General features: G+C 37.2%; 3 protein-coding genes across 3 annotated transcripts; 1 reads left to right on the top strand and 2 right to left on the bottom strand.

Annotated features, from left to right (window-relative positions):
• Positions 1–3,782: 3,782 nt before the first annotated feature.
• Positions 3,783–6,658, bottom strand: LOC127787721 (uncharacterized). Its single transcript, XM_052315793.1, has 3 exons — positions 6,477–6,658; positions 6,330–6,382; positions 3,783–4,157 (listed from the first exon to the last, which is right to left on the bottom strand). The coding sequence occupies exons 1-3, from the start codon at positions 6,565–6,567 to the stop codon at positions 4,035–4,037; spliced, it is 267 nt and encodes an 88-aa protein (XP_052171753.1). The 5' UTR covers positions 6,568–6,658; the 3' UTR covers positions 3,783–4,034.
• Positions 6,659–17,500: 10,842 nt separating this feature from the next.
• LOC127787706 (glutamine--fructose-6-phosphate aminotransferase [isomerizing] 1) lies at positions 17,501–48,119 on the top strand. The gene is made up of 11 exons (XM_052315777.1): positions 17,501–17,963; positions 20,221–20,393; positions 33,636–33,744; positions 34,767–34,912; positions 35,230–35,394; positions 43,853–44,210; positions 44,306–44,556; positions 44,644–44,758; positions 44,901–45,156; positions 45,242–45,410; positions 46,643–48,119. The coding sequence occupies exons 1-11, from the start codon at positions 17,741–17,743 to the stop codon at positions 46,724–46,726; spliced, it is 2,049 nt and encodes a 682-aa protein (XP_052171737.1). The 5' UTR covers positions 17,501–17,740; the 3' UTR covers positions 46,727–48,119.
• Positions 47,396–55,418, bottom strand: LOC127787707 (protein RETICULATA-RELATED 4, chloroplastic-like). The gene is made up of 8 exons (XM_052315778.1): positions 54,607–55,418; positions 53,310–53,378; positions 49,212–49,343; positions 49,077–49,130; positions 48,947–48,991; positions 47,979–48,118; positions 47,712–47,837; positions 47,396–47,621 (listed from the first exon to the last, which is right to left on the bottom strand). The coding sequence occupies exons 1-8, from the start codon at positions 55,156–55,158 to the stop codon at positions 47,573–47,575; spliced, it is 1,167 nt and encodes a 388-aa protein (XP_052171738.1). The 5' UTR covers positions 55,159–55,418; the 3' UTR covers positions 47,396–47,572.
• Between the last annotated feature and the right edge of the window lie 7,140 nt (positions 55,419–62,558).

The raw sequence follows: 62,558 nt of genomic DNA on the forward strand, positions 1-62,558 counted from the left end.
AGACAGGCATCAAGCGTTGATGAAGAAGACATCAAGAGTTGATGGATTTTGAAGATAAGAAGCTGAAAGTGCCAATGAGAAATTCAAGTCACATGAAATGTGGTTTGATAATGTGTTAATTAAATCTTAAGGCTCAGATTTAATTAATACTCAAGTCCATGATCATCCGATCTTTATCTATTCATTCGTTTTATCTTGTATGTGATGTTTGATGGAATGAATGGTTTGGAATGATGAGACCTATTCTTAGAAGTTCGAAAATCTTTCCATGTGCAACCCAATATTAGATCTAGGTGGTGAATTCGATTCGTCATGGCCTTCCACTATTGTAGGGGTGCATGAATCTAATTGGGTATGTTCAATAATTAAAATGTGAGAGCACATATCATGAAAGATTATTTGTTTTTTCCTATTTAAACCATATGATGGGGCAATGTTAAACAATACACATTCGACCAAAAACTAAAATATGAGGCTTATTATAGGTTAGAGGCTAAAGATTGAGCTTCACATATAATATGATGGCAACTTGTTGCCTACTCAATTATGTGAGTACTTCGAAAATTAAAATGTGATGGGTATTCATATGAAAAAGAAATCGATCACCTGCTATTGAGTCCTAATAGATTTATGTTTTCCGCTTAGGAAGTGTAGAATTCGAAAAATTTAGTAAGAGAAATCATTTAGTTTAAAGTCTTTAATTAAATGGTATTTTTCAAAAATATATCTTCTAATAATCTATTTTATTTTCTGTAATACAAATGGCGAACAATAAAAATGTGCTACACATATTTTGGATACCAATAGGCTTATTGACCCAAAATTTTCAAACTGATTTCGAAATTTAAAAATAATGCTCAATATAGAAAAGATCAACGACGTCATATATATTAGTTCCTCTAAGTCTTTACCTAAAGATGTGACTAATTAGGAGTGGATCACTTGAGAGGTGTTGAAAGATCATGACTTAAGTGCCTGTAATTGTATTCTTGCCTCTATGTCCAATGACTTGCACTGTTAGCATAAGAATTTGCCTGATGCTACAAGCATGATCCAGAATCTTAGGGACCTTTATGGAAAATATAGTCGGACAACTTGATATGAGATATCGAAGAAACTATTTTGAGTTAGAATGATTGAAGGATACAATATGGGAGATCATGTTATCAACATGATCAATTGGAATGGTCAACTTGATGTTGAATTTTCCCATGGATCCTCATCTTAGGATTGATCTGATCCTGCAATTATTGTCAAATTTATTTTTCTCTTTTTTCACTTATTTTTATATGAATAAAATTGAATGTTCACTCCCAGAATTGTTAAATATTTTAACTACGACACAATCACATATGCTGGGAAAGGGCAAAGAATAAGTTTTCCTTCTTCACAAAAAATAAATAAAAAAATCAAAGAATAAGAAAATGAAAGTCTAGGGAAGACACAATCAAAAAGTAAGAAAGTGACGGATAAAGGTAAATGTTACTTTTGCTAGGAAAAGAGGTATTGGAAGAAAAACTGCCCGAACTATCTTAAAAGTTTGAAAGTCAAGCGTCGAGAGGATCAAGGTATATCTTCTTTATTTCTTATTGAGATTGATCTCATGATTGTTCAGTACCTACTTTTTAGATTGTTGATTCTAGTGCTACATTTCATATTTGTTTATCTTCACGGAATCTCAATTGAAATAGGATACTAGGATGTTTGGGAAGCACGAAGTGGTTCTGAAAATGGGAAATGGAGCAACAGTTGTTGCATTAGCTATAAGAACTATTTTTGTACAATTATATCTTTAGGTCATGTATTGAATTTAAATGATTGTTTACTTGTACCTATGGTTTGCAGCAAGAGCAAAATAAAATAACATTATTTTATTGATGTGTCAATTATTGGATATATTAGTATGCCACCTCGTCGTCATGTCAGTTAAGCCACACATCAGGTCGATCGAGAATAAAATTGACATTAATATTAAAATATGATAATTAAATTAAAATAATTTTTAAAATAAAATAAAATTAAAAAATAACTTAAAATTAAAAATAAATCAGACTATTAACCCATTTAACTATTAGAGGGATCTTCCCAAAACACCTCCAAGTAGTTTGATTGGCTTTTCTTGATGCATGGTCAACTCAAGAATCTACATTGGCATCCACCTCATCTTACCTAGCCGCCACAAATTTACTAGTGAGGGTTCACAGAGATTATCAGGTGAGTTTGTTTGATGGAAAGCCTATAGATAGAGATGTAAATTGGTCTCTAATATGGAACCCAATTAACTTTATTTAAAATTAAAATAAATATTAAAATAAAACTGTATAAAACCTATTAAAATTAATAAAATTCACTAATATGCCTAGCCGTAGAGTCTTCTAAACGTGGCCAAAAAATAAAAATGAGATTAGGCTGTGGAGACTTTCGGGGCTGATCATGAGAATTTTTTTGGGAGATTTGGAAAATTAAGACTTTCCTCGAGAGAATAATGAAAAATATGACTTTATAAATCTTTGAAAATTTAAGACTTTTAGAATAGAGAAGAACAAAAATACCCATGTCCCTTTCGTCTTCATCAATTCATCATTCTTTTCTATTTTTAATCCTCATCCCTTCGTACCACCACCATTTATCACTATCACCATTTATCACGTGGAAGGCCACCACCATTTATCACTACCACTATTTATTAAAGCATATTATGGAAAGTATCATCAGAGTCAGTTTCTCCTAGAGACACCAAAGAGCTTTTACCGATGTTGGATCTTTGATATAAAATGCAAACTTTTACACGGGTGAAAATGTTTCTTGTTATTAATATTTTTGGTCCATACATAACACTTAAAATGAAATATCCCATAAAAGTGAAGAACAAGTTAAAGAAAATTAATGCTACTTTGTATGTTTTATCCACTTTGTAACAGAAATCATTTCATATTTCTATGTAATTTTTGTTATTATTGATATATATATAATCAATCAATATCTATAATAGATAATAGATATTTTTTAACAACCGTGTTCTACGATAGATATTTACAACTGATATCTTTGAATCGATATCTTTAAACTGATATCTTTGAACATATATTTATCTATCAACAACTGATATCATTAAACCGATATCTATTAATAATCGATATCTTTACACCGATATCTTTGAACTTATATTTATCAATAATCGATATCGTTGAATCGATATCTATAACAAATATCTACAACCGATATTTAAAACTGATATTTTTGAATAACCTTTATACTTGTTTGATAGAGAACTTGCAGAAGGTGAAAAAATAAAAAACAAAAATAGAATAGAATAGCCAATTAGGCTAAAAAAGCAAAACACACAACTATTGTGTGTAGGAGACTTTGAAAATCTTTACCGCAAATTAATCAGAAAAAAAAAAAAAAACGCCATTAAAAAGGAAGAACAAGGAAAAAACCAACTAAAAAGCGAAAGTATTTTCGTCCACTGCACATTCAAAAGTCCAAATTTTTTAAAAATTTACAAAATATCCTATATTTCATTATTCCCCCCCCGGCAAAAGTCCTATTTTTCCAAATCTCCCGAATTTTTTACCATGTCTGGCACTTTCTAAAAGGACCTCCAAGACCCTAAATTGCGTTTACCTGTCAATGTCCCGTTCAAACAACACTCCAGAGACGTGGCACCTCCGCAACTGTTATATTGAACTAACATCAAATTATTTTTTAAATGAAAGAAGATCTCGATTCGTATGACTTGAAGCAGCATCTGTTCAGGATTAGGCCACGAGCCGCATAAATTACCAAAACTGCACATTTATCACTTCTCCATCTACCTATTACATGTATTCCAAATTCCATGGAGCAAAACAGACAGAGACAAACAACTCTCAAAATTTAAAGCCCTTGAATTGGGTGAGTTTAACAAGCACATACATTAAGAACAATCCAACCTAGATGCAAGTGTAAAACAAAGGAAGAAAGCAGCACATTTCTAAATCAAAACCACCTTCTTAGCATTGGGCCCATTCATATTACGCAAATGCCGTTCGCTACTTCTTTGCACCACTAGAGGACTGGGACTCTGGTTTAACAAGACTTAATTGTCCACCTTCCTTGTTAGCAACAGTTGCTGCTTTCATCTCATTGCATTGGTTTATGAACTTGCTCAGCTCCTAGTCACATGCAAAAAACATAGAAAAGCTGTTGGTAAAAAAAAAAATAACAAATCTATTGCCCTGTTAAACATAAGGATAATGATTCTTGGTTGGATTGGGACCACGTATCATGGTCCTAAAAATAAACTCATCCTCAAACAAAAGCATAATACAAGAACAACTTCATCTTCTAACAACTTGTGGTAACTTCACAGTATTCAATTAGTTATGCCACTAGGATGATATACAGCATTGTGAAATATGAGGGCTACAAGCTATTGGGCAGAAAAAAACAAAGTCAGTCACAAAGGCTACAAAATCCCAAAGAAACATAATTGTACAAGGAAAATTAGAACCCAAGCCAAAAAGAAAAAAAATACAGGCAAAGTGGAGTTGGGGAACCGTCCTCCATCACTATGGTAAACAGAATTTTGTCTCATCAAGCACTAAAGCCACCAATCCCAACAATTATATCACAGACTGGAAAACAAAGAGACCAGGACTGAAGTTCATAAATGGATCCTCTGTCTTCCAGTCACAATTAATGATTAACCATCAACTACCCCCAACAATTAGATGCATTTTCTATGTTCCTCATATCACAGACTGGAAAACAAAGAGACCGGGACTGAAGTTCATAAATGGATCCTCTGTCTTCCAGTCACAATTAGTGATTAACCATCAACTACCCCCAACAATTAGATGCATTTTCTATGTTCCTCATATCACAGACTGGAAAACAAAGAGACCGGGACTGAAGTTCATAAATGGATCCTCTGTCTTCCAGTCACAATTAGTGATTAACCATCAACTACCCCCAACAATTAGATGCATTTTCTATGTTCCTCATATCACAGACTGGAAAACAAAGAGACCGGGACTGAAGTTCATAAATGGATCCTCTGTCTTCCAGTCACAATTAGTGATTAACCATCAACTACCCCCAACAATTAGATGCATTTTCTATGTTCCTCATATCACAGACTGGAAAACAAAGAGACCGGGACTGAAGTTCATAAATGGATCCTCTGTCTTCCAGTCACAATTAGTGATTAACCATCAACTACCCCCAACAATTAGATGCATTTTCTATGTTCCTCATATCACAGACTGGAAAACAAAGAGACCGGGACTGAAGTTCATAAATGGATCCTCTGTCTTCCAGTCACAATTAGTGATTAACCATCAACTACCCCCAACAATTAGATGCATTTTCTATGTTCCTCATATCACAGACTGGAAAACAAAGAGACCGGGACTGAAGTTCATAAATGGATCCTCTGTCTTCCAGTCACAATTAGTGATTAACCATCAACTACCCCCAACAATTAGATGCATTTTCTATGTTCCTCATATCACAGACTGGAAAACAAAGAGACCGGGACTGAAGTTCATAAATGGATCCTCTGTCTTCCAGTCACAATTAGTGATTAACCATCAACTACCCCCAACAATTAGATGCATTTTCTATGTTCCTCATATCACAGACTGGAAAACAAAGAGACCGGGACTGAAGTTCATAAATGGATCCTCTGTCTTCCAGTCACAATTAGTGATTAACCATCAACTACCCCCAATATGGAATATATAAATATACAATGTGACTCTCCAAAAGATGATGACTTAGTTAAAGCTACAGAGCATTCAAACGCTGTTGGCAGAGCTTATTTGGAAAAGTTGGGGGGCGGGGGCAGCTTTTTCTTTTCTCAAACGCTGTTGGAAGAGCTTATAAGCTACAGAGCATTTAAACTCTTAAATGTTGCCAAACGTGCTAAAAAATAAGCTGCGTATAAGCGGTCAAACCGGTAAGCCAAACACCCCCCAAATCTATCTTTATGATATATCAATTGGAATCCCAAAGGAAAAGGTAAAACTACCATAACAAAAACAAAGATTGCGTTGAGAGAGTACGAATTTGAATTTTAAAAAATGAAAAAAGGCCTACAAGGTTCATAATGCATAGTTATACATTTGTTCTCCATCTCTGTGGAAGTCTCAATGCAAACAAGGGGCAAAGTTATGAATAATCATGAATGATTTTGTACAAGCACATATCCATCGTCAAAATCTGCCAAGGAATCCGTTCACAACAGTTGTCCAGGACGAATGAGATAAAAATATCGAAATCTAATAATGATGGCAAAACACAAATAATACGAAAATTTAAGCAATGGAAAAAAAAAAAATTACCCGATCAGCGTTCATCTCCTTAGTGACATATTTAGGCTTTGCTTGCCTCTTTCCTGCAATTAATTGGAATTCAACAACGATTCGCTATACAGATTCACACACATACAGAAAAGAAAGAAGAAAAAGGTCAGAATCCAGTTCTCAAACCTTTGCGAACGTGAGGGGCTTTCCCATGGCGATTCGGAGGAATCGATTTCTTCTTCTGTTGGCCTTTGAAGATATTACCCTTCTGCGCCATCTCTCTCTCTACTAGGGTTTTTGCTTCTAGGGTTTCTAATAACCGAGCTTGCGAGAAGCTTACTGGATCCGACAGGAAAGAAAGCCAATTGGAGGTGGACCGACCCGAATATGAAATGAAATATTTTTGGGGTTGCAATAATGATATTCGGCCTGAGGAGGCCCAATGATCAAAAATACAATTTTTTTTTTTTTCCGGGGTCGTGTGTAGGTCGCTCCACCTGTCATTAGGCCCATGTCCTATCTCAAAAATTATCTATCTTGAATAATTGTTATAGTCTAATACAAATAACATAATAATTTTATATTAATTTATTTATTTATTTATTTATATTTTATTACAAATTTTTATAATAAAAGATCTCTGCTTCTCCATCTTTTATATTTACGGTGTGTGATTGCACATTTTTTTTTTTATGAAAAATAGCTAATTTTCACTCAAATTCTAGCTTTCACAATGTTTGATTAGTCAATTTTTTCATGAAAAATATTTTCACTTTTGTTCACGTGACCCTCTTCTTCTCACTTTTGCTAAAAATTCATTTTCCCATGGGGGGCTGGAATAGATTTTTCGAGGAAATGAAAAATCAACCTAAGGAGAGATGCAACAATTTGTCAGAGGAGAAAAAGAGTGGCCGGCGATCGTGAGGAAGAGAAGAAGCGCAGTCGGCTGTCACGAGAATGAGGAGAAAGTCTGTCGACAATCTAAGCGAGAAATAAGGCTATCGAACAAGAGGGCGAGCGAGAGGCAGTGGCCGAAGGGTGAACGGTGATGGCAACAAGAGAAGCTCAACAGTGGTGGCCAGTGACGGCGGAGACAGACTGAGCGAGAGTGGTGGCCAGTGACAACAGCGATGGCGACAGCGACCAGTGATGCCAGTGATGGCATCCTCAAGTTGTATGTATATTTGGGTATATATATTTGATTTTTTAAATATTTTGTATAGTATAATTGATTTATTTTTAGACAATTTCTTGAAATTCAATTAAGCTAATCAAATACCTTCAATTGATATTTTATCTGAAATTTAATTCTAGATAATTCAATTCTCTGGAATTCATTTTCTTTCACTCAAATTCCACCATTGCAATCAAACGCACTCTTATTTATTTATTCAGTTGTTGGTTGCATTTGAGTTTTCTATTTTATCTCTTGTTTCGATAAAAAAAATATTTTTTATAAAATTAGATTATTATTAAAAAAATTGCATTAAGCCCCTATCGTGTTCAAAGTTGATGATAAAGTTTGATTTTTGTATTTTGTTATTCCTACAAAATTATCATAAATTCCGATAAAAAAAAAGTAAATTCCAAAAGATTAAACGAAGAAAAAATATGCCTTTTTGCAAGAAAATAAGAAAATAAAAAATTAAGAAATCCTCTTCTTATTCACCTTTGTGTGAGGGGATCTCACATTATTTGTGAGAGATACAAAAACTAGGGGATCTTAAATTGTTTGTCCGGAATTTAACTTCTTGTAAAAGTATTCTTATTAGCAAAGGGATTCTTTTAAGATTCTAACTCTTAAACAAAAATTATAGGATCTCACATTGTTTGTGAAGGAATCTAATTTGCTACAAGGTTGCTCTTGTTATTGGACAAAAGATTGGATTATTAATATTATTATATAGTAGAACATTTAAGATTTATGTTGAAGAGAGATGACATAGATTTACAAAAATCGAATTTTTGTAAAACTCTTATGTTGTGTTGATTGATCTTTCATTGCATATGTTGAGTAGTTTATCATACATCACAAGATATTAAATTTTGTCGATAACTTGATATTCTCTAATCTTGAGAATATCTTTGAGCCCCTCCCCCCAAAGTATTTTTTTAGGCAACAATATTCATCTCTAAAATGAAATATTATCCCGACAAACACATCCCATCATGGGGCTCAAATGGCATATTAAACCAATCTTTGCTTCACGCAACGACCACCTCTTATGGGAAAACTGCAAAGAAAGATTTCGCTCTACCTATTCTTTCCTTGAGCTTCCTCGAAATGTATAATCATCTTTATGATTTGATCAAAATAAACCCTATATTAAGGAATGGATCCAATTTGATTAAAAGACAAACCCTACTAAGAAAACAAGATCAACTTAATCATGATCTAACCACACTTTAAAGTTGAAATAGGATATGGGTCGTTTATAAATAAAGGCCACTTGTGACTTAGAAAAGATGATCTCATAATCTCCATCAAGTTTAGCCACTCTAGCGCACTTTGTTTTTTCTTTATTTTATTTACTTTTTTTTCCTTAATTATTTTTATCAATTCAATTCATTATTAATTTAAGCATTGGAGTTAGGGGTGTCAAAATAGGTAAATAAATCAAGTTCAAATTAGATCAATAATGGGTCGTGATCTATTAAGACTTAACCCAAATCTGGATATGTTAACTAAATAAGTAAAGTTAAATACTTGTCAAGGTTAACATATAAAAGATCAGGTTGACTCGTTAACTTGTTTAAATATCTATTTAAATTTAAATACTAACCAAAATATTAAAAGTAAAAATAAAATAACATACAAATTACTAATTAAGTGTTTAGTTCTGTTCTGATTCTTCTGAACAATCTAAAATAATCAAGACATAAACTAAGAAGAATAAATTAAACATCCATGATACAACTTGGAAAATAATCAAAATATTAATAATAAAAACATATGAATAAGAGCAAAGAGTGAAAAAATGAAAATTAAAAAAGTTGATGAAGATATTTTTGAAATTAACAGATATTTTAATTAATAGGTTATACTGAGTCAATTTTGTTTCGATTTTTGTGTCTACTCGTTTAAACATATCTAATTATTGAGTTGGTCCCAAATTTTTTTAGGTTGACCAATTATCAACTTGAACCTAATAAATTTTTATCGAGTCGATCCAATAATGACCCAAACCTATTAAAAGTCAACTAAGCTGATTAATCTTATATCAAGTTTGTGTTGAATTATCGGTTCAGATGACCTATTATTGACAATTCTAATTGGAGTACCACCCATTTAGGAATGACCTAGATAGTCTTAACCTTTGTCTTGTTAGGGATATACTAACTTCCTTGAGATTCAACTCTTTTGTGACCCCAATGTTACTCCACACTAGTTCTTGCATCAGGATCTACAAATACATGCATCGTATAACATGATACATGTGGGGGTAGGAACGAAGCACAAAGGTTAACAAAGGAACAAAGTGCTAATTTAGCGAAGGGGTAATATACATGGTCCATTTTGATTCAAGTTTTGTTTGGTCATAAACTTTAATTCGGGTGGTCATAAATTGTTCCTTTAGGTAGCGTTTGTTATAAATTGTTCCTTTAAATAGCATTTGTTAAAATGAGAAAAATGATAATGTTATAATACTTTCTAAACTAATATTGAAATGGCCAAGATAATGGTGAAAATTATTTTAAAATTTTTATTAAATTATTTGTTAATTTTTTTAAAAGACACATACGTTATTTTTTCTTATTTGTAAGGATTAAAATAAATTTATTCGAAATAAAAGAGAAAAATTTATCTGAAAAAATCTAGATAAGAAGTCATATAGCTTCTTTTATAAGGATTGTCAGATAAATTTAATAAATATAATAAAAAAATATTTTTGTCTGAATATTTTTTTCTATTTTATTTTTTTATTTATATTTTAATTAACCAACATTGCGCAAGGATATGAATATCATAGCATATTTTTTATTAATTAAAAAATGATTTGATAAATGCCACGCACGCATTAATTTCGCTCTTAACAGTTTGGAATTTGTTTTTTAGTAAATGGATGACTGACTCACACGTGATACTTATTTTCTTTTAAGCAATGGCCCCACATAATTTTTTTTATAAGATTTGATTCTTCTCTTGCTTTGTGATTTTTGGTTGGCTAAGTTAATAATATGCCAAAGTTGATATCTTTTAGACCCCTCTTTTAGTGATAAATTCTCCATTAATAACTACTCTAATTTGTTATTATAATTAAATTATTTTAATGAAATTTTTATTTTTTGCCCACTTGTGTACATCAATGGCGAGAAAAGAGATGTATAATTGTTAATTCATTTGCGAGAAAGGACAAATAAAAGTAGACGAGAAATGAAGAATAACATTAGAATAATTATGTTTTTACATAGTCAATTAATATGGCTAGTGAACAAGTCTAAAAATAAAAAATAAAAAATTGTCTCGGCTTCTCGTTAGAAAGCAACTTTTGAAAGTTGTACCAAATATTTTGAATTTTTTTATAGTTAGACACCCACCGAAAGAGTCGTTTCCCATTCAAGAATTACTTTATCATATTCCGAATTTAATGATTTCAATAAATTCTCTACATTAGACTTTTGAAAGTTGTACCAAATATTTTGAATTTTTTTATAGTTAGACACCCATCGAATGAGTCGTTTCCCATTCAAGAATTACTTTATCATATTCCGAATTTAATGATTTCAATAAATTCTCTACATTAATTTATCTTAAACGAGTTCTTGAACTATTCTTAATAATTTGTGTAACCATAAATTCTATTATATTTATTAAGATTTATTAATTTTGTATATTATTTCGTTATAAATAAATAATTTTTAACAAAAACCAACTAAAAAACCCATATTAGACGAACTCTTAACCTTATAAAATTTTAAATCTAGTTTGGAGGGAAACAATAATAGGTAATGATTTTACATGGTCTAGTATAGATTAGGGGTGTAGGGTTTAGATTAATGATTGTAGAAATTGACATCTTTATTCTCTTTGCACTGTTGATTTATTCTAGAAAATATAAACATTATTTCTTCTATCTTTTGGACTTCACAATTGAAGTCTCTTTTAATCAAACTTCTCAAAGACTAGTAACACAAAAAAACTGTTCATGTTCCCTTGAATTTGACATATCCACTGGGCATCTCAATGATATTGGGGGATTTCTAACTTCTTTTAGGTAATCATGCCCCCTTATGTTTATTTGTAGCCAAGACTTTTTGACTTCTTAGAGTTAGACCTAGTTTACCATCCTCTTGACTTTAGTAAAAATAAAAAAAAAATGTTTGACTGTTGGTTTCTATTTTAAGAGATTTTAAGAATATTTAAAAACTAATAATTTAAAAAGTGCTTTTATATATTTTATTTTAGGGAAAATAATAATAATAATAATAATAAACTCAATTTTTTTTGCAAATTTGTAAATATATGAAAACGTTTCAATTTTAGTAATTATATTAAATTAGCTCAATTGAGTACAATTTTATAAATTAATTTACAAAAAAGAAATGCAAGTATTTGTGTGATATGAATTATTCCTATATGGAAGAGGATGCCGATATTGGAAACAAAAACAAGAAAGAGCTTGAGTTCTATCAATCTGCTCACTTTGTTTACCAGAATGACCTTCTTGTGTCTTGCTAATTCTAATGCTATTTAACTATTTCATCAAATTCTCCACCACTAAAACAGTAACACTATAAACATCATGATCCTTCACTGCTATGTTGTGCACTTCATTTAAGGCTTTTTTTCAAAGATTTCAAGCTTCAATGGGGTAACCTAACCTTGATATCTTGTGATGTCTTGATCAAACTATACCCAACATTCAAACTCTTGTGTCTATAAGCAAGAGTCCATCTATCCAAAATGTATTGTTCAGGGATTGTTTTCATTTGGTAATTATACTTCATTATATATAAAATGTGTTTACATTGCATATCAACAATCTCAAACTTCTCACAAATACAACTAAATTACCCTTTAGATGGAATGTAGTGTATAGTCTTTGAGGCCCTCACAGGCATAGCACGATTGGTTCTTAAGTAGCAAATTACACCCAATGATGTAGATTCGAGTCATGACAATCGTAGTATGAGAGTTTCACTCTTCTGTAAGGGTGGCTCCTTGTGGGCACCATGCACTGTGTCTCCTACTTGGTGCACTACAATGTACCGTGATTAATCCCTCCTATGTACGTAAAACAGTGTATGAGAAACTCTTAAGATGAGAGATTTCACCTTTATACACCCAAGTGTATAGTCTTTGAGTCCACTTTTTCATCCATTTTGTATAGAACATCATATGATGTGATTCCATCGTTGTCGTTCACTTGATCACGAGAATAATTAGAAATGACTTCTTTAAACTCACTCTAAAATTTAGAAAATATTTTTCTAGTATACACTCTCCCAACATGAGCTTCAAATGAATGCATATCTTGAAAACAAGGCTTGGTTTTTATTATCCCTAAGTCCTCACTATCTTCTTCATCATGATAACACTGTAAAGCCTTCGAATACTACTCAATAAACTCATACGATGGAGTCATATAATTCATAAAGCCATTCAAAAATGCATTAATACTCTCACTCCATTGGCTTGACCTCATTCCAAAAAAAAAAAAAAGTGTCTTTCATATATACATCAATACAATTGTACCTTTTATCATATATACTTTCTAACCACCTCTGCAACTTCTTTTCATTACATTGCTTGTTAGTCAATGGCACCTTGAATTCCTATTTATACTTCTCTTTCAATATTACCTATGTACTCTTATCTTCTTCACATGTTTTGCTCTTTATGCACCTATAATAATTTTAATCAAAAGTTGGATTATAAGAAGATTGTAATGAACGAACGTGTTTGTCTTCATGAAGAGAGATATGCCAGATATAAAACATGTGTCATGTGTTTGGAAAAACTCTCTTAATTGCATTAATGATAGCCGAGTCTTGGTCGGTGATGATTGCTCTTAGTGCTTTACCTGCCATGCAATATGGTTAAGATAAAACTATTTGTATAGAAGGGGGGTCTACAGATAGCTTTACAGAATTATGAAATGAGCAAAATACCCATGATTTGTTCAATCCAACACACTCTCTCTCTCGCACCTTGCCTCTGCTCTTATTCCCCCTCTCTCTCTCTCTCTCTCTCCTCTATTTCTCTCTCGTGCTCGCCTCTACGCCTCGCCATCGCCATCACCATCGCCCTCGCCGCTTGCTGATCGTCGCCACCCGCTACACCTTGATTGGTTTGAGTGGTTGCCGGTTGCTAGAGGTTGCAACGGTGAGGAGGCAAGGCACGGCGGCGAGGAGGTGAGGTGCAGAGGCGAGGCGACAAGAGGAGGCGGTGAGGTTGCAGGCGATGGCGAGGCGAGTGACGAGAGAAGGAGAGAGAGAGGAGGGGGTGAACAAATCGTGATATATCGTGATTTATCGCGTCTGTAAAGGGATTCTGTGAACCCCTTCTGTACGAATAGCGCGACCCATATGACTAACATTCAAACAACCAAACAAATGTTTCTTCTTACTTCTTACTCATCGGTTAGAAGGACACATCCAAAAAGTGTTGATTGTCCATGAGGACTCACACTAGTAAATGGTGCAAATAAGAAAAAGAATTGATTGATTTTTTAGGTAACCATAAAAATCATCACATCATTGAATTTTTCATACATGATTCTTGCTTTACCATCTACGTACAAAAATACTCCTACAAATACCATCATAATCAAGCTAGAATAGTAAAATCTATCATCCATGGCAATCATATTCAGGAATTGTTGCAATCATACACTCACGACCAATATTGTTATTATTATTTTTTTTAATCAAATGATTTGAACATTATCAGGGGAATGAATTTGAGGTGCCATCGTAGTGACATTTAAACGCTATACAATTTTCAATAGACCACATCTTGCTGACCTATATTGATCCACTAACTCTTTGGCACATGGTAGTAGATGATGTTTATTATAAGAATACAATTTTCTTGATTTATTTGGAAAGGTACACATTTCATGGTTATGCTCATTAAAAAATTTATTGAGAATTCATACTCCATTTTCAGATGAATAGCCATTTGAGCCTCACCTTCTTGATTTTGACAAACACTTTTTGACTAGTTTGAATCAACAGCTTTCTTTTGTAATCTGTCTTGTAACAAACCTAATATCTTTGAATAATAATTCCAATCCAGCCTCAATTTCTTAACCGATTCCTTTCAAATGCTAAATACCATTCTCTTGGCATATTCATTATAAAAGCCAAAAGCATCATCATCCATAGCAAATTGCAATCCTACATGAGCTCTCTCTCCACTGACCTCAGCATTAGTTGGCATAACTCTTTCTATTATGTTTTCACCATGAGCAAATGTATTAGTTGCTAGCTCCTCAAGTCCCTCAAACTCCACCACCCCTTTTACAACCACACAATTATCATTGTTAATCTCATTTATTGTTATTTTGATTTCAAAATCCTGAGACATGGTTAGAGAAAGAATAAGCTATCAAATCTCTGTCACACACAAAGAGACAGAATGTCGACAATTCTGTATAATTTTCTTACTAATTTCATATTCAATGCCTTTTCAAAAAAACAATAATGACAAACAATTATAGGACAAAAAATGGGAGGTTGGAATTGAAACTACAAGAATATTGTCTTTCTATAAGTTGGTTGCTCAAGTAAAAATAGTGGAAATTTGTTATTCTGCTTTGCATTTGAAGCACTTGTATCTTTGGATGAGGTGGGCAATGGGATCAATTGCAAATATCCACCTAAAATGACAATTTTGCATTTCTTTTAGACACTTAATAGAAAACAAAAAAATAAGAAATAAATTTTTGCTTTACTAACCTTAGCAAAAAGAACAACCTGCAACAATGATCTTTGAAACGATATTAAAGTTGGGTTTTGATTGGAAGAGGAGAGATGATTATCGAAAAGGATTTGAGAGTTGTGTTTCATCGAAGATGTAGATTTCTTTGCAGAGAAGAGGAGATGAGAAGAGGAAAAAGATCTAGGTTTCTTCTAAAGAAAGAGTCAAAGAGGATTCAAAGACAAAAGGGTTTTATGGGTTTCATTAAAGATGAGACGAGAAGAGAAGACAAGGAAAAGGGAGTTAGGATGGCATCTTGGCTCATCAGAGAGGTTTCAGAAGAAGAAAAGAAAAAAAGAGGAAGAGAGAGTTGGAACAACAACTTGAGTCTTTGAAAGGGTTTCTAAGAAGAGAGAGGAAACTGGAATGGCTGCTCATTGGAGAGGTTTTAGAGAAGAAAAGAGAAGAGAAGGAGAGGAAGAGAAGATAAGAGAAGGAAGAGGGAGCTGGAAGTCTGGAACAATGGCTTGAGTCATCAAAAGGGTTCTAAGGAAGAGAAAAGGAGAGGAAGTGAGAGAGAAGAGAAGGAAAGACTACAAATTTATTTGTAATTCGACCTGATTTCAACTTTCCTCTATAATTTTTAATGTTTTATTTTACACAAAATAATTTAGAGTTTTAAGCAAATACTTGATTCAGTGTTATCAGTTGCTTAAATCTTTCTTTAGTTTTTCTAAAATGTCATATATATATATATATTTTGCTTAAAAAGAAAAAGTAGAAGTGGGTAAGCTATTTTTTGACTTAACACATAATTTCTAAGTTACAATTGGACACAAACAATTTATAACTACACTACCAATCATTAATTAACCTTTGATTAAAAATAAAGAATTAACTGGCAATTGTAACCACTAATTATCACCACTTGAAAATGAACTATTATTAGAATTTTTTTTATTATTTTTCTTAAACCCTAATAAAGTTTTGAAAAACACTAATTACCTCATATCAATTTGCCCCCAATTGTAATAAATTAACTATTAATATTTTATAAATCTCCAAACACTCTCCTATTTATATGTCCTTTCTTTCTGTCTTCTGTCCTCCATATTTTACCCTTCTATTCCTGCCTCTAAGTCTCTAACAGGTCAAAAGGCACCACAATGATGGATGTTGTAGCCAATCAATTGCATGACTTTATAGCCTTTTTCTCACCTTCTTTCTTTTTTAGATTTACGCCTCATTATCAGCGTTCTCAACCACCCCACTCCTAAAATTATATTAAAGAGGTAAATTGAAAATATACCTCTACTGATTAGGGCTCGAACACGAGACCTAAGGCCCAAAAAATAACACCCAAGAGATTCTTCATTTGCCATAAGAGATGTGTTCTGGGGATTTCTCCCTTCTATTCTTTTCTTGAGGCATAATGGTTTAAAAGATGAGTAGACCATCAATCTACATGGCTCGAGGGACGGGTCTTCATGAGGTATAATGGTTTAAAGGATGAGTGGCCATCAATCTACATTTCGAATAACTCGGGGGAGGGGTTATTTCAAATTTGAAACAACTCACATCATAATTTATTTATTTAAAATAAGACCGGGTGATTATTTCAAATTTGAAACAATTCAAATCATCATTTATTTAAAATAAGACCATATATAATGAGTGAAATTGTTATATTATTTGCGTTGATAACATAATAGTTATCCAATGCGAGTAAAAGCGAGAGGGTAAGCGTGGGCCTGACTACGACTCCCCCCAACCCCACACACAACCTCTCTTATTAGTTTGACGCAAACAACAGATCATGACTCATATAATGAATGGGTATGTTTATTTTAAATTTAAAATAATTAAAATCATCATTCATTTAAAATAAGACCATATATATAATAATGGTTTTAATGATGTGTTAATTTATTTTCAAATTCAAAAAAATATAACTTATATAATTTTGAAGATGAATAAATATAAAACAAAGAGTTCGCTCCCCTTCAAACCTAAATAGAACAAACCCATGTGTGTTTGTTTGAGTTTGAAGAAGCCCTTCACTTGTTCATTTTTGTTAATCGTGTTTTAATTTTAATTTTTTTTATTTTGTTTTCCTCTCTTCTTGACCTAATGTTGGCTAACAAGCTGCTGGTGAAATAAAATAGAGAAAAAAAAATATAAGTAGGGGTAAAATAGACTTTTTCCTCTTTTTTAATAATAAAAAATTTTCCGAAAACACAAATGGAATCATTCCTTTTAGTCAAATCTTAATCATGCAGAAATTTGAATATCATGAAGAAAGCCCTCGAGAATGTACGAAATACCGATCATATCCAGCTCCGTGGCGACTGGATATCGCCAGTCTTCCACGCTTGATTGAACTGAACTTTGATCTGTTCAATCAGTTAGATCCCAGAAACTTCCAAAACACAAGTCAAAATCCGCCCCTTCCCCCTCTCCTTCCTCTCCAAGTTCCTCTCTCTCTCTCTCGACGCAAAATCTATAGATACACTTGACCCGCCATTGAGAATCTGCTACACCTTGAATGCCGGAGAAGAACGGCAGCTGATCGATTGTCCCAACAATGTGCGGGATCTTCGCCTACCTGAATTACAACGTCAACAGGGAGAGGCGCTTCGTTCTCGAAGTTCTCTTCAATGGCCTCAGGCGCTTGGAGTACAGAGGCTACGACTCCGCCGGCATCTCCATTGACGCTTCCAATTCCCCCTCCTCCCTTTCTCTTTCTCCTCCTCTTGTCTTCCGCCAAGAAGGAAACATCGAATCGCTTGTGAAATCGGTCTACCAAGGTTTTCCTTTTTGCTCGATTTTCTGTGATCTCCTCTTTCTAATTAATTTAGGGTTAGATGGTAACTTTTTTCCTTTGCATTTCTGGTTTCTGATCGGCTGTCTAGAATATAGGGAGCAAGAGGAACTGAATTTGAGTTATCTTCTGTATCCCCCCCAACCTTTTTTTTTTTTTTTTTTGTGCCAGTTGGTACTAAATAAAACAAAAAGTCACCTTCGACTTGAAATTTGTGCATTGTTGATGATATTTTGCAGGTTTTTATTCTCGTTTTTTTTTTTTTTTATGGATTTCTTAGTGACCAAAATGTGGTTTGTGTTGGTGTTGTAGAACTAATGATCTATCATACTTGATGTCTTTTCTCTACAGTGTGCTATACCAGAGGTATGAAGTTAATGTTTAAATACACCATCTTTACACATACAATTAATCAGATAGGGAAAAAAAATTAAAGTTATTTTAAGAGAAGAACTTCCATTTCAATTACAGAATGATTGAACGACAGTTTGGAATTTTGGAGCTAGGGTTCTCAACTCCAGTAATAAATTTATACTTGTTGATCCCAAATCCCTAGACTTCTCACTTCTGGAAATTTGAAGGCTTAAAACTCTGATTTTATGAGTAGAGTTCTGTATAATAAATATTAGAACTTTTTTGTGCACATTTTTTCTCCAATTTTGATTTCTGTTCACAATAGTAAGAAACATTTTTGATTCATTAAGATTAAACTATGTGGAATGTGAAACATGAATCTAACTAGTATTAATGAAAAACATGTATTTGTAATGTAATGAATAAATAGCTAATGTATATAGATAGAAAGAGTATATTATTCATTGCCATGCCTTGCTGCTTAAGGTCCTTACTTAGAGAATCCTTGTGTCCTCATATGAAAACGATCTATTTGATAGGATTTAGGAACATTCCTGTATTTATTTTCATTTACTGCTTATCTACGGTATATAATGCCACATATTTCCTTTGACAGCACCAATGATAAGTATCAGTGTGTCAAGGCTAAGGTGAATTTTGACCTCAATTTTGTGGTGGATGACCTAATAGTATATGGTAGACTTTGATTTTCAAAGCATCACCTGTGAGTGTATTCCAATGGCAGATGGGGGCCTCTTAAGGATAGAGTTTTGTTTGGATCCGCTGCATTTTCATATTGGTGGTACCTCTTTTTTAACCTCATTTATAGCATTCACCATCCAAACTGAAAACCATTATCTACCTATTCTATTATACAAGCAAAACACCAGATTTGGTGTTACCTAATTTTGAAACCATGTCAAGTGTTCTTTATTCCTAAAATGCCCCTCATCTATCTATTTTATTTACCAACTGCCGAAGTTCTATCAAGATTTTATTTCCCAAAGTGCCCTTTAATTCATTAACCAAGTACTCAGTTTCTCTAACAACACAGACATAAAATTTCCTGTGTCTACACAAAATTGTCTGCAACTATTTGTATTACAAAAATAAAACAAAAAAGCAAAAACAAAAACAAAAAGCATCCAACCATTTATTTGTATTTATATATTCATTAACCAATTACTCAGTTTCTCCATCAACACACACAAAATTTCATGTAACTGTCTATGCAAATTTGCCTGTAACTATTTATATTACAAAAAATAAAACAAACAAGACAAAAACATCCAAACATTTATTACATTTATATGACCATTTATTTAGCTGCATGTGCATAGCATGTGCCTGCCCCCTAGTTTAAGTCAAGGTGAAACCATGCATGATATTCTGCATATGCATCTGACAACTGAAAACTACTAGCTAACATTCACTCTTAAAACAGTAAAAGATATAACATAAGGTGAGCAGTAAATTAGCAGTGAATAAACATAAATTAGTCTGCTTGTTACTATGGACTCCGTCCTTTGGTGACATGGCCTATAACCTTAGGTTTAGGCTTCCAGAACCTGTTATTTACCAACTAGAGTAATGGGGCATCATGGATTCTTCTTTACTAAATTATTATTACAGTGCCTTCTTTGCTAAATCTTTAACCAGGAACTTCTACTGTGAAAATGCATGTGGTCTCCATGGGGTTATGATGTGGTTTCTGATTAATTCAATTTGCTTGTAGAAAAGAAAGCAACTATCTATCAAACATGTGGAATATTTTTGGGGACGTTATCAGTTATATTTATCTGTCATAACTGCATAAGTTTTTCTATACTTCTCTGTTGTTTTTTGTAGAATACTGATTTAAAACTAATTATGAATTTTGTGTTCTTCAGAGGTTGCTACTACCGATCTGAATTTGGAGGAATCATTTTCTGTTCATGCTGGAATAGCACATACCAGGTGGGCAACACATGGGGAGCCAGCTCCAAGGAATAGTCACCCTCAGACATCTGGCTCTGGAAATGAGTTTGTAGTTGTTCATAATGGAGTTGTCACCAATTATGAGGTTTGCTTAGGATTTGATGAACTTCCCATTCTTACTTAGTTTTTTGTCTGTGATTATCTTACGCATAGCTGCACAGGCCTTTTGACAATCCATGTTTTTCTATACTTTTTCTCTAACTAATGTAAACAGCATGTCTATCTTTAATCCCACTAGGTGGGGGCTGCCACATGGATTCTAGCTTGCCAGTCTTTTCTTTGATTAATGTGTCATACAAAATACATAAAAGGTCATATGGAGACCAACTATCATGCACCAAGGAGCATCCCCCATCTAGATGAGAAGTATCGTGCCATGTAAATTGTTTAATGCACGTTATAGGGAAAGGAGTGAAGGGCTACAGGTTTTGTGAAAGATCTAGATGTCTTTAGTCCCAATGGAGTATTCTAGACTTCTCTTGGACCATTATGGATGTTCTACAAAGTCTTGGGTGGCTTTGGAAGGATCTAGGGTTTCTGGAGTGTTCTAGGGTTCTCTTGGAGGACTCCAGAGAGTTTTAGTGGTTCTAGAGTATTTTTGGGTGTCTTATATTCTGGAATGTTCTTTTGTAATATCTTGAGTAGTTGGAGATGTTATCCACTACCGGTCCCAAGTTTGGATAAAGGAGGAGGGTTTTGTTAGGTAGCCGACAACTAACGTAAAACGTAGTCGGATCCAAAACATGAACTCTAGACAAATTATGAAAAACCGTTGGGGCGTAACCCTTCGTAGCGACGCGCTATACTGCCCGCGTGTAGTGTCAAGTGAGCTAGGGCTACTGCATCGATGCCCAGATGTAGTGACAAATGAGCAAAGGTTCCCGCATTTACTTGGACGGATGTGGGTAAAGAAGTTAGTCCAAAATCAAAAACAAAATCAAATTCAAAGTCAAAGTCAAAACCAAAACCAAAATTATAGATTAAGGATTGGGTCATGGAACATAGGAACATTAACAGACAAAGCTATGGAAGTGGTAGATGTGATGATTAGGAGAAATATTAATATTATGTGCCTTCAAGAGACGAGATGGGTAGGGAAAAAAATAAAAACTTTATCAGAAACTGAATATAAAATATGGTACACAGGAAATGATCGAGTGAAAAATGGAGTGAGGATTATTATGGATAAAAGCTTAGTAGATGAGGTAGTGGATGAAAAGAGAATAGAGGATAGGATTATTGTGGTGAAGGTTGGTCTAAGAAGAATAACTATGAATATCCTTAGCACATATGCACCACAAGCGGGGTTAGGTGAGGAGATAAAAACAAAATTCTAGGAGGACCTAGAGGGACTCATACAAATGATACCAAGAGGAGAGAAAGTGATTATAGGAGGTGACTTAAATGGTCACGTGGGTAGAGATGGAAATGGCTATAGAGAGGTACATGGAGGGTATGGATTCGGGAAAATTAATAATGAGGGTAAGTCTATTCTAGATTTTGCTATGGCATATGGGCTCATCATAACCAATACTAGATTCAAAAAACGGAACAAACACTTAATTACATATAAAAATGTCACACCAAGTACCTAAATAGATTACTTCCTCATGAGACAAGAGGATCGGTCATGTTGTAGGGATTGTAAGGTGATATCGGGAGAGTGTTTGACTACTCAACATAGACTTTTGGTACTTGACGTCCAAGTAAGAAATTTGAAGAGAAAAAATCACATAACACAAAATCCAAGAATTAGGTTGTCATGTACCTAGGAGTATAGGAGGGTCAATGTTGTAATAAGAATATAATAAAAGGGGTAATTTTGTAATAGGTTTATAATAACTGTTAGGATATATTGTGTTAGCAAATGGTTAGACTGTTAGAAGGCAATGACGCCTATATAAGGCTGCTGTTAGGAGTTTGTTGGCATGCTTGAATTGAAGAATGAATTTCAAACTCTATTTTCTCTTAATTCTCTCTCTTGGTTCTTCTTCTCTTTCCTCCCCATTTCTCTCTATTTCAGTTCTATATCTTCCTCCCTTTATACTTTCTCTTTCCTAAATCCCTCCAAATTCCTATCACAACCCTAGCCAAACTCTAGGGCTGTGACAATTGGTATCAGAGCCACCATTCCTCAGCGGCTTCTTCAGTTGATTAATTTTTTGACAGATTGACGTCTGTCTGACGGAGGTTGATCATTGGGATTGGAAGGCGAATTCAGCTCTGATAATTCTAACAATCACTGGCTTTGGTTCCAATTGGATTTTAAGGCTGCTGGAATTAATTCCAGTGAAGCCATTCTGATGTTATAGGTCGTGATTGTTGGCGATTTAGGAGCAAAGTAACATCTGACTGATTCTCAAGGAGTTACGTGATTGAGGCAGCGGGACTTGAGACGATCCAAGTGGTCCGGTGAATCCAACAGAATCAGAAGTCCTAAAGCTGGTTGATCACAACTGTGGTAGGTTGTTTATAGCAGCGAGTTCAGTGTCGGAATTTTGGTAACAGTTGGTGCCAACTTGGAAGGCGCTGTCGAAGTAGAACCTTGAGCGAATTTTGGCGAGCCAGATTAACTTTGATCGAACGTGGAGATAATTTCCGTCGCTGATCCAGTTAATTGAAATTGAACTTGGACTTTGACGGATGGTAACGGAACCGATCGAAGAAGGTGCAGGCCCTGTCATTCACATCTAGTTCAACTTGCGGGCGTCACGGAACCAGTCGAGTTACAGGGAGCGGTTGAGAAGCTGAGGTACAAGCGATCACGGCTTGTGATCTGGAAGAGTTGTTCGACTTTCCTTGGAACAAGTAGAAGGTTGACGCTCAACCGCGAATCGCAATAAGTTTGTTCAAAGTGGATGGGCGAAGCAACTTAAGTGGATTTGGAAGCCAAGTCGTAAGCTATTGCAACCATCGAATTCTTAATTCTGCATAATTTCGTTGGTTGCATCACAGTCGCTCAAGGAAGGCGAGCAGCTCAAACGATTCTAGTGGGGAAACTTCGGCGATCTGGCAGAATTCCATCGATCTGGAAGGTTGTTCGATTCTTGGAGCAGTGATTTCCGGCGAAATGAGGTAAGGCAATAATTAGAGTGCGCAGACGAGAAGACGAGGCAGGGGCGACTCTTGGAGCAGAACCTTAGCCTTCAATTTCTTCTTCTGGTACAATTACGGTTATTCCGGTGAATTGGGCGTTCAAGACAAAGAAGCAACCAGGAGATCCCCAGTGGAATCTCAGAGTTGATTCCCACGCAAGGAGCTTGACTCTCGAAATTTGAAGGCGATTACGGAAATCAGGATTAGCAGGCGATCTAAATCAGTTCCGTGACTTCGGCGATCTCGGTTGTGAAGGTGACCACGGTAGCGATTGATTCACACTTCGGATGGAGATCTAGGGAACTCTAGAAGGCCGATCAAATCGCTATAAGTGTGCGATTTCTTTCGTTGCTACAATAGACTTACCTTGAAGCATAACAGCGGCTGCAATTTACCATTTATTGGATCAATTTTAGAGGTGATTGGGTGAGGTAGTTACAAAATGGAAGTGTGGGGATTTAGGATGGACAACACTTTGATTTCTTGGCCTGTGGCTTGTCCAATTCGTGAAATTTCTGCCATGACGAGCAAAGCCTGCATGAGACCATGGGAGCCTAACTTGCAACAGAAGGATGTTGCATGTTCAACTGGAGATAGACATCAGGGGAAGTTTGGCCAGAAGCCTTATGCATAAGAAAAGAAGTTGGGGATGGGGATCAGCCAATTGGACAAAGGAACAAGAAGTGTGGTACATGAATCGAGCAAAGAATTCAGCCAAATGATACGTGAAAAGTTGCAAGAGTTTGCAATGATACTATCTAAGGAGTATCATTACAGTTTTCCCGCCGAATACTTTGAGGATTATCATAGGAGTTTTAACAAAGAGAATTTCCTTAACATAGAGTAGCTGAAGGAGTACAACTACAAGTTTCCAGCAGAATTCTTCGACAAACCGAGAAGGAATGTGGCAGATGATCATTCTAAAAATTCTAACCAGAAGAGGATGGATTCCGACAACCATTTAGCATGAGTGAATCTCAGTAAGCTAAAAGAAGAAGATGTTGCTGATGTGAAGGAGAAAAATGTTGAGAGTGAGCTTCAGAAAAATTCTGATGAACGAGACGAAGGTGTGGCAGAATTACTGACAGGGGTAGATGGTTTAATTGTTGGGGAACCTCAATACAATGATAGGAATTACAACATTGAGGCATCAAAGCCTGGTTATCATGACTCTGTTGGACCTCCTTCCTTATCTTGTCAGAAGCTTGGTGTGAAAATGGATGGAAGAATAGGAACAGAATATAGAAACTCAGTTGCTTCATTAGCCCTAGAGAAACCAAGGTAAGTGGAAAATCCTAGATAGTGAAGTTCTTTAAACTTTCTGATCCAGGTAGCCATCCTATTGGTGCTGCAACATCTCACTATGAGGAAGAGGAACCTTTTGAATCCCTTGAGGGAATTGAGGCACAAACTATTGGAAAACCTTCCCCTAATGGCAATGACTTACTGTCGGGGGTGACTGATGGGGTTGACTATGTGCCCCAATCCAAGGTTGGAGATGATACTAAAGATTTGGATTTTTTTGGCAGTATTGGAGAATTGGACTTGGGAAAAGATAGCTTCCCTTATTGTCATTCTGGAGAATTTATTAGTTTGATTTATGGAGAACATCCTCATGGAGAACAACCATCTCGAACTCTATTCATAAGAAACATAGACAACAATGTTGAGGACTCTAAGCTTCGGTCTACTATTCAATCACTCATATTTGAATCTGAAGCCATTGAGGTCAATTTGGTTGCCCCTATTGAAGTGCTGGTGCAAGTTATGCCTGTGACGATTCTTGGAATCCTAAGAACAAAGAAGAAGAAGCCTAGGAGAAAGAGGGAAAAAGAGATTGAACAGAAAATGCAAGTAGGAGTGGGATGAAGAAAAAGCAGCTCAATGATAATAAGTTTCTTGGGGACAAGAAACATTTTAAGGCGGGGGGAATTCTCATGTACCTAGGAGTATAGGAGGGTCAATGCTGTAATAGGAATATAATAAAGGGGGTAATCTTGTAATAGGTTTATAATAACTGTTAGGATATATTGTTAGCAAGTGGTTAGGCTATTAGAAGGCAATGACGCCTATATAAGGCTGTTGTTAGGAGTTTGTTGGCATGCTTGAATTGAAGAATGAATTTCAAACTCTATTCTCTCTTAATTCTCTCTCTCAGTTCTTCTTCTCTTTCCTCCCCATTTCTCTCTGTTTCAGTTCTATATCTTCCTCCCTTTCTACTTTCTCTTTCCTAAATCCCTCCAAATTCCTATCACAACCCTAGCTGAACCCTAGGGCTGTGACATAGGTGGTGGGATTTATAAGGGGGGGAAATAACTAATCTTCAAAGAAAAATTAAAGGGCTAGAAGGGAATGGAATGGAGAAGGACAGGCAAACCAAATGTGGAGGGAAATGGCTACTGTCCTGAGAAGCACGGCAAATGTAGTCCTTGAAGAGACAAATGGTAGAGCCCTAAACCTTAAGGAGGCTTGGTGGTAGAATGAAGAGGTACAATTGAAAATTAGAAATAAAAAAAACTTGCTATAAGACTGTATATTAGTGCAACAATAAAGAAAACCTAAAAAATTATAAAGAAGCGAAAAAGAAAGCAAAAAGAGCTATTAGTGAAGCAAGGTCAAAAGTATATGAGAATCTATATAAAAAACTTGATACAAAAGATGGAGAAAGGGATATATATATATAAATTAGCTAAAACAAAAGAAAGAAAAACAAGGGATCTAAACCAAGTGAAATGCATAAAAGATGAAAACTAAAATATATTAGTGAATGAGGGAGCAATTAATGAGAGATGGAAAGAGTATTTCACAAAATTATTCAATGATGGTGGGGACACAAGAGTTAGGTTGGGACATCTTAGTAATTCCGAAGGAAACGTGAGCTATTTATTTTATTGATGCATAAGTTCAAATGAAATAAGGCAAGCATTAAAAAAGATAAAAAATTATAAGGCGGTGGGATCGGATAATATACCAATAGAAGCATGGAAATGCATGGGAGAAGTGGACATCTCCTGGTTAACGAAATTATTTAATGCAATCTTTAAATCAAAAAAGATGCCAAATGAGTGGAGGAAGAGTACTTTGGTCCCTATATACAAGAACAAAGAAGATGTTCAAAACTGTGAAAATTACAGATAAATTAAGTTAATGAGTCATACCATGAAACTCTGGGAGAGAGTAATAGAGCAAAGGTTTAGAAAATAAACAGATATCTCGGAAAATCAGTTTGGTTTCATGCCTGGTAGGTTAACAATGGAAGCTATATACCTACTGAGGCGCCTAATGGAAAGGTATCGGGATCATCAGAAGGACCTGCATATGGTGTTTATAGATCTAGAAAAGGCCTATGATAGGGTTCCTAGAGAAGTATTATGGAGGGTTTTAGAGAAGAAATGAGTCCGAATAGTCTATATACAAGCCCTTAAGGACATGTATCATAGTGCAGAGACAAGGGTCAGAATATGTGGAGGGGACACTGAACCATTTAAAATTATAATGGGACTGCATCAAGGTTCTGCACTAAGTTCATACTTATTTGCTTTAGTAATGGATGAACTCACTAAACACATTCAGATAGAGGTGTCATGGTGTATGCTATTTGCAGATGACATAGTGTTGGTGGATGAAACAAAAGAGGGAGTGAACACTAAGCTTGAGTTGTGGAGAAACAATTTAGGATCTAAGGGATTTAAATTAAGTAGAAGGAAAACATAATACATAGAATATAAATTTAGTAAGAATGCAAGAGTGGGGAATGTTATAATAAAATTGGAAGACCAAATCTTACAAAGAAAAGACCATTTTCGATATTTGGGATCAATAATTCAAAAAGATGGAGAAATTCACGGTAATGTCACGCATAGAATTAAGGCAAGTTGGCTAAAATGGAGAAATGCATCGGGGGTGTTATGTGATGGTAAAATCCCATTAAAACTGAAAGAAAAATTCTATCGGACAGTTATAAGACCAGTCTTGTTATATGGCTTAGAATGTTGGGCAGTCAAATACTAGCATGAGCAAAAGACGAGCGTAGCGGAGATGAGAATGCTAAGATAGATGTGCGGTCAATACAAGCAAAGATAAAATTAGAAATGAGGTTATTCGTAATAAGGTAGGAGTAGTGCCAATTGAGGAGAAGATGAGAGAGACTAGACTAAGATGGTTTGGTCATGTGAGAAAGAGACCAAGAGACGCTCCTGTGTGGACAGTTGATGAAATGGAACAATTAGTTAAAAAAAAAGAGGTAGAGATAGATCGAAAAAGACTTTGGGAGAGACATTAAAGTTTGATATGAAGTGTATGGGTCTAAATGAAGATATAACAAAAGACAGAAATACATGGAAGTCTATAATTTATGTAGTCGACCCCACATAGTGGGATAAAAGCTGGATATGTTGTTGTTGTTGTTCTAGAAGTCAATTTAGGTTGTAGGTTAGGATTGATCTGCACTATTGGTTGTGAGGTGGGACCCTATGTATAGTTGAGTATCATTAGTGTTTAGCATCCTAGAATGAATTGTGAGTTCTATAAAATGATCCTAGAGTGCTGCTCTCTCTAGCTTTGTGGTGTGCCTCCTATACTCAAGCTTTTCCAGTAGATGTGTGTCACGACCCTAGGATTTAGCTAGGGTCTAGGAAGGAATTGGGAAGGACTCGAGAGGGAAACGGAGAAGAATTGGAGGGAGATATACAGCAGAAAACAAAAGAAATGAGAGAGAATTAGGAAGAATGAGAGGGAGAAAGTAAGGAGGGAAAATATGAATTCACTATGTTATTTCAGCATACATTTCTCTACTTGCTATGACCTATTTATAGGCTGTTCAACTGATAGAATATTGTAGAACAACACTCATGTGCACTTTAACAGAATGAATAACATATTCTAACCTACAATTGTAACTAATGATAGCATTGTCCCTCTAATTCCTCTTGGGTTATGACAATTCTCCCTCCTTGAAAGGTTTCTTGTCCCCAAGAAACTTATTACTATTGAACCGTTGTTATTCATCCGATGCCCATCTTCATTAACTGGTTTCTTTTTCGTCTTTTCTTGTTCTCCTCCCGCATTACCCTTTTCTTTTGCTTTCTCTTTCCTTCTTCCTTAACAGTACTACGACTAGCTGCAGCCCAAAGTCCAACCATCCACCTCTTCCTTATTGCCATTGAAAATGGTTTCAATGGAGCTGTCAATCCTGTAACCATCTCATTTCCAGTCATAGGAAGAAATTCAAACTTCTCTTTAAGCAAATCAACCCTTTTTGCAGCTATTGTCCTGTTTTGTGTGTCCATGCCAATGACATACGTATAAGATGTCCCAAACAAGGTGCCCGGTGCAGTACTTTCCTCCTTCTCCTCAAGTATTTGGTAAAGAGGTTTTCCAGGCTCCTTCCTTTGCTGCTTCTGGAGATCAGTAACATCAGCAGGGCTGTCCTCTTTCCTTGCAGCTACCCTTCTTGTTCTTAGTACCTCATCAGCCTCATACTCTTCCTGAGTTGCATGAACACCAGCTTCCTCTTCCATGGCTACTATATGAGCTCCTTGCACTTCTTGATGAGCAGCCTTAGGAACTCCTATGACAACATTAGTTTTGGGTCTTTCTCCAAACCGAGTACACAAGGCATTTACGAACTGTGGCCAGCTCCATTCTACCCTTCCCCAACTCCAATTCCGGAACCAAACATATGGAATTTCACTCAGATTAACTGCAGCCATTTTTTCCTTCTCCTTTTCAGCTACTCGGTGTTGGTAGAACACCCATTCACATTGCCGGATCCACCATTTTGGCCTATCCCTGTTAAACACCGGAATAGCCAATGGAGCAAAAATGGGAAAATCGACACTTGGAATTGAGGTCGATAAAGTCCGATTAGCAGTCTGAAATTTATGTGAACACAAGATCAAAAAATCGTCCAGTTGCCTACGGAGGTCCTTAATTTCCTTTGTCGCAACAATTAGTCCTTCGGCCATCTCCTCAGTTCAATTCCTTAAAATTACACCCTGCAACAGCTTCCTGATCAGCTTCCAAGGATCTTTTCAGAAATTTTCCTATACTAAAATTTAGCAACGCAAGCCAATGCAATTGTTACTTCCAATTCAGCAACCTTAATCCGCTTCAGATCTTGCCCTAGCAATAGCCTAGACCTGAATCAGCTTTTAGCTGCAGCTGAATGTCCTCCAAATCAATCTCCGAGATTTGATCGAGTTTGTTCGGCCTTCAAGTTAGCCTACTATCAGCTTCCAACTCATCCAAAACCTTTGCCTTAGTTACGATGGAGTATCTAAGGACTGTCGCCTTCCAAATTTCAGCTTCTTAAAAGTTTGATTGGTTCCCGTTGCAACTTCTCATGAATTGCCGATTCTCACTTTCCCAAGTCACTGAAATTTCGTCCAAAATCAACTTATAGTAGTCGCCTAGGAGAATCACCCACCTCACAGTAGTTGTCTTGGTCACATAGCCGAGGATTCCTCCTGCTTCGCCTTGGCAATTCAAATATGAGTTGAAATTCACAGCCGCAAGACTTCTTCACTTCTTGCCTAAGTCAAGTTAGAATTCGCCTAGGACTCACCTCTCACTCAACTTCCAAATCTAAGTTGAGGATCACAATCAAAATCAAGGCAATTGAGAATCGCCGCTTGCGGAATTCTCCTTTGGACCGTTTCTGATGGTGCCTGCCTTCACAACTCGATCACATGCAGTGACCTAGATTTGCTTTGGATAATAGCCGAAGTCACATGCAATGGCCGTGCCTTCCTTCTCACCTTGCTCAAGGCTATGATGCTTCCTATTCTCTCGAATCAACACCTTTGATCTGCAATTGAATTGCTGATTATCGGACTTGCTTGCAACTAATCGCTATCTACCCATGGTCCAGCGGATTCAATGATCGCCCAGGCCAGTGCCTTCTTCTCCACCCAATCACTGACCTCTAGTTGTCGGAATTCACCTGGCCGCTTCGTCTCCAATTTTGAGCCCGAAGTGCTTTGGTCTAATTAATTTTCTAGTCACCAGAATTGCATCCAGGACTATTGGAAATTAATCCGCCACTAAGCGTTGGAAATCACTGCTTCAAATCCCCAAACCTACTGCCTCGATCAATTCCACAATCTATCGTCTGAATTTGCTGCGGAATCGCCTTGGTCAATTGCTATGACTTTCGATTCACAGTTGAGAATCGTCGGCTCTGATACCATTTGTCACGACCCTAGGATTTAGCTAGGGTCTAGGAAGGAATTGGGAAGGACTCGGGAGGGAAATGGAGAAGAATTGGAGGGAGATATACAATAGAAAACAAAAGAAATGAGAGAGAATTAGGAAGAATGAGAGGGAGAAAATAAGGAGAGAAAATATGAATTCACTATATTATTTCAACATACATTTCTCTATTTGCTATGGCCTATATATAGGCTGTTCAATTGATAGAATGGATTAAGCTACTTGTACATAAGCCTTTATCGAAACTCTTACCGAAATAAATAATTTAGTTTTTGATTTTTTTTTTTAGCTTTTGTATCCCGCCCATTTTCTCTCTCCCCCCCCCCCCCCCATTCGCACTGCTCTCTCTCTCACTCTGTCTCTTTCACCATCTCTCTCTCAAATCCACACGCTCTCTCCCTTAAACCCACCGCAACTAAGAGAACTGGCCGTCCGCCCCTTTTGCTTGCCTGACCAGCGCCGTGAGCACCGCCGTCGGCCCCCCATACATGGTCCATATAAACATCACAACAAATAGCCCCCAAACCCCACATCCAGTCCCAAAGATCAGCGCAACCAGGACTCTCGATAGGCAGTTGCGCCTCTTAGGCAGGGGCAGGGCCTTCATCTTCTCCGAGAAAGCCTTGGGATCCAGAGGTTGCGAATGCATCCAGTGGGGCACAACCCAAGGCTCAAAGCTCTATGAATGCACATTACAGCTCTGGGATGAATTCTCATTTGACGAGCTTAAGCCTATAAACACTTCCTCTTTCTTCTACATCCTAGACAAATCGATTGGGCAAGAACTCAAAGGATCGATTGGCTTCATTCCCCCTAATTTAGCTAGCCTAATCTCTAGCCACTTCGAACCCGCTTCGTAATCGATCCAAGATTGCAATTTCTCACCACTATTCAGCACCAAATTGATAGAAAAAGCGTTGCCCACTTTAATCGAAACTACACTGTTGACATCAATTCCAACATGGTTGCCATTCACATCACCAAATTCATCATCCATAAATGTATCGAATTCAATAGCAAGAGTCCTAAATTTCTTCTCACTTAGCAGCCCAAAGGGGCCGCCGTCAAACACATCTAGAGGGAACCCAATGGGAACCAGAACAAAGGCTAAATCGTCCCCATTTTGAGGAGACATCGAAAACGTGAAACGCGTTGAAAAGACGCCATTTTCCCAGGGTTTTCGTCCACTGCCTTGATGGGTTTCCTGTAAAAGACTCGCCCAGAACTGAAACTGGAAGACCCAGTAATTTCCACCTTGATGGGGCCGAACGATGTTGGTTCGAGAGGGGGGGGGGGGTCGATGGTGGTTTGAGAGGCGGTGTAGGGGCAGGCGACAATGAGTGGGGTCGGACAGTGCGAGCAGCAAAGAGAGAGGCGACGGTGGACAGTGCTCGCGGCAGGGGAGGGGGGCGATGGCGGGAGGAGTTGGCTGCGGTGGGGGAGATGATGGCGGAAGGTGCTCGCGACGGTGGGGGGCCGACGGCAGTGCTCACGGCGCTGGTCGTGTAAGGAAGGGGGGCCGACAACCAGTTCTCTTAGCTGCGGTGGGTTTAAGGGAGAGAGCGTGTGGGTTTGAGGGAGAGATGGTGAAAGAGACAGAGTGAGAGAGAGAGCAGTGCGAATTGGGGGGGGGGGGGGGGGGGGAGGAGAGAGAAAATGGGCGGGATACAAAAGCTAAAAAAAATAAATCAAAAACTAAATTATTTATTTCGGTAAGAGTTTCGGTAAAGGCTTATGTACAAGTAGCTTAATCCCTGATAGAATATTGTAAAACAGCACCCATGTGCACTTTAACAGAATGAATAGCATCTCCTAACCAACAATTGTAACTAATGACAGCATTGCCCCTCTAATTCCTCTTGTGTCATGACAATGTGCATGTGGGTTAGGCTAACTTGGCACCATTTAGGGGATTATAGTTCTAAGTGCTGGTCAAGTGGTTACTTTGAAGGGTTCAAGGCCATGACAGCATGCTTGTGTGCACGCACATGGACACACAATAATAACACTAATCCTTAATCCTAGTATGTGGGATTAGTTAAATGGATTCTAGCTCATCAATTATCATTATCCGTGATCATATTCTCTACAAGGCTATTATATTCCATGTCATGTGTAAGAGTTTTCCACAATTTTTTTCCCCTCAATCTTCTTTTTTGATTACAAAATATTTGCATTTCATCCACTGTGCTCACAAGTGCTTCTACTAGTCTTCTTTTTATATGTCCACACCATCTTAAACTCATCTCACACATCTTATCTTCATTGTCACTTCAACTTTACCAAATAACCTTATTTCTAACTATATCTTTTCTTGTGTGGCCGTATATTCACTGTAACATTCTCAACTCAATTATGCTCATACTTTATGCAAGTTGGTGCTTAACTGGCCAACATTCTATGCTAGACGCATATGTGTGCTTTTCTTAGCTTAAAAACGAAGAATTGGGTTAGTTCATAAGGCACTTTGAGCATTTTACCAACAATAAATCTTAAAATATTTATTTGTTTCCATGTAAGAAGTAGATAAATTTTCATTTTCTGAAAATCATGTCTACCACTGTACGCAACTTTTGGTGTTCTTTTGAAGCTTTACCTTTTGTTCTACACTTTGTATTTCCTCTATTATCAGATATCTTATGATTTTCCTCTATTTTGATAAGAAATAACACTTAAATGAGGAGATAAAAACTGCCTATAGGAGTTTCATCCAAAAAGAAATCTAAGGAGTTTTGTCAAGTAGCCACACAAAATTAGTGAGAGAGAGAGAGAGAGAGCAATTGAAAAAGGTCAACCTGAGGTCTTGGGCAGGGTTTTCAATGTACTTACTTTGTTGGAGGTTAATATTTCGTTCCTTTTTCCATATTCTGTTATGTAAAAATTTATTGCTTCCATCCTATATTTTTTAACCTTAATATCATGTTTCACTTTAGAATTATGATATTTTAAATATTCTCTTATTGAGCAGCTCTTTTTTAATTAATGGTTCAAATTGATGGCTGGCATGTGTGATCTTCAGGTGTTAAAGGAAACCTTACTCCGACATGGCTTCACCTTTGAATCTGAAACAGATACAGAAGTGATTCCAAAGCTTGCAAAATTTGTTTTTGACAAAGCCAATGAAGAAGGTATTATCTTTTTGTGTAACAGGATTTTAATTTTATATCAACCTACACGCTTAAGTTGTCGCAGAATGGGGCCTGAAATTGTATATCTAGCTTCAATATTAATTTTAAGATTTTAGATGTTAGAAAACTAGAAGTGTTACTAGTGTAGTTAGAGAAAACCTGGATTGAAACAAACATCAAATTTCTTGCTAAGAGGCGCGATGATGCTTAGTCGGAACGTCCCACTGTGCAAGGGATCTAGCAACTCTATCTCTGGGGTTCAACTTAGCTTGGAGTTGATCCTGTTCCCTCACAGTTTGTCACTAACTGATGGGAACCAAGTAATTCTCAACCTCATCTCCAAATGCCCAATGTGTAATAGTGCATATATAGGTATTTCCATTATGAATGTTTTAATATTTGAAGACAAATTCCTTGGACTTCTTAATTTATGAATGCCTTTTGGGATGCCTCCTTAATTTTTAAATGTCTATTGGAGTTCCTAATTAATGCATAACTTCTCTAGTTAATGAATGTCTTGATTTATGTCTTTTGGATGGCCAAGCCTATTGGGTTTCCAACTCATAATTTATCACTTAATTTAAATCATTTTCCAACATTAGGCAATTTAAAATTTTAGCTATGTTATTTGGTGGTATGTCATGATCATTGCCGCACTGTTTTCAGGTTGTTGTGCAATATTTATGGAATAACATGTAGCTGGCTTGGTCCTTGTTCTGAAGGCCGAGTTCGTTTGATTCTCTCTTATCAAATAAGGAGTGTTTTTTTTTTTTTCCTTTTGTGTGCTTTGTGCATTAAGGATACAATTGAACTAGCGAATCAGAGATGTACTACTGGATTTTGAAACAACAGATTCGTAGTCTTTATTATTCTTAGAAAATAGGTTATGCAGATATATACTTTTTGTTTTCAATGGAGAAACTAAATGTGCTTCTTATTACAATGTTTGAAATGCTTTTGATGACATAATAATATCTTGTTCAATATAAGATTTCACATGAGTGCAATTCTTTCTGTTGCAGGTGACAAGACTGTTACCTTCAGTCAAGTTGTGCTTGAAGTTATAAGGCATCTTGAGGGAGCATATGCTCTTATATTCAAAAGCCGACATTACCCAAATGAATTGATTGCTTGTAAGCGTGGTAGCCCACTGCTCCTTGGTGTCAAAGTGAGTAATGCTGAACGACATCCTTGTTGCATAAAGACAAGCTTATAACTGGAATTTTTTAAGTTCCATGATAACACATATTGGACATTAAGTGTTATGAATTATGTTGAAACATGTGCTCTACATTTATGAAGTAGGACAGTGATTTTGTAAGTAGTATACAGATGAAGTCCATGGATGATTGTAAACCAGGGTGTGTTTTGTTTGAAAATTTGCTTATCAGAAGGAAAGGGCCTATGCTATACTGATGATGTTTTGTGATTATTATGTTAGATTTTCATGTTACCATTGTTTAATTGCAACTTCTGTTGTTGCAGGAGTATGGTGAAGAAACAAGCTCTGGTCCATCTTTTCATGATGTTAACTTTCTTAAGAAGGATGAGCAACCCAAAGAATTCTTCTTATCTAGCGATGCCAATGCATTAGTTGAACACACAAAGAAGGTTTTGGTAATAGAGGATGGTGAACTTGTACACTTGAAGGTATTTTCTTTTCCTTCCTCCAGCTCTATTGTTACTGTTCTCACTGTCACGCTTCTTGTTGTCTTCTGAGGTAAGAAATATCTGCAATTATTTTTCTACATGCATGTTTAATTGGTTTTGAGAGTTATGTACTTGGGTGTTTGGAAAATTAAATTATTACATTTGATTGAAGAGTTACTGGTTTGTGAGTTTTCACCTTGCAAACTTTTACCAAACATCACTTCTTTCTTTTAGGCTAGTACAAACTATATCTGCCTGCTTACATCAAACTAGCAGGTTTCTTTTCCCTTGAAGAACACACCTAGGCATAGTGTTTGTCATGGCTTCATTCGTCCATGGTTGCACCTTTATATTGATGGGGCGGGAATGGAGAGTGGTAGTTGGGCCGCAAATTTTGTGGCAGCTTATTGTTGACATGAGATGAAAAAAGTTGCCCAAATACAATATAGATAAACCAAGGTCATTGAGATGATGAGCAATGTTATCAAAAGTTCTAGGACAAGAAATGGATGCCTTTGTGAAAACTTATAACCGATACTTGTCAGAACATAAAATGAAAAAGGTATGGCCACATGGAATGTAGTTTTATGAACCTTTAGGTCGGAGTTTTCTCTAGTCCAGATTGTTGCTTGTGAAAGGAAAAGACAGGCAAAACATCACCACAGTTCCAATTAGCACCTTTTGGTGGCCTATGCTTTTATTTAGTTACTGCGTCTGTTTGAGAGTCTATTGATCACAAAGTAACTGAACTGGCTTGTTATAGGACATTTGGTAGGAGGATAGAAAATAGGTAATACCACCAGGCATGGTTATAGCATGTTAGGTGGGATTAAATTGCTTGCCATTGTGGATGATTTTGCCCCTCACATAAAAGGCTAAAACAACCTCTCTTCTCCATAGTGTATATTATAATATATATTATATATTGTATACCATATAACATGCATAATTCTATAATTATTTATATTTTTTCACTTTAAAACTGTATTGATTTGGGCAAATGGGAAAATGGGAAAAATGGTCATTTAGTGATCAATGTCTAGTTATACTACATTCAATATTTACTATATCTAATATGGGATGGCATTACTTTAAGGTTATACCTCTTTTAAACTCAGAATACCAAACATGTGATGGGACTATTTAATCCCACCATTTCCATCCTTAGTCCCATAACTTATTTAATTTGGATACTAAACGGCCTGCTAGTTTCAATATCATAGGACATTTTCACCCTCATATAGCAACCTAGTAAAATTATTGCAATACAAGGTTCTTGTCAAAATAATATGCTCTTTATTATCAGTTAAGCTGACTGATAACTCATCTGCTAAACCTAACCAAGATAAAAAATAGAAGCTATATATAGAAACCAGCTTTAGGTAAGTTTGAATACTTGTACTGAATGGTGATACCAACAGCTCAAACTCAATAATAACTGGTTTAACTTAAAACTTGTCCAGTTTTGTACATATCCTACAGTATGCATTCGAGGGGACATAGACAATTTTATATTTGTTTATTCATCTACTCGGAGAAGGAACCATAAAGCTATCAGCCGTTGCTACTGTGTACTGCTGCCTGTGGGCAACACCCATGTCGATGATGTAACATTGTGTGTATCAGTTGTCCAAATTGATGATCTCATAGTTGATATGTAACTGTAGAAAAGGAGGAAGGGAAGCGGTATTCCCATATGTTTTATTGATACGAATGAAAAATATTTATACAAGAGTTTCCTAAGAATTCTCTTAGATTTTAGAGATTACATTCCTATTTTATAGGACTAGATTACAACAAAGAAAAATACAAATAAACCTAATCAAGAAAGAAATAAGATAAAGTACAAGATAGATAAAATACAAGATAAATAAGGAGAATAGAGAATATATTTTATCACTCCCCCTCAAGCTGGGGAATGGATATCAACCATCCCTAGCTTGCATACCAAGTCTTCAAACCGTTTAGGAGGCAGCCTTTTGGTCAAACAATCAGCCAACTGTTCTTCCGAAGACACATACAGAATGCAAATCAATCTGGCTTCCAATTTTTCCTTAATAAAATGTTTATCTATCTCCGCATGTTTGGTGCGATCATGCTGTACAGGATTATGTGCTATACTTATAGCTGACTTATTATCACAACACAATTTGATTGGCCCATGGTTGAAAATCCTCAAATCTTCCAAAATAATTCGCAACCACAGCAACTCACGTAGGCCCATTGCTAGTGCCCGAAATTCGGCTTTTGCACTTGATCAAGCTACTACCCCTTGCTTTTTACTCCTTCGAGAAACCAAATTTCCACCTAAGAAGACACAATAACCTGTGGTAGGACGTCTATCAACCAAAGACCCTCCATAGTCGGCATCAGTGTATCCTGTGATATCCAAATCTATCCCAACTTTAAATAGGATTCCTTTACCTAGAGTTGTCTTTAAATAGCACATTATTCGTCGTACAACTTGCATATGATCTTCTGTAGGACAATGCATGAACTGACTAACCAAACTTACTAATGACCAATTGTTGATACCTCCTTTTATCCATCGATTTACCTTGATCACATAGTTTAACATTAAATTCCACTGGAGTACTTGCACCTTTGCCACCTAGCAAACTTGTCTCATGCAATAGATCAAGAATATATTTTCTTTGGGATAAGAAGATACCTACTTTAGAATAAGCTACCTCTATACCCAAAAAATACTTCAAAATGCCAAGATCTTTAATTTCAAAAGTCTTGGATAGATTATTCTTAAGTTATACCTGCTCCTTACAGTCATTTCCAGTGACAATAATATCATCCACATAAACCAAAAGAGCTGTTACCCTTCCCCCACAAGAATGCTTAAAGAAAAGAGTGTGATCACCCCTATTTTGAGAATAACCCATATGTCTCATGGCTTTAGAAAAATGATCAAACCAAGCTCGAGAAGATTGTTTAAGGCCATAAAAAGCTTTTCTTAATTTGCATACCTGTTCGGGCAACCCTTTATCAAAGCCGGGAGGAGGTCCCATGAACACCTCTTCCTCTAAATCTCCATGCAAAAATTGGTGCAACTTCCAGCCATAGTGCGCTGCTAGGGCTAATAGGATACGCATAGTTGACATTTTGGCTACTGAAGCAAAACTTTATAGGTAATCAATACCATAAGTTTGTGTGTATCCCTTAGCAACTAGTCTTGCCTTATACCTTTCTAGGGACCCATCTGCATTATATTTGAGGTTAAAAACCCATCGGCAACCTACGGGCTTGACTCCCTTTGGCTTAGGGACAATGTCCCATGTCTGATTTTTTTCTAAGGCCCTCATCTCCTCCTGCATTGCTTGAACCCAATTCTGATCTTGGAAAGCCTCATTAACTGTCTTAGGAATAGGAATTGTGTCTAAGGAAGTCAGAAAAGCCTTATGATTTGGAGATAAGTAGTGATATGACATATAATTGGCCAAAGGGTGTTGGGTGCAACTTCTACTCCCTTTGCGAAGGGCAATTGGTAGATCAAGGTCATTAGTAATTGATGCAAGTAGTGAATTAGATGTGGCAGAATTGGGCTGAGAATCAGAGGGACAACAACATGAGGTTTCATTACTTGGATTAGGAGAGGAAATTGGTGCTGGAAGAGGTTCTGGAATGGGCTGCTGTTGTTGTGTTCTTCTCTTAAATACATAGGGAGATCCTTTGAATCGAATTGGAGTGGATGGCAGTTGTTCTTCTGGAGGTTCCGGCTAGTTCTGTTCATCTAAGGAAGAGTTAGATGGAGCATGAATCTGCAAATCATGAGAGGTTTCCAAAATGGGAAGATCATTATTTATATCAGCCCAAGATATATGTGTATCTTGAATATCAGCACTAGGAGGACCAAAGAATGACTGATTTTCAACAAATGTAACATCTTTGGTCACATAAATTTTTCTAGTAGCAGGGTGATAACACTTATACCCTTTTTGAGTGGGTGAATAACCAAGAAACACACATTTGAGGGCTCGAGGGTCCAGTTTATCCCTATGATGTTTGGATACATGGACAAAAGCAATACAACCAAAGACTCTCAAAGGAAGAGGAGTATGAGAAAACACTGTTGGAAAATAAGTGGACAAGCATTGAATTGGGCTTTGGTGTTTTAGAAGAGTATAAGGAACTCGGTTAATTAGGTAGGCAGCAGTCAAAACTGCCTCCCCCTAGAAAAACCTAGGGACAGAATGATGTAGTAAGAGAGCTCTAGTAACATTGAGCAAATGTCTCATTTTTCTTTCTACTACACCATTATGTTGAGGAGTATCAACACATGAAGACTCATGAATTATATCTACTTGCTGGAAGAAGTTATGCAAGTGATGATTGAAGTAGTCTCTTGCATTATCAGTTTGGAATTTTTTAATTTGAGGCCCAAATTGAGTAGATATCATCTTATAGAAAATAGGCAAGATAGAACTAATAGTAGCCTTATTCTTTAAAAGATAAACCCAAGTTGTTCTTGTACAATCATCAATAAAGGTAATAAACCACTTAGCCCCAGAACAATTAGGAATTTTAGATGGTCCCCACACATCTGAATGAATCAAAGTAAATGGAAGAGAAGATAAATTGTTACTCACAGGATATGAAACTCTATGATGTTTAGAAAGTTCACACACATCACAATGAAGATTAGAAATGTCCAAATTTCTAAGCATAGTTGGAAACATAGACTGCATAGTACTAATGGCTGGGTGCCCTAAACGACAATGTTGAAGCCAAAAATCATGAATTGAAATAGTTGGTTGAATAGGAATCAAAGAAGCTGAAGCTGGTTGAGAAGAGTAGGCTGAAGGTATCTCCCCCTTAAGATCAGCACTGCATGTCTTCAGAAAATACAACCCATTCCATTCCTCACCAACTCCAATCTTCTTCCCCGTGTCCAGAGCCTGAAATTCACATTTGTTTGGGAAAAAGACAACGCAACAATTTAGATCCTTGGTTAGCTTATGAACAGAAATCAAGTTGCTAGAAAGATTTGGGACATGAAGAACATGTTGCATAGGCAATGAGAAATTAAGATTTACATTACCATGTCCAACTATAGGAATTGTATTACCATTGGCTACCATTATCTTTTTGGAGCTACTTAGTGGGGTATAGGAATCGAAGACATTTATATCAAAGGCCATATGATTAGTAGCCCTCGAATCTAGAATTCATAGATTATTCCTAATAGTATGTGAGGCAATACTAGATTCAGAATTCAAGCAAATACCTGTTTGGGCCATGGAACAAGAACCACCTTGAATAGTCTTTAGGAAGCTTTTAAGCTTGCTGATTTCTTCAGCATTAAGCTGTTTGGTCATGATAGATGAATCAATTGTAACTGAATCTGTCTTCTCCAATGCAGTCTCTTCCTCTTTGGCAGCTTGATAGGCTTGAACTTGCTGTCGGGGTTGAAAATTCTGAAGATTTTTCATTCCTCCTACCTTATTCAGTATCACTTCTTTCCCATGGAGTCTAAAACAAGTCTCCTTGGTATGCCTGGGTTTCTTACAAAAAAAACACCATAAACCATTTTTATTTTGAGCTTTAGGATTAAAAACATTCCCACCTTATTGTGACCTAAACCGAGAAGCATCTTTCTTGTTAGTTGCCATTGCAGATCCCTCAAGTGAAGTCTCATTTAGCATAGCAATTCTCCTATACTCCTCACTACGAACAATAGCAAAGACTTCATTTAAAGAAGGAATTTTGTCTTTCCCTAGGACCTGCACCCTTACTTGATCAAAATTACCATTAAGGCCTGCTAAAAATTCAACTACCCTATCTCTTTCAAATATTGCAGTTATGGTGGCTGCATCTTCACTATATTTCATCTTGATATCTTGATAATGATCCAACTCAAGTCAATATCCATTCATTTTATTATAGTACTCGGTGACAGCTAGAGAACCCTGTTAAGTACCACTTATTTTCATCTTGATATCAAAAATAGCCGAGACATTTTGCACTTTAGAATAAGTACGCTTTGCAGTATCCCAAATCTCCTTAGCCGTAGACAAAAACATGCAATTTTTACTTACCTCAGGGTGCATTGAGCCCCATAACCAAGACACTATCAAGGAATCCTCTACTTCCCATGCAGCAAAATTAGGGTCTTTAGCATCTAGACTAGGCTCGGTTAGATGGGCCATCTTTCCTCTTCCTTTCAAGAAAGTCCGCACAAGCTGCGCCCATTGTAAGTAGCTCCTTCCATCAAGCCTATAAGACTGATGTAACCCTAGAAGGTCATTGTTAGACAAACTCCCCATTGGCATGTCAGATGAAGCACCGTTCTTTGTCTCAGAAGTGTCTGTCATGGTGAAGACTCAGCAACAGTATCGGTAGAAAGAAAAATAAGACAGCAACAGGTAGTTTGACACCAGCAACGGAAGAAGCAAATTGACAGCAACGAAAGCACTCAGCGACGGAAGATTTTGACACTAGGGATGGGGTAGAGAGACGCTGGAGATCAGATCTGGAGCAGCCGGAGGCGAAAGGGCAGCGGACGCTTCTTCACGCGCCGGCGCATGGAGTCGGAGTGAGCTTGAACGGTGGCGCGTGGGGTTCCGGTTTCCGATGATTTTTTTGGGGTTGGCCGATCTAGAGATGGCAAACCTAATGGTGGTAGTGGTGCTGCAAGATGATGGCAGGACAGAGGAGTTCCAACTTGAACAGTGCAATGAAGGCACTTTGGAAGAACAAAAAATGGCTGTGCAATGAAGGCACTAGGGTTTACTGTATTAGCCTATTAACGAGGCTCTGATACCATGTAGAAAATGAGGAAGGGAAGCGGTATTCCCATATGTTTTATTGATATGAATGAAAAATATTTATACAAGAGTTTCCTAAGAATTCTCCAAAGAATTCTCCTAGATTTTAGAGATTATATTCCTATTTTATAGGACTAGATTACAACAAAGAAAAATACAAATAAACCTAATCAAGAAAGAAATAAGATAAAGATAAAGTACAAGATAGATAAAATACAAGATAAATAAGGAGAATAGAGAATATATTTTATCAGTAACTTATCTTTTTTAAGTTATAATGTGGTTCTAACTCATATTATGGAACACGTGTTTCCTATGTGTACAAAATGTTTCAGTCCTAGAGAAATCCAAAAATAATCAGACATCTAGAGCAGTTTTCTTTTCTTTTTTCTTTTTTTTTGTTTTCTCGAATGGTGGTGAGAAATTGTAGCTATTTTTCTCAGGTGAATCTATCAGACGTACATAATAGTCATCAAACCACTTGTAATAGGCAAGCACACAGAAATTTTATATGTAGGTTCGCCCCCAAAGAGGTTTGATTCTCGATGGCTGAGGAAACTGTTATAGCCTCTGATCACCAGGCCATCCCTGGGTTCATAAACTATTTTCTACAAGCATTTTTAGGACTTCCTTACAAGTGTCAGAGTCTGATATGAGATGAGACCTTTTAAAGTGCTAGTGTTTCTTAACTTAATGGATTATTAGGGATAGTGGAAGCTCTGTGCAGAGATTTGAATTTTAAGCTATAATTTTCACTTTACAATTCTTTTTGGTCCTGTAGAGATAATCCAAGGAAGTTGGCCACTAAGAAGTCTCCAATTTTTTGTATCTTTTTTCCTTTTCCTTTTTCTTTTCTTCTTTTTGGTTTTGTGATGATACCCCTTTAACTTTAAAGCTGCACGTGTACAGTTTCCTAAGATGGTATACTTTATTTGCTAGGAAAGGGAAATTGTAATACCTAATTTTGATTGTTGGATACTATGAAATATCTTCATGTTTTTTGGTGACATTATCGTTGCATTCTCATTCACAATGTGGGTCGTATACTGTAACGTTATTTATAAGATAATTCTAGTGTTTAGGTAATGTAGTTCCCTATAGATGTTAACATTATATGCCATGAACAAGACATACAAAAATCCCAACATTCATTGTCAAGTAGCTTACCAGTAAAGCTGCCATAATCAATCAATTGAGACCAAAATCCCTTGCGACTATGGAAAGGCAACCCAAATTATTAGAGATTCTGTTAACAGTGATTTTTGCAGCCCTGCATGATAACCATGGATAAAGACAGAAACAAGTAGATTAAGCCCTGATATCCAGGTGATATTCTTATTGTCTCATCACCCCAAGTATACAAGATCACCAAGGTTGTGCTACAAAGGTGCCTCAAAATCCTTTGTTGCTCAGTTACCACATTATGGATCTTCTACCTGCAGTTGTTATTCTGACATTTTTTCTATACTTTCTAGTTGATATAACTTTTTTGTAATTGAGTTATCAGTAGTCCGATCCTTTTCTAGATTACTCCCCCCCTCCCCTCTTATATTAGTCAGTCTTCTGAGGTTAAATGTGCTCACTTGCTAAGGATTCTATTTTGATTAAATCATTGATATCTTCTGGTATAATTGCTTAAAGAGCAAGAGATTTTCACCTGCATTTGGTGGTGGTTGCTTCAGGATGGAGCTGTTTCAATCCTCAAGTTTGATCACAAAGGAAAACACAGTGGCAGTCTTGTTAGACCTGCTTCGGTGCAACGTGCACTATCATTTCTTGATATGGAGGTTGAGCAAATAAATAAAGGAAATTATGAGCATTATATGCAGAAAGAAATCCATGAACAACCAGAATCTCTAAGAACGACAATGAGAGGGAGACTTATACGTGGAGGTTCGTGCAAAGCTAAAACTGTTCTTTTGGGTGGACTGAAGGATCACCTAAAAACTATCAGGAGAAGCAGACGTATAGTTTTTATTGGATGTGGCACCAGCTATAATGCTGCTTTAGCAGCAAGACCCATATTAGAAGAACTTTCTGGTAGGTACTCCTAGAGCTCCTATGTATTGGAGCTTTTGATAATACTGATTATTATAATCTAATACCTAACTTTTTCTCTTTTGTAAAATATACAGGTATTCCTGTTACAATGGAGATTGCAAGTGATCTGCTGGATAGGCAGGGACCAATATATAGAGAAGATACGGCTGTTTTTGTTAGTCAATCTGGCGAAACTGCAGATACATTAAATGCATTAGAGTATGCATTAGAGAATGGTGCTTTATGTGTTGGAATTACAAACACAGTTGGTAGTGCAATTGCCAGGAACACGCACTGTGGTGTTCACATTAATGCTGGTGCTGAGATTGGTGTGGCTAGTACCAAGGTAGAAACATTGCTTTGTAAGGGACTAAGGTATTTTATGCATCATTATTGTTTTGACTTTTTTTTTCTTCTGATTGCTCTCCAACAGGCCTATACAAGTCAAATAGTAGTGATGGCTATGTTGGCACTAGCTATTGGCGATGATGCAATATCCAGTCAAGGAAGAAGAGAGACCATAATTGATGGGCTATGTGAATTGCCAGGTATGCGTCATTTAGCTTTCTTCCCTGCCATATTGATGATTTGTAGATCTTCTGTTTGTTCCTGAATAGGCATGCAGTTTAAAGGCTTATTCTGACATTTCTATTACATTCTTCTAGTTACCTATAAGTTTTTATTCTCCAGGCAAAGTCAGAGAGGTTCTGAAGCTTGACCAGGAAATGAAGGATCTTGCAAAACTATTGATTGCTGAGCAGTCCCTACTTGTTTTTGGGCGAGGGTACAACTATGCAACTGCCCTTGAGGGGGCCTTGAAAGTGAAGGAGGTGGCACTTATGCACAGTGAAGGAATTCTTGCGGGTGAAATGAAACATGGCCCTTTGGCTCTGGTTGATGAAAATCTTCCAATTGTTGTTATTGCTACCCGTGATGCTTGTTTCAGGTTAGTTTTTCTGCAGTAAATAATAGTTACTTCTTTTGGAAGTTACAAATATCAATGCATGCTGACATCTTCTTGTTGTGGACAGTAAGCAACAATCAGTTATTCAGCAACTTCATGCCCGGAAAGGCCGACTTATTGTGATGTGTTCGAAAGGGGACTCAGCATCTGTGTGTGTGGGTGGTTCTTGTAGAGTAATTGAAGTTCCTCAGGTTGAGGATTGTCTTCAACCCGTAATAAATGTAGTTCCATTGCAGGTACTTCAGTCAGACCATTTCAATATATATTCTAAGTCTTTCTTCATTTGTGCAAAACTGGATAATTAGTGGTTGGCATCGATTACAAAAAATAGTAACTTATTTATTTTGCAAAAAGCTGTTATGCAGTAACTCTTATGATGCAGAATCTAGGAGCTTTAGGTATAAGGGCTGCTTTAATGTGTATAAAGTATTTGCCAATATGCATTGCAAATTATATTGGTACTTGTAGTGTCATACTGCTGTGAGTTCTTGAGGGTGACTTGATTGTGTTAATTGACAATTTTGTGCTACTAAAACATAGTTTTCTCTAATCCCCTGGGAGATGGTATGTGCATTTTCCTGCTTGCCCTTCCGAGAATGGAAATTTGCCGTAGATGAAAAAATAAACTATGTTCGGAATTTCTCATGAGTAATTATGACCTGGGACTTGCAAAATATTTTGTTTCTGTTGATGCAGTTTACTGCTATCTTGCTGGTATCAACAATAGACGTTAATAATATTTGCACAGCCTAAAGATTATGCGTTTTGGTTTTGATACCTCCCTTGTGCTTTTTCTAGTCTTGCAACCTCTTAGTCATTATTTATTTATTTTATTACCGTTCTTTACGCTTCGGTATTGTATACATTTACTTGCTTAGTTAGTTATTCTCTTCACCTCTGATTAGGGGGGGCTTACAGATCTGTTGATTTCCTGCTAATTTCCAGTTGACAATTTCCATGCATGCATTATCGCCCTTTATATGTTTGTATGTTGTTAATACATAAAACTTGTCAAAAGGATTTTTGTATTATTTAACTTCATCATATCTTTTTCCCGTGCCTTCTCCAAATACTATTATGATGTCAGCTGGAAGCAAAACAAGGGATAGACTATCTCTGCTCCTGATTCCTGAATACTGACTGCTTGTCATTCTAATTTAAGTTACAAATATAATTAACTTACATTTCTAGTAAGGTTTCATGTAACACGAATCCCCTCCTCTACTTCATCTGCCATTTCAAGTACTAAAATGTGCTAAAAGCACTTGGCATACGCACTTTTCCTTCTCTGGACAAGTGATGAATAAGTGCCTTTGTTTCTGCTGCCTAATCTGCTCTATTTGCAGCTACAAATTACTTTGTTCCCTGTTCTGATAATCTGTTCAAATTTTCATCTGTCTGAGTCCATATGCATCCTGTCGTCTTTATTAATTCTTTTTCTTTTTTTTTTTTTTCTGTTTGGGTGCAGTTGTTGGCCTATCATCTAACCGTTCTGCGCGGCTACAATGTTGACCAGCCACGCAATCTTGCAAAGAGCGTGACAACCCAGTGAGGTAGCTTTATCCCAATGTTCCTTTGATTTTAGAATGTGTAAAGGCTTGATTTTTTAAACTGAACCCATTACCTTCTCTATTTATGCCCTTCCTAACCTTAGTAATATATATCCGTTGCTTCGGTATTGCGACCATGTGGTCTTGCACAGCTCAACGTACTCATCTCTATCGTTCATTATTACAATAATATATGGTTAGTTGATTGACTTACAGTTGACGCAATGCCTCCCAGTAGTGATAACAAATTAGAAGTTATGGTTTTTACTCATTGAAACAAAGTACTGAGGTGAAGAGCTTCATGGTACCTGCAAGAGATACTTTTTTCCGTTTATTTAAGATCCAAATGCTTAAGCCGAGATTGGCGCTTCAGGAATTGAATTGAATTGAATTGTTATGGAATCTTTGTGTGTCAAGTTCACCAGTCATGCCCATCTGGAATAGGATTGTTTGCTGCAATGCAACAACGCACATGAAGACAAACCCTTAATCCCCAATACATGGGTTAACTACATGAATTTCAATTCGGTGATTAATGACTTCATCTTCTACAAGGCCTTCATCTCTCTCATATTAGAGACTGATAGTATGGTCACATTCATCAATGTTGCAAGCAGAGGACTAGCAAGAACATCTACATTGCATAATTATAAGGGTTCGGACACAGGAGATGGATAATATAACATGCCATTTACCTTAGATTGCAATGAATGGTTTATAACTCTAGGTACACTTTGAATGAAATAGAAAGACAGCAAAACTGGAAAGCATCCACACAGACCAAGCGTTGCCATCATCATTTGTACAAAACTGAATCAATACAAGCACCACTTGTCTTTGTGCCCAATTCAATCTCTTATCTTCTGGACTCCAACCCAACGTGCATAATCCACCCACCTGTCCATCCAATAATAACACAAAAATGAATTTTCCACATCGAAAATAGAACACTAAAAAGAATCAAAAAGTCATGTTAGCAATTCTTACATCAAGGACCCCAAGAATGTGTTGCCAGTACGAACAGCAAAGCACATTGCACCGAGTACAACCTTATGTTGGTGTAACAAAGGTTCTAACATCCGCTGTTCAATAACTCCGGCTAGAACTTGGTACCTGCGAAGAACAAAATGAATTGCAAGACCCTGGAATCAATCGCACGAACTGCTGAGCAAAAGGGCAATTATCAACTGCGTCTCATTCTGACCTAGTTTGCTTATTAGATGAAGACAATGCTGGTTTTGGAAATTCACGTACCTAAGGTTGCTAGACACTGCCATGTAGACACCATAGGCAATACTGGTTGACAATACCGGTACATCCTCAGCTTCACCGGCAAAAGTTTTATCAATAGCCTTTCGAACATTGATCAAGGCATTTGTCACACCCGTACCAACCTGAAAGAAGCTGCTGTCAACATTTTCTGCCATTTTGTGGATCATATACCAATAATGCTTGATAAACAAATCTAGAAGCAGGTGATGTTCTTTATGGGATTCACTAGCAAATAAGTAATTGACTCAATCCTCCATCCACGTGTTGAATGAGGGCCACAAAGATGGATACAAAATGACTAACAAATAAGTAATTGACTCAATCCTCCATCCACGTGCTAGCTAGTTATTGAATGAGGGCCACAAAGACGGATACAAAATGGCAGAGACATGCGATAGTTCTTAAAATCTAAACACACAACTATAGGCATGTGATGCACATACATTTATATACAAAAACAATAACAAATTATCAGTTCTTCGGTTACTATACGTACACACCTAAGTAACTTTTGTTTATGGTCTAATGGTTTAAATCACCATACTTGAAACTTGTATGAGTAAGTCCCTTCCCTATGAACTCTCAACAAAGCAATTAACTGGTACATAGAAGTGTTCTGAAATAACAATATTTTGGTCATGTTTCACATAATTGGTTCAAATGTTGCGTTACTGCCTAGGTATTTGGTGATATACTATTTCGACAACTCCACACTAACTGTCCCAAAAATGAGATGACCTCTAGGATAAAAGATATTGTGTTTAGCTAGAAAATAAATCAGAAAGTTTTGCAATAGAAATGGTAAAAAGAGGAGAAATCATCGTGACTTCCCAGTAGACAACAAGGGAGCATAAAGATAGACATCAGAACATAGCAGGGACCCCTTAGAAGAAAAAATGTCCAAATCCCAATCAGGAGATTAGAGACATGTATGGTATATTTCAACTTACCAAAGAAGCACCAGTTCCAACTGCAAATAGCTTGGCCCCATTACGCTACATGGAAGAATGGGATTCAGTAACATTTTTTTTCGTTTCAAGAGTGGTGTTTCAGAATGATCAAAGGAATACAGAATCGTACCACAATGGCTCCTACTCTCTGTAAAAAGGAATAAGATGTACCAGCCAATGCCACCTGCAAACAGGTATCAAAATCAGGTTTATCTGACTGCAATTTATGTGAGTTGTAGTTTGAACAAATGTCAACAATAATAACCTGAAAAGCATTATCAGGACAGCCATAGAAAAACTTTGCAACAGGTCCAGCACTGACTGCTAGAGCTGGCCGAAGAGAAACAGTAGGAGCAGGAAGCCAGACGAGCATGAAATCTGCAATGAGAGCCATCACCTAAAACCACACTCATTAGAGTTATATGCTTAAGTACAAAATCCAATTTCCTTAACCAAAATCATATGAAATAATTCAAGCCTTCTAATAAAAGTTGTTTCACATGAACAAATAAGCATATGTTCTATACTCACTAAGTTCAATAACATAAGTACATTATCCAAACCGGTTTAGTAATTTGTATTCTACTAAGCACTGTATTCTTTAATTTACTTTTATCTTAGATGTCATCTTTTTGCTCATGACCTCAATCAAAATCATTTATATGAGCTGTAAAGTCATTTAAATAAGAAAGCATGTTCTCACCAGAAGGTTCCTTCCAAACAACTCTAGGACCAACTAAGCTAAGGTAACTATATAAAACTGCTTCAGGTGAAGATTGGCGATATACAAGTAGGAGAAGTAAAACTGTAAAAAGGAACAAATCTCAACAATCTATGCTTCAGAAGCAATGAAGAATACCCATATGTTGCTGCTATTAGTTTAACACCAAATAATATGTACATGTGTATATATATTCAAAATTAACAAATACTCCATTTCAAACGCACAATTACTTCCTTAGGAGAGAAATTATTTTAACAATTTAAAGAACTGAAAGAAAATTGAGATGATTTTGTAATGCAGAGTCTGTCTTTAGATTAACATTTGTTTTTCTTTCAACTGCAAAATTTCAGTATATTTTTCGTGATAAATGCAATTTTCATAACATTTTGAAATGTTGGGAATGAAATCGCAAACATAGTGACTGAAGTGCTTTGTTCTATTAGAGATACAAATTTTTCATAGGAAGGATTAGAAGAAGTTTGAGGACATTTTTGAACAGAATAGACTTAAGACAGTTAACTACCAAAACTGCTGTTATTATCTGACAATAAGGCGAGCATCCAGATGGCAGAACCAAAATATGTCCTAAAAGAGGAAATGATAGTGTCAAGTTTTGATTCCTAATTAAATTTCTTTCCCTTCCCAAATGCAGTGTCTTTATAGGCATACATGGCACCTAGTGTAAGGAATTTATAGCATTATCAAATACTGACCTCTTTAAAAGAGTTCTATCTCGGCTTTCTCTCTTCTTCACTCTTCATCTTCATGTTTTCTCTCCCTTCCTTGAGGTTATATATGAATCCAGTCATAGGCATGGCTTGACTAGGGACTATTATTGGATGCATTGTCACACCCCAAGGACATAGGAGTAATTGTTCTATTGCATGTATTTTTCTTTGTTGTCCCTTAGGCTGTTGTAGTATTGTACTTGAAGTTTGTTACTAACTGAAGGGATGTAACAGCCTATAAATAGGCTAAAGTAGGAGAGAATAAGGCATTGATGAATGATAGTTGACTATGTTTCCCTCTCAAATTCTCTCTCCCTCACTTCTATCTGTGTCCCCCTCCATTTTTGTCCTAATTCTCCCTCAGATTCTTCTAATTTCCCATTCAAACCCTACCTGACATTTGGTATCAGAGCCAGTGGTCCTACGGCCATTGAACGGTGATTGGGTGAGAAGAAGGCGTCGGCTGGAGGCAATCGTTGAATCAAAGCAATAGCAACTTTGATTCCAACGAGCAAGGAAGGCACGAAATGGAAGTAGGTTTGGGGGCGATCATTGAATCACAACGATCCGAAACAGAGTCCGAGCAATCTTGAATTTGCAGTGATCTTGAGCAGATAGTGATCAGTTGCAGGGGTTCTAATGATTGGTTTGGATTGGGGTATAGGTCGCTGCCATTGTTAGTCTTGATTGGCGGCGAGTGCAATGATTCTCAACTGAGAATTCTGGCAATTCCTATTCGAAGTGTAAAAGCAAAGTGAAACTAGGTGACTTTCGACTGTGATCCAAAGGCAATACCTATAGACAGACCAGAATCGATCAATTGGCATATTAAGTTTGCTGAACAAGAAAGAGTGAAAAATTATTCGATGAGCAGCCAGCATATTGACGGTACTTCTAAGGCTACCAATCAAGTAGCGCAGGAAACTGATGAAGTAGCATTGGAAGAGGAGGATTATGATGAAGATAGCATTCATGCAGCTAACGAGAGGTATGAGGTTGATGAGATCCTAAGAATAGGAATGGTAAGTTGCAAGGAATGAGGAAAAACCTGAATTGGATTAGGCAATTCAGGATGACAAGAAAGGAATGGTAATTGCTGAAGAAGTTATTGAGGTTCCCTGGGAGGAAAAATCTGTTGAAAGTAAGCCTTTGGTGTACACCAGCAATCAGGAAGTAAAAGATACTCCAATTGAGGAGATCTCTACTGAAGATGACAAAGAAGATGATGTTGTGAAGATGGTAGAGGATATACAACTACAACAACCTTGGAGTTTGAAGATTTTAAGTTTGTTTTTCTTGAAGGCATAGACAATCAACCACCAAGATTGGAAGAAGTTGTCGAATTTCCTACATTGGGTCAGGTAACTGTGACTGAAAAATCAGACAATTGTGAGAAAATCTGTACTTTAATCAAAGTGAATGACCAATGGAGTACAATTCAAAGTTGGTTAGAGATTGACAGAGAATGCTCGCATTTGGAAGAAATTGATCACATTGAAAAACAGAAGATGGTGGAAAAGCTTTTTGTTGATGGAAACAAAACTCTTGCTGTTTTGCTTGTTCATATTCTAGTTGCAAAACGGCAACATTGAATCAGGTTTTGGCCTGTAGAGAAGTTTGAATTCCTCTTTACCATTGGAGATGATATGGTTGAAGGTATGACATGTCAATTGGAATTAATTTTGATAGCAATAGGGAATGGGTTGCAACAAATCATAGCAATGCTACTTTTGGAGAAAACGAAATGGAAAGGCAAAAGGAAAATAAGAGAAAAGAACAAGAAAAGGTAAAGAATAAACCAGATCATGAAAACAAGAATTGAATGAAAAAACAACGGCTCAATTGTAATAAATTTCGTGAGGACAAGAAACCTCTCAAGGAGGGGGGAATTGTCACGACCCCAAGGGCATAGGAGTAATTGTTCTATTGCATGTATTTTCTCTTTGTTGTACCTTAGGCTGCTATAGTTTTGTATTTGCAGTTTGTTACTAACTGAAGGGATGTAACAGCCTATAAATAGGCTAAAGTAGGAGAGTAAGGCATTGATGAATGATAATTGACTCCGTTTCCCTCTCAAATTCTTTCTCCCTCTCTGTTTTGTCTGAACTCTCCCCCTTTCTTCTACATCCTCCTTCATTTTTATCTGTTTCCCCCTCCATTTATATCCTAATTCTCCCTTGGATTCTTCCAATTTCCCAATCAAACCCTAGGTCCTGACATGCATACTAGTTGTCAAGTCTAATTTTGTATTAACTAGATCATCCCGGTTCCAGCAAGATACTAGCTAGCCATGCCACGCCATAAGAACAACACCAAGGTGCCAGTCATGCCACAGCATGACATAGAAAAGTAATCAGCTCCCTCAATCAGTGTATGGCCACACTTACAGCACCATTAAAAAAAGAACGCATGCCATTTTCCTCGTTTATGATTTCATAGTTTTAGGTCGTCAATTTTTTTAATGGACCCAGAAAAACTGAAACTGTTGCTGCCATGGATTGAATGCTCCTAGGTAGAAGTCTTGAGTTTGGGTTCAAGTACAGGCAGAACTCTTAAAGGGGTTCTCTATACTTACCAATTTGCATCCATGATCATGGGATGATAACTAGTATGCTGCTCCCCCAAAATAGTATCTGGAGCTCACACACACAGCCTTTACTTGTAACTAATATTCAAATGTCCTAAATATCAGAAGCATGATAAAATTCCTCTTTGCACAGTGACTTTGATACTCATGTGATTCTGAATGGCATGGATAACAGAACTGCATATGTACTCATTTCATGGCATCCTTAACTATAGTATTCTAACTTAGCCATAATAGTTTGTGTGTGTCTATACATCAAAGACAAGAGATGCACAAGGAAAAACTAAGATATAAGAATTTCATCACAACAACAGACAGCCATACCACATCGGCGAAAACAAAATCCAGCTCCTTGGTGAATTTTTCTCTACGCCTTTCCAGCTCTGCAGCAGTCTAGAAGGTAAAACAATGGAAAATAAGTCAGAAATAGAAGAAATAAACCTTTCTCTCTCCTTGAAGTTAGTTACGTTGTCATAGTTGTTTGACTGTCAAATTTTGAACAGACAGAACATAGAAAATCATACAATAACTGAAGGGTGTTCCCACTGCACAGGCTCCCCCTCTTTGTTAGGGAACTCAAACAATCACCAAGTGTAGAATTGAATCTTAAATATATATAATCTGGTTCATTAGTAGTAGAAGCCGCTCAGATCAAGAAGGATAGGGGAGAAGGTCATAGATTAGGAGTTCTTTTCTGCAAATTCAATTGCAAACTTCAATTGAAACCGTGGCCTGTAAAATGGTGAAATGAAACAACTTATAGGATTAAACAATGACTGTGGATGCATCTGAAAAAGAGAGGGGGAGGGGGCACAGAAACTTGTACCAGGAACACTCAAGGAACCAGCTGACTCCATTGAAAGAAGCAGCGGATGCAGGAAGATAACAGCCAACTACAATGACGTCTGCTAAAGAAAGATTTGCTGCAAGAAGTGATGGTGCAAGCACGGCAAAGCTACTGTGGTGGATTCAGATCAATAAACAAACTTGTACTTGGTTAGTTAGAAGATTGTTCAGAAGTTGTGACGGCAACTTTTGAACTGTATTAGAGGAGCTATTTGTATGGAAGCAGGATATTCGAAATTTCAGAATTCTCTCCTGCTCTATTCTTCTCCCTGATTTCCTCCATCCCTAAATCCTATAACCCATTGGCAAGGCCAGAGACGCTCTGGTATTGATCACTGATTTTTGGAAGTGAGATCCCTATGTCCAATGTAGACCTCCCTGGTCCCTGCATTGCTCCTTTTGATATATATTTTTTTCTCTTAGTAACTTGTTCTGTTCTTGCTTTAGGGTAAAGGTGAAGGCAAAATTCGGAGGAGGATGGAGGTGGTGAAGTGACCAATAACAAGATATTTTTTGAACAAAACAAGAAGAGCCATTCATTCCAAATCATTCATATAAGAAGTACCAAATTAGGTCCCCAAAAACCAGTTTACCAAAATCATAAAAGAACATCAACAAAAAATAAAAAAAAATAAAAAAAATAACCAACTTTGAATCAAATAGCAGATGTGAATTCAAGGTTTCTGAAACAAAATAAAATCACCACCATCATCAAGCACTCATCGAGAAGCAGGCAAGAAAGCATCAATACTACAGAAAAAGTAAAATCACGAACCTTAGTGAAGATCCCAACACCACACTCTATGGCCACTTTGGTCAAGAAGAGATCATCAGCCAGCAACCGTTCCTTAAACCCTCCGAAACGCAGCAACCACCGGAACACCGGCGACTTCTCGAGTTCAAAGTACCTCGCCGCAATCGACCCAGGTATCCTCCCGGCCTCCATCGCCACCGCCAAGTCCTTGGGAATGTTGTCCAAAGACCTCCCGGCCTCGGCCAGAGCTCGAATTATCTCCGACTTATTTCTCCCTGCCGCGTCATCGTCGTCTCCTCCACCACCCCCGCCCCCGCCCCCGCCGTAATCACCGCCTCCATTTCCGCTGCCGCCGGCGGATGCCACGAACGGCGGCAGACGCCGGGCTCGGAAGGAATTCAGGGCGAGTGGAGATTGGAGAATTAGCTTATTGTTGCTGGCGGTGGAGGCAGTGACACGGCGGTTGAGTACAGCGAAGCTGATGGAGGAAGGAGGAGAATGGTGAAGAAGTGGGTTTAGCGGTGAGAAAGGCAGAGATGAAGAAGATGGGTTGGCGGAGGCGGTGATCGCCATTGGAGAGAAGGGTAGGTGGAGGTGGGTCTCCCTCCCTCTCTCTCGCTCGCGCTCTCAAACAGAACAGAACAGAACAGAAGAGGGCAAAGAAAGAAAAGAGGAAGAAGAAGAAGAAGAAGAAGAAGAAGAGGAAGAGGACAAAGAGAGGAAAGAGAGAAGAGTCAAACAAAATGATGGATGGATGACGGTGAGTTTGGCCCTGGCCTTGTTTGCGTTTGGTGGTGGAGAAGGGAAGATGACGATGCTTGAGTGAGAAAGAGCAACCTTCCATTTCCATTGCCATTCCTTCTCCTTAGCTACCTGCCTTGCAAGTCCCTGAATACTTATGACAATCTCTCTTCACACGAGGGTATTAACGGGCATTCACTCACCACTTCTCTTCTAGAGAGAGAGAGAGAGAGAGAGAGAGAGAGAGAGAGCCTCTCATCCTCATCCTTCCTCATCCACATCCCCCCTCCCAAAGTCCCAAAAGGACTGATTCCACAATTTTTTTAAATAATTTAATAAAATTTTACATTTTTATAAAATAAGCTACTCTCAATGACAAATTCAGTCTGTCCTAACTTGTCATTCGAAAGTAGTAGATTTTTTGGTGAGTCTAACTTATTCATAGGAGTGGTGAAATATAATAAAACACCTTACTTTTAATAGGATGTTCAATTTATCTTAACTTTTATCTTTATACTGTTATTTTCATACTTTTTTTTCTTGATATTAATAAATTTTTAGATTTTTCAAAACCCTCTCTAAAAGTGATAGATACAACGAAACACATTACTCTCTATAATAAGTTTGAAGAAATCAAAAAATTTGCTAAAACATCGAATAATAACTGTAGGAAAGTAATAGATAAGATAAGGAGTTAAAACAAATTAAACTCGCTATTGAAAATAATATTTTGGTTTAAGTTTGAATCATCAAAACGCTTGCATTCTAATGTGACAAACTGAGTTAAAAGAAGTGTAGTAATTTTTTAAATGATTTAAAAAATATATTTTTTATTAAGATATTTAAAAAATTATATTGAACATCTATATCTATATATATATATATAAGGCTGAATATAATATTTTCTTTGATGAATATTTTATTTTTCTAATTTTATAGTAATAAGTGAATATTTTAGATTTTTCTTGAATTAGTATTAGATTTTTCTAATTTTGTAGTGATTTCTAGATTTTTAAATTATTTATTTTATTAATTAACTAAATGTATATTCTTTGAATGTTGTTAGGTGCATACATTGAATATATCAAATTTAATCTAATAATATTATTAAGTCTAATATTTTGTTATTCTAGTTAAATTTTAAACATCTAAGTAATACTTCGTATTTATAAATATTTATTACTATTAAAGTAAGTTCCACTTATATAATCATTTGAAAGATTGATACAAAATATACCATCTTGCTTAATTACTTACACCTCTCACATATTATCAAGCCTAAACTTTTGTCATAACACTTTCATTTTTTTTGGATAGTTTTTCCTTTAATTTTCTTGATTTCTTAGTAAAAAATAACTATTTACAAATAATAAACTTGTGTTCATTTAGGCCACCATCTTTGAATAACAAACTTGGGGTCGTTCAGACCATGCATAAGAACAACCGATCGTTGCAATTTTCAATTCAATTAGCAAATTACCTGCAATGTTAGATTTCGTATCTTATTTTCATTTTTTGTAATTGTCTAAGTGCACGTAGTGAGTAACAAAAATATATAGTATTTTTTATTGTTTATGATATTTTCAATTTCTCATCGTCCAAGCATAATAAAATAAAAAATATTTCACACTAATCTACAAAGTTAACAAAATCTATAATATATTCCAAGAAAAAACTTATTCCCAAAAAAATTAAAAATTAATACTAACAATTTTTACAAAAATAATAATCCAAATATTACTATTATCTATTTATAAGAAAATTGTGCATCGTAGTTTAGTTTTAAGTATAAAAGTAGCTGAAAAAATCTCATAGAAAAACAAGTCACATAAATTCAAAACCCCTCAATAATAATATTAGTAAACTAAATCACTCTTTTTCTCATATTAATACCTTTGACCGTAATATCTAAAAATACACATATTCTTATTGACTTTTTTGACCTCCAGCACCAACAGGCCCATCATTCTCAAGAAGGAGGGAGGCAGAGCCCTCGCTAGAGGATGGGTCTTGTCCTCGTGAAGTAGATCCTCGAGGATGCGGTCGAGAGATGGACATGGGGAGGCCGAAGAGTCTTCCGGCATGTCGTATGCACATCAGGAGCAGGAAATGAGGTTGCATCAACTGGAGGAGGAGATTGCAGCCTTAAAACCAAAGCAAGGAGAGTCTCAAGGGACGGTGGTGAATCAACCGCTTAGTCCGGAGATTATGGTTGTGGTGCCGCCGGAGCATTTTCACATCCTGGCTATTAAGCCCTACACGGGGACTACCGACCCAATGGATCACCTAGATCTTTTTACTTCCCATATGATGGTGCAAGATGCATCCGACTCAATGTGGTGCAGAGTCTTCTTGGCAACGTTGGAGGGGCATGCACGCGCTTGGTATTCAAACTTGGCCTATCACTCAATAGCCAACTTTGCGCAGCTTCGAAGTAGCTTTCTAACTCACTTTACTCCTCTTTGGAGGCATCGAAGATTCCCTATGGCCCTCGTTAGCTTGAAGTAGAACCAGGGCGAATCCTTAAAGGATTTTGTCTCGCATTTCAATATGGAAGCCTTGAGCATTGAGAACTTTGACCATAGTGTTGCTATGGTGGCGTTCTAAAATGCCTTAAGGACCGATCCCTTTGCTCAGTCGTTGGCCAAGACTCCCCCGCTCATGTTTACTGACATCTTAGGTAAGGTTGTAATATCCCAAATTTGAAAATAAATAATAATTATTCAAATCAGTGTTTAAGGACATTAATGAATATTCAAAAATTTAAGAGGAAATATTTATTTAGGTAGTTTTAAGAAAATAAGGGATTAAAGATACTTAATTAAATTATTAGAACTAGTTAATAAATAAAGATATTAATATAATAATTAATATATTGTATGGGATAAATTTAAATAATAATAATAAAATAAGGCAAGTGAAGGAATCTTGAAGTGAAGTGGCTAATGTGCGTATATGTGATGATATACTGTGTTAATAGAAAATATTAATTTAAGTTTATACCTATTATGCTAATATCTTATTATATTAATTTAGTAAACATATTATGTGTGTGGAAAAAATCAAGGGAAATGGAAATGAGGATATTTCCATGAGCTGCCACCTCAATTAATGCATGTGTGTGCGTGTCCCTAGCAGGTGAAAATCAAACGGCTGGGAAGAGATGAGGGAGAAAAGACAATTGAAAGCAAAAATTGGCAGGAGGCCATGATTACGTCTGGGGAGAGTGAAATGGGATAGAGACTTAGCCTCCAAGGTTTCAATTGCATGCTATATACATGAGTATATGAATCAATATTTAATTGTTAGCATAATATATTATTAAAGAGGATTGAGATTGAGGCAGTGGAGTCGGCAGAAACTTAAGAGCATATATATATATGCTAGTTTTGCAAAGCTATGATATATATATATATAACTAACAGTGAGCTTGATGGGTTAGGAAGCTGCCATGGCCGACGAGGAGTAGCCGCGGCTTGAAGAAGTCGCGGCCATGGCGACGTGAAGCAGCGGCAGTCGGGGCGGCGCGGTGATGGCCGGAGGCAGGCCCGGCGACCAGCGGAGGGCCGGACAGAGAAGGCCGGCCGCAGCCATGCGTGGTTGCAGGCGGCCGGATGCGTGGGAGGAGAAGAAGGAGGCAGCAGCGCGGGGAAGAAGAAGAAGAAGAAGAAGAAGAAGAAGAAAGGAAGAAGAGGAAAATGAAGAAGAAAAGAAGAAGAATGAAAGGAAAGGAGAAGAAGAAATGGAGTTGCAGGCGCGGGTGAAGCAGGGAAGAAGAAGAAGAAGAAGAAGAGGAGGAGGAGGAAGAAAATAAAGAAAAAAATAAAGGAATTTTGGGATTTTTCGACAAGGGAAGTGATCAGGTACATGGGTAAAAATTTGTAGAAGCGTGTTACGTTTAAATTATAAATTTTACGCGATTAAAATTAATTAATTTGAGTCCCGATTGTGTTATTTGCTAGGAAATGATTTAATTTGCATCGGGAGCTCGAGTGAGGTCGGAATCAGCTAATTTCAGGCAAGTTCCAATCCCTTTCCTCGTATTCTTTAATTCCCGTGAGAAACCCCGTGATTTCCTGTATTTTATCACCTCCCTTACTTTAATTCGGCACATTGCCTTATTGGTTGAACTATTATTCATTTGTTTTAATTTAAATTAAATCTGAGGCTTCTATAATTTTATTCGTTGTGAGCCTAAGGGGGTTTGTACCGCCCCCATTCCTTTCGGAATGATGCTGAACCCAGTTAGGGAACTAGGTTCCTAGTCGTGCGGGTTTTATTTACAGTTTTTCTCGGATTTATTTATGATTTGGTTAGAGCTATTGAGCAGTGGGGCAGGGGTCAACCGTTTGGTGACGTTGGGGTAGACTATGGTACGGCCCTGATGTGGACCGTCGGGTGGACACCCCTAGTCACTGGCCGTTGACCGGTGCCGAGCATTGCTGAGTAACTCTGCCGGTATGTGATTTATTGTATGAGTAGATGCATTGTATTACTGTTCATGATTTGGTATGCACATGGGTATGGGATGCATGTTGGGATATTCATTTATTGAGTATGCTTGGACACGGACATTCTAGCTTGGTTAGGTTGCATCCAGCGCGGCATATGCATGGCGTGTGGTTTACTATGTGGGCGGAGCATGGCCTGATGCCTGGATGTATGGGCGCCTTGTATCACGTTGATGCTCACTACGCCATTGCATTTCTATGTGCATTGCATGGATACTGATAGTATTTAGTTCTCGGACGGGAGTACCGTTCCGAGGGAGCCTATGGCTCGGTTGTCGGGAGTACCGACGGATACAGGTGACGGGAGTACCGGCCTGGGACAGCGCGCGCAGGTTTGTTGCAGATATTTGTTGCCTTTCAGGGCAGCGGCAGGTTGGTATGGGACTTGGGTGCCGTGTGTCTTGTGTGGGCCCCAAGGACCGATATGTGCTTTTATTTTGTTATGCTATTGAGCTGTTGTGTTGTAGTATCTCATGGCTTGTGTGTACCTGGGGGTTTATTCTGGGGTGAGATTTCTGGTTTTGAGTAGCCTTATGCCTTTTCTTCCTTGTGCTTGCTGAGTCTCTCGACTCACCTTGCTTTCCATCATTCCAGGTAGTGGCGGCGTGAGCCACGGCAAGGGAGTCAGCTTTAACGGCAGAGTCGGTGTGGTGTACAGGCAGTCTCGTCAATCCCTATCCACTCTGATGTCTAAGTAGAATTTACTCTATTATTTCGTACTGTGCCAGGTGTTTTCTCGAGTCTTGTGTATGTCGGCACAGGAGTTTGTGTTTATTTATTTATCTTGTGACCGCTGTGTTAGCGGGGTACCCATAGTGCATGCATGTCTTGAGCTTTGCTTCCGCTGTTCTTATTTTTTTTTTGTGTATGCATGCCGGGGTGGTCTTTGTCTGGTGTTTATTACTTTTCTCCTCCCGTAGGTGCTCCCGTTCGGGTAGTCCGGGTGGTTGGGGATATCCGGGCGGGGGTGCTTACAAAGGTAATGAAGTATATCAATGCTGAGGAGGTGATGCAGGCGAAAAAGAGCTTAGTACACTAAGAAGAAGGAAAAAAAAACATCCCGAGGAAAATAAGAGTAAGGGTCGAAGAGAGATTCGAAAGGAAAAGCCTCGTCCTCGGTGGGAATCAAGCGATTTTACCCCCTTAAATGCCCCAAGAGCGAAGATCCTTGCCACCATCAATTGAGGACAAGGACTATCTAAAGAAGCCCTAGTCGATGAGGGCACCATCTAACAAAAGGAATCGGAATAAGTATTGCTGCTTCCATTGGGATCATGGTCACGATACGGAGGAATGTCACCAGTTAAAGGAAGAGATCCAGGAACTCATCAATTGAGGTTTCCTTAGGAATTTTGTTTTCAGGGACGTAGATTCCCAAAGGGGGAGAGAGTGGTGTTCGCAGAGTCCCCCCACCAAGAGGGACCGAGCAGAAGAGCAAGATTGAGCTTGGCATTCGCCCCGAATGGAGAGTTCATACGCTCGTTGCAGGGGAAGTCCCGGGAGCAAAGAAAGGCAAGGAAGATACGGGGAGCAGCCGAACCTCGGGGTCGAAGAGGTTAAGAAGAGGGGAAATGATCTCCTTTTCAGATAACGACCTCCCCGGGTATTCGAATCGAAGTGATCCGCTGGTAATAACAGCCGAGCTGGGAAAGTGAGAATTTCGTCAAATCCTAGTGGACCCAGGTAGTTCTTCGAAAATCATGTATAGGTGAGCCTTATTGGGCATGGGATACTGGATGGAGCAACTAAGGCCAGCTTGTGTCCCCTTGGTGGGATTTGATGGGGAAGCAGTGTATTCAGATGGAGCCATTTAGCTTCCGCTAACCTTGGGAAAGGGTTCCCGAATCTCTCAAGTCGTGCTTGATATTCTGATGGCAGACGTGCCCGTGAAATATTACATAATTCTAGGAAGATCGAGCCTTAACGCTCTTCGGGCTATTCCTAGAACGTATCACATAATGATGAAGTTCTCCACAGCCAGTGGGATAGGTGACATGCGAGGAGATTTGCGTTCGGCCCGAGAATGTTACATGGCCTCCATAAGCGTAGCAAGGAGTGTGGAAATCCTGCGAGGGCAGATGAAAGAGAAATCATCATAGGGAGAAGCTCTTGGTCAGGGCAAGGACTCTGGAGGAGAAAATGAGGAAAGACCCCCACAAGCTGTCAGTTTTCTATTGGAGGTGTTGGGAGATCGAAGACGGCAGAGCTAGTGGACAAGCTTGAGGAGGTACCCTTAAGGGAAGATTGCCCTAATTGTTGAGTAAAGATAAGCGCAGAGTTAAAAGACCCACTAAGGGGTTAAATCTTAACCCTCCTTCGGCAGTATGCAGATGTCTTCACATGGACTGCCCAAGACATGCCTGGGGTCGATCCAGAGGTTATGACGCACAGGTTGGGAATACGTCTGGGTTTTCGACTTGTTAAGTAGAAGAAGCGAAGTTTTACCCCAGAAAGAGCCAGATCGATTGAAGCAGATGTGGAGACAGTTGATGGGGGCACAATATATCCGGAAGGTTGATTATCCCGAATGGTTAGAAAACGTGGTGTCAGTGCCCAAAAGAGAGGGCAAGTGGAGACTTTGTATCGACTTCACTGATCTCAATAAGGCTTGCCCAAAGGATAGCTACCCCCTTCCTCGTATAGATACCCTGATTGATGGAACAGATGGCTATTTGCTAATGAGTTTTCTATATGCCTTCCAGGGGTACCACATGATTCCAT

This window comes from Diospyros lotus, chromosome 12, assembly GCF_014633365.1.
Source record: "Diospyros lotus cultivar Yz01 chromosome 12, ASM1463336v1, whole genome shotgun sequence".
In the NCBI taxonomy this organism is placed as follows: Eukaryota; Viridiplantae; Streptophyta; class Magnoliopsida; order Ericales; family Ebenaceae; genus Diospyros; species Diospyros lotus.

What these genes read in the sequence shown, in the direction of transcription:
- LOC127787721 (XM_052315793.1), bottom strand. Translation starts at nt 6,567, where the DNA reads ATGGCGCAGAAGGGTAATATCTTCAAAGGCCAACAGAAGAAGAAATCG. An exon ending in AGCCCCTCACGTTCGCAAAG is followed by an intron (nt 6,383 to 6,476) that starts GTTTGAGAACTG and finishes AATTAATTGCAG; the next exon opens with GAAAGAGGCAAGCAAAGCCT. An exon ending in AGGAGATGAACGCTGATCGG is followed by an intron (nt 4,158 to 6,329) that starts GTAATTTTTTTT and finishes GCATGTGACTAG; the next exon opens with GAGCTGAGCAAGTTCATAAA.
- LOC127787706 (XM_052315777.1), top strand. Translation starts at nt 17,741, where the DNA reads ATGTGCGGGATCTTCGCCTACCTGAATTACAACGTCAACAGGGAGAGG. An exon ending in TGTGAAATCGGTCTACCAAG is followed by an intron (nt 17,964 to 20,220) that starts GTTTTCCTTTTT and finishes TGTGTTCTTCAG; the next exon opens with AGGTTGCTACTACCGATCTG. An exon ending in TAAATGTAGTTCCATTGCAG is followed by an intron (nt 45,411 to 46,642) that starts GTACTTCAGTCA and finishes GTTTGGGTGCAG; the next exon opens with TTGTTGGCCTATCATCTAAC.
- LOC127787707 (XM_052315778.1), bottom strand. Translation starts at nt 55,158, where the DNA reads ATGGCGATCACCGCCTCCGCCAACCCATCTTCTTCATCTCTGCCTTTC. An exon ending in ATTTTGTTTTCGCCGATGTG is followed by an intron (nt 49,344 to 53,309) that starts GTATGGCTGTCT and finishes GTGTGGTTTTAG; the next exon opens with GTGATGGCTCTCATTGCAGA. An exon ending in ACATTCTTGGGGTCCTTGAT is followed by an intron (nt 47,622 to 47,711) that starts GTAAGAATTGCT and finishes TTGGATGGACAG; the next exon opens with GTGGGTGGATTATGCACGTT.